General features: G+C 36.3%; 1 protein-coding gene across 3 annotated transcripts; it reads left to right on the top strand.

Moving 5' to 3' along the window:
- Positions 1-39,047: 39,047 nt before the first annotated feature.
- Positions 39,048-52,224, top strand: LOC131038094 (uncharacterized). 3 transcript variants are annotated; one of them, XR_009104357.2, is made up of 11 exons: positions 39,048-39,430; positions 43,340-43,558; positions 44,201-44,309; positions 44,646-44,687; positions 44,876-44,935; positions 46,069-48,159; positions 48,318-48,419; positions 50,596-50,736; positions 50,864-50,989; positions 51,339-51,670; positions 51,806-52,224. XR_009104357.2 is itself a non-coding variant. In XM_057970400.2 (10 exons), the coding sequence occupies exons 1-10, from the start codon at positions 40,374-40,376 to the stop codon at positions 51,489-51,491; spliced, it is 3,141 nt and encodes a 1,046-aa protein (XP_057826383.1). In that variant the 5' UTR covers positions 39,482-40,373; the 3' UTR covers positions 51,492-51,709. The 3 variants fall into 3 exon arrangements, 1 of the variants encoding a protein (XP_057826383.1); XR_009104355.2 differs by lacking the exon at positions 39,048-39,430 and adding an exon at positions 39,482-40,471; XM_057970400.2 differs by lacking the exons at positions 39,048-39,430; positions 51,806-52,224 and adding an exon at positions 39,482-40,471 and having other exon boundaries at positions 51,339-51,709.
- The last annotated feature ends 19,865 nt before the right edge of the window (positions 52,225-72,089 follow it).

Here is a 72,089-nt window from a genome sequence, read left to right as displayed (position 1 = left end):
AAAGAAAGAAGAAGAGGATAAGGAAGAAAAGAAGAAGAAGGAAGAGGAAAAGAAGAAGAAGGAAGAGGAAGATAAAGAAAAGGAAGAGAGGAAGGAAGAAGAAAAGAAGAAGAAGCAAGAGGAAGAGAAAGAAGAGGAGAAGAGGACGGAAGTTGAGAGGAAAAAGAAAGAAGAGGAAGACAAGGAACAAGAAAAGAAGAAGGTAGAAAAAGACAAGGCAGCGGAGAAAAGCAAAGTGGAGAAAAAGAAAGTGGAAGAGGACAAGGAAGAAGAAGCGGTGAAGAGCACACAGATGGAGACTTCGAAGGCAACCGAGAGTCAAGCCAAACTAGCTAATATCACTAGTCCTATCAATCTCCAGTCTGCAAGTGAATCAAAGCTAATGTAGAGCATCAAGGTTGCTTAAGAGCACCTTGAAATCATTCGAAGGAAAAAGGAGCAAGATATAATTCAAGCAGCTGTAGACACTCTTACCAGTTTGATCCCTGGTACCAATCTTCCCAACACTGAATCATCACTAGCACAGCTTAAGCTACTATGTACTGTAGTGGATGATCAGGTGCAAAGCCTGGAAGAAGCAGCTGAGGCAAATGTCAAGAAAGAGCATCAAAAGGCTCTTAACATTGCTCTAGTGAAGAAGTTGAATGAACTCTGGTTTGAACTGCTGAAAGACCAAAAGGATATAAGGGATGCTTTGGATGAGGGAAATTTGATACTAAGAAAAATCTGTCAACCCCATCTATTCTACGATGATGTGCTAGCTCAGAAGCAAAAGCTTCAAATGGACTTACAGTCTTACTTGAGCACATTTAAGCCACCTTATGATTCCTTTGCAACTTATGGGCAAACCGTTCACCAGTTTCAGATCTAGTCAGCCAAAATGGAGCAAGAGATCAATACATGGTCTAGAGATTTGCAGGAGCTACAACTGGTTTTACTTCCACATCTGCAAATTATTCAGAAGTGTTATCTGAACTTGGATGCCTTGATAGTTACACAGGAGATGAGCACAGTTGATGCCATGGAAGAATAGGTCTCCCAAATGCAAACAGAGAAAGAAGTGGCCACCTCCGTACTTGAGTCCTGCTCTCTATCAATGAAACAATTTTTGCAGGACTATAAATTGGTTTTTGACAAGTATTATTCCTTGTTGTCATAAACTTTTATTATTTTAATATCAATGGAAACAGGGTTGTTCAACGGTACTTTGTCATTGTTGGCAAAGGGGGAGAAGTACTCTACCTATTTTGGAAAAGTATAGGGGAGAAGTATCTGGCTTTAAAATTTTGCTATATGCTTTGATATATGCTATATGCTCTGATATCTCAATGTTTATGCTTTGTATGCAAAATTGCTATACATTGTATTGATTAAGGGATAGTGTATATGCTTAGGGGGAGCAATTTTGTTAATGGCATGTTTTTGTTGTAAAACACTTAGATGTCAAAATTTTTATTTTCCTAAGTGTTTCCATCAATGCCAAAGGGGGAGATTTTTGGCATTTTTTATGTTTATGTTGTGATTGTCATTGATGGACACACACTTGCATTAAGATCCTCTTTATATGTATGAGTTAGAGCTCAACCAATATCTATTCCAACCGATATGTTGTATTCTAGTCTTTAGACTATTGGTGATTTTGCAAAATGTGTTTCCCGATCTAAAGCGGCATGTCGACCCCAAGTGGTTTCTAGATCTCAAGCGGTATGAGGGAGCAAAGTGGCATAACACATTCTTACCAGTCTTCATTTTGGTCAAACCGGCAACCGGTATTTTGTATGAACCAGTAATACTCTGAGATGAGTTACCAACCGGCATTTTGTGATGAGTTACCAATCCACTGATTGTTTGATGGTGCCGACACACTGACGATTCTTTTTGTGTCATGTTACTGAGTATGTCTAGATTCATTGAACCTAGGAAATTGTAATGTAATCCTATTGGACTGACATGAAATCAGATTCCTTTAAAAGGACATCATGTCTAGGGTTTTATGTTGTTGCTGAAAGGGTTTATGTTGTGCTAGGGTTTAAGGTGGTTGGTGAGTTGTTGTAAGAGCGATCTTATCTAAGAAGATCAAGTTGTAACTGAGTGAGAGACAAATAAGACTGAAGTAATGTTGGAATGCATTAGCTGTGATCTATACTGGATCTAACCAAGTAATATGTGCTATTAGATAGATCAAACACTTGTTGATTACTCACATCTTTGACAAGTCTGTAGCCCTTAACTGGGTGGGCTTAGAGTAGCCTTTGTAAAATCCTCTAACAAGGTGGTTCACCTCTGTGAATCTAAAATCCTCTAGCAAGGTAGTTCTTGATCAGACTTATCTCCTAACAGAGATTGAGATTCCTAACAAGATCTGTTCTGGTGAAGAACATTGTAAGACCTTAACCGGTCTGACCTTAACTGGTCTGGTTTCTATTCTGCAGATAGTGACTTGTGAGTTCCATCTCACCGTGGTTTTTCTCATTTGGGTTTCCATGTCAAATATCTTGTGTTATGGTTGTATTGCTTTTGTGGGTGAATGCATTATTTGCATTTTGATTTGCATGTGTGATAATCGGTCTGTCTATTAAATTGTTTTACTGGTTTATCTTTAGACTGTTTAAGTGTTTAAGTGCAGTGTTTATTGGTATACTAATTCACCCCCCCTCTTAGTATTCATCAATTGGTATCAGAGCCTACCTTTCTATAACTTTAACCACTTGGAAAGAGATATGGGGAAATACACCTTGAGGGAACTTACTAGATGGCTCACTTAGTCTGAGCAAGCCTATGATGATCTTATGGTCAAATACAAGCCATCTCAAGCAAAAAGGAGAGAACATGCAAAAATGCTGATGGAGCTATCTGAAAGTAGTTCTATAGATGAAGCAGAAATGGAAGCCATGATAGTAGAAGTAAATAAGTTGAATGAATCAAACTCCAACCTGAGAAAGGAGTTGGAAGGACTGACTATCCGGTTTAGTCAAGAGCTTGAGAACTGGAGGAAAGCTGAAGATCTGGTGAAGGACAAAGATCATGAAATCTCCAAGTTGAAACAGGAGATTAGTGCACTGACTGCTCGCCTTCATGAGAGCAGAATGGAAAAAGAAGGAGTACAAGATGAACTGAACATAGCCATCTCTGAAAATGCAAGCCTAATGGAGACAAATACTGCTATTTCCAAAGAACTCTCTGAGTCAAAGGAAATACTTTCTAAGTTCAACAAGAGCACTGTTAAGCTAGAGCAAAAGTTTGAATCATCTAGACCGGTAAAGAATACCAATGGACTTGGTTTCTCTGGACATGAGAAAGGAGAATCCTCAAGAATAAATGCTAAAGCATCAAAGAAGCAACCGACACTCAAAGGAAAAGGTAAGCAAAAATTCAAACCTATTTTCTTTAACTATCTTAAAGAAGGACACACTGCCAATGTATGTAGGAGCAAAGCCTACAATAATTTTCCTTACTTTATTAACAGTGTACCTAGATCCAATAAGTTCAATGGTCATTGTTATGCATGCAAAAAGTTTGGGCATAGAGTATTTGAATGCAGGTTTGTGATGAATAACACTGGAAGATATCCTCAAAGGACCCAAGGAGTTGGTCCTGAACCTTTTGAGAACTAGAACCACAACTAGTTTAATGTCTTCAATCATCAGCCAAGAAGTGGTGGCCATCAAGCGGCAACTGGATGGAGAGAAAATTGTATGATCTGTCATGGTCATGGTCACACTATTGCAACATGCAGAAGGAAGAATGGAAACATGAACAATGGACCTTGGAGATCTGGATTGGTTTGCTATCACTACAACAAACCGAGTCACATTGCAAGATTCTGCAGAAGCAGAAAGAGTATATCTGATGATATATCGGTCACTTCAGAATGAGGAATTGATGTTGAAACAGTTCAAGCGGACATGAACAAAACCTGGAAGAAGAAACCAAAAATGTTGGAAGACGAACCAGTTTCTGCACCAAGTGTGGAAATATCAGAATCGGCAAACTAAGCTTCAAAAGGCTTAGGCGGAGCAAACGGTAAAATGTTTTCGAACCCCTGATTTATACCAGCAAAAGACCTTAACTGGTATATGATACCTGTCACTTGGTAGAAGATCGAAAATGGTAAAAAGGAAAATTAGGGTTTACGCCCTAATAGAGGAGCATTAATGGTGGTAGGTGAGAGATATGTATAAAAGCATTTTTCAAATCATTTCTCACTATCTGTTTTCGACTGAAGAAAAGTTTTTCAAAGAGAAGAGCAAAGAAAAGGCGATTTGAGCTGAGATTTCAAGAAATTGACAAATCATGAAGGAGATTCAAATTCAAATTGCAAACGGTCAAGTGGAGAACACAAAGCGGTGATTCAGCAACCGACAGAGTGTGGAGTGAAGGAGAATCAGAAAGCCCCAAATTCTCATTTTAAAGGTATTTCTTGAGTTCTTAAAATATTCTATAATGGCTTCTGCATCTCATACCAGTTCTAGTGCATCTATTGAGTCTAAAAGTTTCATTCAAAGGAAGTCAAAGTATAATGCCCTATCACAAGTTCTGGTAGGAGTGATAGGAGAAGAGGGAATTTCTGACTATATTGTAGGGTTTCTAGCCATCCACTCCCAACTAGGTCTATTTTGTGGAAAGGATAAGAAAATCAAACTGAAATATAGTATCCTAGAGAAGAAGAAACTCCATAATGTTGTATACTTTCTGGAAGACTTTACAGAGGATCATATTAGGATCATTTTGAGCAGAGTCCATGGTGACAAGATGTACCTAGAGAGGACACATGATATCACACCATAGGCAATTCATGCAGTCACCAGTTTCTGCAACAAAGGGGAAGTGTCAGCCCTAAGGACAATAAGCAAAATGGAAATGTCAAGGCTCACTGATTCAATGAGCGATTCACGAGGCATGATAGTCAACTCCATCAAGGATGATCTGGTTAAGTATGCCTACATGGTGATAGGCTACCGAACATTCTTTGCCAACAGAATTAACTCTGTATTTGCTGCAGTGGTAAATGTCGCTTACCGGATGATTAAAGAGGATGCATCATTTGACCTATGCACCGGTATGCAGAGGCAACTCTTGTCTAATCTAAAGTCGATCAAATAAGATAATGCACTGAGATTCAAGCTTAGACAACTATTGGTTGGGTTGTTCTTCTATTTCCAAGGCTACTTTCCTGGAGTAGGAGATGTCCAGTGGTCTCCTAATCAACCGGTAACCAAGCAAATCAAGGAAAGCATTTAAGCAATCAAAACCGGTTACCCTGATGTGCTGAACAAGTATTTTGATGAGTTCAAATGGAAAATGAGTCAAAGGATGAGGATCTTAGGTGACATCATCATGAAATATGAAGATGACATCTATTTCACCATCCAGGTGGACAAATGCTTAATGGAGGTTGTTGAGCCTAGAATGGAAGAAGTGGAGCCAATGGGCTATGAGGTGATGTACGATATGCTAGAAGGGTATGCCACAACCCTTATTGCCTCACCTCTTGATCTGAAGGCAAAGAGGACCGGAACCTATCTGGAAAGGATTGCACCAGTCGAGGAACCCTCTGTTAAGAAAGGAAAAGAACCGGTAGCAAAGAAGGCAAAGGCAGTGCCTATAGCATTGACACCGGCTACTATTGCAACTCCAAGAGTGACCAAGTGATCACCTATAAACAAGAAACCAGAAGTGGCACTGATAAAAGTCTTTGAAAGAAAAAGGAAGACTAAGTCAAATGAACCAGACTCTGAAGAGACTGAGTCTGAGGAGATGCCAAAGAAGGCCAGATAGATGAAGAAGAATGAACCGACAGCGTCTGCACCAGTAAATATTGATATCTCCTCATATAAACCTTTGACACATTGTCAAAGAACAATAAAGAATATTAGGAGAAAATTACTTCATGACTTAGTAGATTATTATGATGATTTTAGTGATGAGGAGAAAGAAGAAGTACTACAGGAGATTATTATTTATTTGTGTAAGAATGATCGGTCGACATCAGAGATTAAATCTCAGACATCAGATTCCTTATATAAGGCATTAGATAATAAATGGCGCATTTCCATAGAAAAAGAACAGGAGATTAGGGAGAAAGTCTTTGCACAAAACTTTCCTGACCTCTCAAACTTAGAATTATTTGATGTTTTGGACCAAAATAAAGGACTCTTCTTCACAATGAGAAGAAGACTCTAGCTGTTAGAGGGAAGAGTTGATGATGTTAAAAAAGACACTCATTAGCATATGGATCATGCTATCCATGCTCACAAAGCACGTATGGACAACCTATAAACGGAAAAAGAACCGGTTATATCCAAACCGGATGAAGTTTTTGATGAAGAAGGAAACCCGGTTGAAGAACCAATCGACACTATTGATGTCGATGCCCTGGATGTAGAAGATGTCACTCAGGAAATACCTTCTGAGGAAACAGGACAGGTGCAACAAGCCAAACAGGGCAGTGAGCAAGCCGAGGATAGACAAGAAGCGTCTGAGGAACAAGCAGAGAAGAAGAAGAGAGATGAAGATGAGAAAAAGTGAAAAGAGGAAGAGAAGAGAAAAGAGGAAGAGGAGAAAAGAAAAGATGAAGAGAAAAAGAAGAAAGAAGATGAGAGGAAAGAGAAAGAAGAAGAGGATAAGGAAGAAAAGAAGAAGAAGGAAGAGGAAAAGAAGAAGAAGGAAGAGGAAGATAAAGAAAAGGAAAAGAGGAAGGAAGAAGAAAAGAAGAAGAAGGAAGAGGAAGAGAAAGAAGAGGAGAAGAGGAAGGACGCTGAGAGGAAAAAGAAAGAAAAGGAAGACAAGGAACAAGAAAAGAAGAAGGAAGTAGAGAAAAAGAAGAAGGTAGAAGAAGACAAGGCAGTGGAGAAAAAGAAAGTGGAAGAGGAAAAGGCAACGAAAGTGGTGAAGAGAACATAGATGGAAACTCTAAAGGCAACCGAGAGTCAAGCCAAATCAGTTGATATCACCAGTCCTATCGATCTCCAGTCTGCAAGTGAATCGGAGCTAATGCAGAGCATCAAGGTTGCTCAAGAGCACCTTGAAATCATTCAAAGGAAAAAGGAGCAAGATATAATTCAAGTGGTTGTAGACACCCTTATCGGTTTGATCCCTGGTACCAATCTTCCCAACACTGAATCATCACTAGTACAACTTAAGCTACTATGTACTATAGTGGATGATTAGGTGTAGAGCTTGGAAGAAGCAACTGAGGAAAATGTCAAGAAAGAGCATCAAAAGGCTCTTAACATTGCCTTGGTGAAGAAGTTGAATGAACTCCGGTCTGAACTGCTGAAAGACCAAAAGGATATAAGGGACGCTTTGGAGGAAGGAAAACTGCTACTAAGCAAAATCTATCAACCCCATCTATTCTATGATGATTTGCTAGCTTATAAGCAAAAGCTTCAAATGGACTTACAATCTTACTTGAGCACATTTATGCCACCTTATGATTCCTTTGCAACTTATGGGAAAACCGTTCATTGGTTTCAGATCCAGTCAGCCAAAATGGAGCAAGAGATCAGTACACGATCTAGAGATTTGCAGGAGCTACAACTGGTTTTACTACGTCTGCAAATTTTTCAGAAGTGTTATCTGAACTTGGATGCCTTGATAGTTACATAGGAGATGAGCACAGTTGATGCCATGGAAGAACAGGTCTCCCATATGCAAACATAGAAAGAAGTGGCCACCTCCCTACTTGAGTCCTGGTCTCTATCAATGAAACAATTTTTGCAGGACTATAAATTGGTTTTTGACAAGTATTATTCCTTGTTGTCATAAACTTTTATTATTTTAATATCAAATGGAAACAGGGTTGTTCAGCGGTACTTTGTCATTGTTGGCAAAGGGGGAGAAGTACTCTATCTATTTTGGAAAAGTATAGGGGAGAAGTATCTGGCTTTAAAATTTCACTATATGCTTTGATATATGATATATGCTCTGATATCTCAATGTTTATGCTTTGTACACAAAATTGCTATACATTGTATTGATTAAGGGATAGTGTATATGCTTAGGGGGAACAATTTTGTTAATGGCATGTTTTTGTTGTAAAACACTTAGATGTCAAAAATTTTATTTTCCTAAGTGTTGCCATCAATGCCAAAGGGGGAGATTGTTAGCATTTTTTATGTTTATGTTGTGATTGTCATTGATGGACACACACTTGCATTAAGATCCTCTTTATATATATGAGTTAGAGCTCAACCGGTATCTATTCCAACCAATATGTTGTATTCTAGTGTTTAGACTATTGGTGATTTTGCAGAATGTGTTTCCCGGTCTGAAGCGGCATGTCGACCCCAAGCGGTTCATAGATCTCAAGTGGTACGAGGGAGCAAAGCGGCATAACACATTCTTACCAGTTTTCATTTTTGTCAAACCGGCAACCAGTATTTTGTATGAACCGGTAATACTCTGAGATGAGTTACCAACCGACATTTTGTGATGAGTTACCAATCCACTGATTGTTTGACGGTACTGACACACTGACGGTGCTTTTTGTGTTGTGTTACTGAGTATGTCTAGATTCATTGAACCTAGGAAATTGTAATGTAATCCTATTGGACTGACATGAAATCAGATTCCTTTAAAAGGACATCATGTCTAGGGTTTTATGTTGTTGCTGAAAGGGTTTATGTTGTGCTAGTGTTTAAGGTGGTTGGTGAGTTGTTGTAAGAGCGATCTTATCTGAGAAGATCAAGTTGTAACTGAGTGAGAGATAGAGAAGACTGAAGTAATGTTGGAATGCATTAGCTGTGAGCTATATTGGATCTAACCAAGCAATCTATGCTATTAGATAGATCAAACACTTGTTGATTACTGACATCTTTGACAAGTATGTAGCCCTTAACCAAGTAGGCTCAGAGTAGCCTTTGTAAAATCCTTTAACAAGGTGGTTCACCTCTGTGAATCTAAAATTCTCTAGCAAGGTAGTCCTTGATCGGACTTATCTCCTAACAGAGATTGAGATTCCTAATAGGATCTGTTCTAGTGAAGAACATTGTAAGACCTTAACTGGTCTAGTTTCTATTCTATAGATAGTGACTTGTGAGTTCCATCTCACCGTGGTTTTTCCCATTTGGGTTTCCACGTCAAATATCTTGTGTTATGGTTATATTGCTTTTGTAGGTGAATGCGTTATTTGCAATTTGGTTTGCATGTGTGATAATCGGTCTATCTGTTAAACTATTTTACTGGTTTATCTTTAGACTATTTAATTGTTTAACTACAGTATTTATTGGTATACTAATTCACCCCCCCCCCTCTTAGTATTCATCAAATCTCTAACCACTTCAACAGTTGAGAAATCCCTTAACAAGGTAGCTTTAACTAGCTTGTTGTAAATCCTTTAACAGGGTGACTCAAACCATTGAGTTCTTGAAATCCTCTAACAAGGTAACCTTTAATAGGCTTTAACCCTTAACCGGGTATTCTAGCCATCCCTTAACTGGGTGATCCCTAACAGGATCGGTTCCTAATAGAACCTATTGTATCAACCTTTAACTGGACAAGGCTCCTAATAGAGCGAACTTCTAAAGAGTTCAAAAACAAGCTTGTGGGTATTCATCCCCACCGTGGTTTTTCCCAGTTGGGTTTCCACGTGAAAAATATGTGTGTCATGTGTGACAGCTTCTTCATGTGATGCTATGTTGTTTTCTGTCAAGCGGTGAATCATGTTGATCTAGTTGCTAATTTGTATATTTTTTATGGTAGATTACCTATTCATGCATTAGGGTGAAATGGAAATGAACTGTTAGATTGTATGAGAAGATAAGTGTCAACCGGTTTACGCTTGTCTCAGTTATTCTGGGTTTTGCCAGTTGTACTCTGTTTAAGGACTGGTGTTACTATTTGTCTATCAATGCATAGTGTCTGCTGACAAACCGGTTTAAGAGTGTGTTTTTTTCGGTATTGATTAACCCCCCCCTCTTAGTACCGGTTTGGTACTATTCATTCATCATTAATTTATCAAAGGCAACACTGACAAGTCGATTAGCTAAATGGGTCATGGTGCTAAGTGAATTTAACATTGAGTATGTTGATCAAAAAGCTATAAAAGGACAAGTAATTGTGGATCAACTAGCTGAAGTGCCCCTGTGTGATGATACTCCATTACACATTGAATTTCCTAATGCAGATGTTCTCACTCTCAGTAAGAAGACTTGGGAACTAAATTTTGATGGCTTTCACACACAACATGGATCAAGTGCAGGAATCCTATTCATAACACCTCAGGGCCGCACTATCCCTAAATCATACAAGTTGAGCTTCCCATGTACAAATAATACGACAGAATATGAAGCACTAGTCATTGGTCTCAAGATGGCCATTGAATGGAATATCACAGTTTCATATCTATGGAGATTCCTAGCTATTTATCAACCAAATAAATGATGAGTACCAAACCAAGGATGATAAACCAATGCCCTACAAGACACTAGTTGATGATTTCAAGAAATACTTTGCAGAGATCACTTTTGTTTAGATCCCAAGGAATGAAAATAAAGAAGAAGATATCATGGAAACAATAGCATCTCTTTTACAAACTCAACAGAATCAAGAGCATTATGAATTCCTGGTGGAAGAACTCTTTTATCCAACCCATGATTCCCCTGACACACAAATCATCTGTAATATATCTGGAACTGATTGCTCATGTTATAGCCCAATGTATCTTTACTTAAAAGATAATATATCCTTCCCCCAAATCTCTCACGAAACCATAAATGGAACTTTATCCATCAATTCACTCGTTATACCATTATTGTTGATATCCTTTACATATGGGGTTTGGACAACACTCTCCTCAGGTGTCTCGAACGTGACGAATCCAAAAAATCCTTAAACGAAGTCCATGAAGGTATTTGTGGCACACATTCAAATGGTCTTGCATTGGCCAATAAAATCATATGCTTGGGTTATTATTGAACCACTATGGAAAAAGATTCCTTCACATATGCTAAGAAATATAAACAATGTCAGATTCACGACAATCTAATACATGCACCAACACAAGAGTTGCATCCTTTGGCAGGATCATGGTCATTTTGTCAATGGGGTCCAGACCTAGTAGGAAAGATTCACCCTTTATCTTCAAATGGACACAAGTTCATTTTGACTGCTGCAAAATATTTTACTAAATGGATTGAAGAAGTGTCTTTAATAATAGTGACAAGGAAACAAATAGCTTCTTTTATCCTCAATTATATCATCTATCGCTATGACATTCCCATCTCCATTATCACCAATAATGGAAGACCTTTTAAGAATCAAGATGTACAAGAACTATATGAGCAATTCCATATCCAACACAGATTCTCAACACCCTACTATCCTTAAGGGAATGGTCAAGCTGAGGCATCCAACAAAACAATCCTGAAATTTTTTAAGAAGACGATCAATGAAGCTGGTAAGGACTGGCACGTTCAGTTGAATCCTTCTCTATGGGCTTATCGCACTAGCATCCATACACCCACTAGGGAAAATCCATATTGCCTTCTGTATGGGTCATAAGCAATATTACCAATTGAAGTAGAGATACCTTCTCTACGGGTGTCACTAAAGGGACTCATTCTAGATGAGGAGCAAAGAGTATCCAGGTTACAAGAACTAGAATTGCTACAAGAGCATCCCAAAAATGCTTCTAATCACTTAAAAGCATATCAACAAAGGATGGCGAGAAGCTACAATCACTAGGTCAAGACAAGAGTATTTCAGTTGGGAGATCTTGTCTTAAAAGAAAATCCACGTAACCAACAAGATCGAGAGAGAAAAGGGAAAATTTGAACCAAACTGGTTAGGTCCTTTTGTCGTGGTTGTTGGATATGGATCTAGAGCTTACAAATTGTCAACACCAGAAGGTGAGTGGTTTGAAGAACCTATCAACATAATGCATCTGAAAAAAATTTATGTCTAAAAAAGCAAAAAATCCAAAAATAGTAAAAAATCAAAAAATCAAAAATAGTGAAAAAGCAGAAAAATACAAAAACAATGAAAAAAATAATCAAATATGAGGAAAAATGCAATAAAAATGGATAGTGAAAACCTAGCAAGAGGCGCTATCTGTCAGCTCGACTCTTCTATCTATGAGTTCATGTTTTCTTTCTACATCCATCCGTCACATTTTTATGTATCCATCATAAAGCCTTTTGTACATAATCAGGCGGCGCCATCTCACCATGGCTTGGATCATCGTTGTATATCCATAATAAAGTTTGTTTCTAGACTGGGGGAAAAATCTTGAACCTAGCTAGGGGAAAGGTATTGCTTTGAGCTTAATGAAATAGGTAGAACAATAGTTAGTCAACACTTGTCAAGCGAAAACTGAGACACATCCAATGTTGAACACGAGATCAAATCATCAACCGTCATTTATCAAGTTAAACACAACAAACACATATCAATGGATGATATCTTTTGACAAATTATTTTAACACTTTAACAACAATGGTTCAACTGGTATATCTTGATTTTTGCTATCATAATTCCTGAGTGACTCAAGGATGTCTCTGACTAGAGGAACAAGGAAAGAACATGATATTTTCTTGTCTGTTGTCTGTAAATTAATCATTAATTATGTGCAAGTTGTCTTAGGACATGATCATCTGAGTATCATCGAGGATATTTCATATTTGCACATGGAAATGGTTAATATTGTCTGTTTTACATAAGCAACACTCAGGTCATCTTAGTTCAATTATACCTCGATGCTTGTGCAAACTTTCAATATCAAAACCCAAGAAAGTAGTGCTCAGTTCATCATAGTTCAATTATACCATCAATGTTTGCACTCACTTCCCATATTTTAAAGGCTCAATGATGACAATTAGCAATGACCAAATGACTGGTTTGATCACAGCATTTCATTTCATTTGCATTTGCATATTTAAAGTAGATTGCATTTCATTTTGCATGGGATTGCAAGAGCTCATATTTTCAAGGCCAAAAGCTTCAACATGGTGTTATCTCCCTTATTAAGTGATTGAGTACATTGGAAATTAACAAAAAATAATCAATTCATCCATCTTGCATGATAAGTCAGTTCATTTCATCACATATAAGCATTGCATAATAAGACATCATTCAAATAGATCATTCAATCATTCATTGATAATCGATCATTCATGGCATAAATATCAATCATGTAAAATAGCATCATCATTGCATTGCATTGCATCTATCTCAAATTAATATGCATAGATAAAATCATAATAAACATCACAAAAATAGAAAACATTTCACATGCATCACATAGTGCATAAAGACATGCATCATTTAAATACGACATCATTGTATAGAAAGCATACATCCATCATGTAAATACTGCATACATCCATCATCTGGAATCCATAACCATATAGAAAGTAAAGCATACATCATGTAAATAGTTGCACAACATAATCATATAGAAAATAAAAAGCATCCATAATCATCATAGGTCATATAGAGAAAATATAATCGATTGCATATCATATTATAAAAAAAAAAAATCAATGTCCAAGATACAATGATATCACAAAAATATCTGAGATACATCACAATGGTACATCACATGAATCATCAATATCTCATCATAAAAAGGTATATACTTCAATGGATCAATGTCCCATATTAGTGTGACCACCAGGATGTGGAGCAGAACTTTGCCCTGATGTGGAAGGTCTGCACCTCCCCCTAATGCACCAACATCAGCACATCTAAATCTTCCTGCAACGAGAAATCAACAAAATGTCAGTTCTTTATCCAATCAATCGCTTTGATCAATTTATTTGCTATCCTATCTGCTCACTAGAGATTTCCATCAATTTCTTTGAGCACTCATCCATGACGTTCGTTCATCATGAGGTCATGTATCAAATCATCCAATCTTGAGTTTACATCGTTGACGCTCACCAATCATGAAGTCAATTAAACTCATCCTATCAGATCATCAAAGCTTTGAGTTTACATCATTGACCCTCATCAATCATGAGGTCAATCAAACTCTATCAATCATCAAATCAATCAAAATATCAAAGTAATTATAGAACTGACATTTTCATCAACCAAAGTTGCATAAATCAAATATCTTTATCAAGAAATCAATTTCACACCGAATCCAAACAATCAAACAAAATCACCAATTTTCTCAATTGATCTTCTGAGGTGGCATCCCCGCATCATAACCTACCAATCAATGTCTGGGGCATCATATCAAAATCGAATCTGCATCGTATCAAAATCATATCCGCATCAAATCAAGAAAGTTTTCTGTGAATGAATGTGTCGTCACACATCACTTCAAAGAGGGGCAAAATGTATACACCTAAAAATGGTCTGAAGATAATTCATTAAATACACAGTTATTTAATTAATCCCCCTTCCCAATTAATTGAATTCACAAGGAATATGATTAATTTCCCTATTGTCTACTTGTAAATAAATCTAAATGATTTATTTATATAGTTCATTTCATATCCCCCCTTTGATTAATTAATTCCATCCATTTAAATCAATTCTTCTAATCCCATAATTAAAATTAGCAAATCCAAGTTTGTTGAGATTAATTATCCATTTTCCTAATTATTTAAATTTATAAATTCAAATGAGCACATGGCTCCTAACTTCTAACCACCTAGCCTAGCCACCCCCTAACCTAACCCATTCTATCTAATCCTGGGTTTTACTAACCCTAGCCTAGCCACCCCCTAACCTAACCCATTCTATCTAATCCTGGGTTTTACTAACCCTAGCCTATCTTATACATCCTAACCTCTACTATTCTAACCTCATGTGGGTTGGATATCCCCTCCTTGAGACACATGCCACTTTGGCCACATGTCCTCTCTCCTTGGACACTTGCCCTCTCATGAGAAAGGTTCCTTGACACTTGTCACCACAAAGATGACATGTGTCCCTCCCTCCAATCTCTTCTCCAAATTCTTCAATTCTAGCCCTTGATATCTTCAAATCAAATCCAGACCATTAATTCCTACCACCTCAACTTTGGCCTTGGAAATCCTATAAATACCCCTCATTTTGGAGCAATAAGGACCCTTGAATTCATATCTTTTGCATACTTACTATAGGCATTCACATTCTAATCATCTAGCATAATTAGCATTTAGATCAAATATTAGCATGTTTAGAGTAGCTTTTATCATGTTAATCTAGTTTAAATTATCAAATCATGTAGCTTAAATCCTCATTTTAGCTAATCAATCATCCTAGTTACAATCATGCATCAAATCATCCTAGCCTCATGGATTTGCATTATCATGATAATATAGCTACTCAAATTTTGAGTAGCCACTTTGGAGGTCATTGCTTGCTGAGAGCCAACAATCCAACACCTTCAAGGTCCTAAAAAATAGAGGAAGATGGGACATATCAAAGGAGGCCACTGGTTTGCATCTTTTATTTAGTTTTTAATTTGTGCTTCCTAGTTCTTATTGTTGTCTCATCTATGTGCTTGTTTATTATGATTGACACTAATTTTTAGCAGCACGGGTACTTTAATTGATAATGGGTCAGCTCTTAACATTTGTTGTGTTGACTTATTAGATAAGATAAATTGGGATTATTCTTCTATTCAACTTGATCATCTTGGTGTGTGTGGCTTTGATAATGTTCCTAGAGAGTTGCTTGGTATAGTCATATTACCTATTAAAGTAGGGCCTGTGACTTTGCCTATTCTTATTCATGTCATGCCCAACCATCTTAATTATAACCTTCTTCTAGGTAGACCATGAATTCATGCTATGAAAGCATTCCCTTCTACCCTTCATCGCACAATCAAATTCATATATAACAATGAACTTCACACAATAAAGGTTGATGCCAATCCTTATAACTTCACTTATGATGAAGTGGGATATATTTCCCCCTTTAGTACTATGATTCATTTAACAAAACCATCTCTTATCAATGATTCTTCTACAAAAAGGAATTGGGGTACAAGAGACTTTACACCCTCCTCCAATGGGTATAAGATCCCTCAATCTAAGACTAAAGCCTTCGTGAAGCCTTTTGTGTCTTTTATCCAAGCTTCTAAATCAATTTCCACTTCTCCTTCTAACACATGTCTTGATAATGATAGGAGAAAATACAATGGACAAGTTCTAGGGTGTGTGCAAAAAAGTCATGAGAAATCACTCTCTTCTAATGAAAAGTCGGGTTTCCAACCTCTTCCTTTATCAACATCCCCTCCTCCATTGTTTAGTGAATCCACATCTTCACATTCCAATATGATGTTACAACAAGAAAATGTTTTGTCCAATCTTCCCCGTAATAATTTAATCTCTCTTCTTTAGGCCAAAGAAGAAGAAAACATAGACAACATCTTGAAAATTCTTCTTTTTGCAAGTATAATCAAATTCATGGCCATTCCACTAATGAGTGTTAGTATTTGAAAACAAAAATACAATGTTTCATTGAATTAGGCATCATAAAAATAACATCTGACAATGAATGGCATATTTCTCATGATCATTTCAAATAACATTCAAGTTCCTATTATGTTTCTCCTCACTATGTGACATTATTAGCCTACCCATTGGGGGCTCATCGTCATTCATGGCGGTACAATTTCAAGTCAAATCATACTTAGTGAGCAACATAATAGTCTATTTATTCTTGTCTCTATGCTTGAGGGGGAAGAATATTATCCTCCCTCTTTCTAAAGTTTCACGATTTCTATTATGAAGTTTATTCTTCATAACTTGATGTCCTTTCTTGCATAGAATTATCCTTCATGCAAGTACATGTGTGTTCCTTTTTAGGACCTATTCTTTGTTTGGAACGGTACATTTTTTATGAAAAATCCCTCCTTAGGGAAATATGTGATATTTCTTTCTCTCCCTCTCCCTTTCTTTGAAGATTACCAATTCTTTTGAGATGCATTTTACATAAACTAATGTCCTTTCTTTCATTTGATATTCATTCATGTGAGTTTATTGTGCATTTCCTTATGCTTAATCTCTCCTTCGAAGATTGTGTAATTCTTCTCATTGTTCTTACACTTGGGGGCAATGATTGATTTTTCCTCATCTCTTCTTTATAAGGATCTACTTTACCTTTGTTGAGTGATGTTTGTTCATGAATTGATGTCATTCCTTGTGTGAAGTTATTGTTTGATCAAGGATTCTCTCTTATACAAGAGATGTTGGTCCTTGGCTACAACTTCTTCTTCACTTGGTAATGTGTATCTATCATAAACTTACCCTTCACATTGGGTCAAACGTATGCCATCCTTCATCAAGAATCTCTTTCACCTAGCACTAGGAGGAAGGCATGAATTCTTGTTCTCCTTCCCTTCTTTTGGTAGATGATGTTATGTTTGTTCAAGATAACTCCTCTTAGAGGAAGATGTCTTTTGAGCAAATATATCTCCTCCTCAAAGGATCCCCTTTACACTTGTTGCAAGATATCTCTTTTTCAACTATCTTATCCTTGCTTGAAGAGTATTCTCTCTCTAGCTTGGATTTATGACATTGTTGCCTAAATGATATCTCCTTGATGTTGAAGGTAAGGTATCCTTGTCTATATCTTCCTTAAGACATCAACATGGAACTACGTTGACATCTTAAGGGGGGGGCACCCATATCGCTCCCTTGTACATATTGCACTATGCTCTTGCATATGATTTTTTGCATGTCTTAAATGGGGTGTTCATTCTCAGAACTAGAGTAAAAAATCTTAGAGCGAGATGCTTCACACTTAAAACCAAACACAACATTTGATATATGTCTTAGATGGGGTTAACACATCACCGAAAACAATAAAGTCTTAAATGGGATGGCCTCAAAACCAGGCATTTTTGCCACTTGGAATTTATGCATTTGCACACACACAATCACCCCTTGCCATTTGCATTTACATCACATGTCTTAAACAGGTTGAAGCACACTAAAAAATAGAGTAAAGACTCTTACACGAGGTACTATACACTTGAAAGAAGACATCACTTGCACACACACATGACGATAGGTGGAACTAGCTAAAAACAGCTAGACTATTCTTACTCTCCTCCCCACATGGATCACCTAGATAAAAAAATCTAGGGGCGAGTAGTCCATGTCCTTTTCTCCCCATGGATCACCTAGATAAAAAAATCTAGGGGCAAGTAGTCCATGTCCTTTTCTCCCCATGCATCACCTAGATACAAACATCTAGGGGCGAGTATTCCATGCTCTCTCTCATCATTCTTCTTATGGATCACCTGGATAAACACACATAGAGTGTATTCATTCTCTCTCTTCCTCTCATGAACTCATAGTTTTGCTATTGATATTTCATGGATGATTCTTGCTTTTCTCTTTTATGTGATCACTTGTGTTTGTGAGATGGCATTTTTCAAGAATGATATTAGTTGTTGATAAATTTTTGATATAGAGGTCTCTTCAGCTAGTTGAATTTGGGTCTTGTTCTTAGATTTTGTTATGTGTCTTTTTGTGTGCCCTTGCATATGTTTGACTGAGTTAATATCCTAAGATTGGGGGCTTAGTTCCTCGAAATTAGTGATCTCTTATACTCCTTGTGATTTAAATTAAGGCAGGACCAGGGTGCCATGCCCTAGTCCTCCCTAATCAGGACCTATCTTAGCCCCTAGGCCCTATCTCAAATTTGAGCGGGAAATTACTTCCCCATGTCGGCCTATGTCAGTTTATTAAACAATTGATGACAGACAAGTATATAACGAGGTCTTCCCCTCTCATTTTGATATTATCATCATACATTCATGATGGCTCAAGGCTGAATATTCTTTATCTGTCCATTGGAGCAACATTACATCATTCATTTGCAAGCATGTGTGTGTTAGGGTTTTGTCATGTTCATGCCATTTCATACAACATATGTGATTACATCTAAGAAGCAAAGCATCATCATCATCTATTGCAGATTTGAAGGTATACCTTCCCATCATTTATTTTAAGTATTTGTAGTATTTCATTCAAGGTTGATTGCAAAATGGGGTTTGACGAAGGTGAACCCCTATTCCCAACCCCTTTCTCCTTCTTTTTATGTGTAGGAAACAGGTGCACAACTGTACTTCTGGAATTAAGCTTTATCTGCAGAGACGGAAAAACCCTTTTCGACGCACGGAAAGTTCGGAGGACCGATAGGAGGGAGCCCTTGTCTGGACACACGATCTCTGCAACTTTTTCTGGATTTCACAAAGCAACTCCAAATCATCTCAAACTTCTCAGATCTAGGTGCATGATTAAATCCCGAATTTGTAGCTCATTATTTCCACCTATTTTGTCTTCAATTTCAATACTTTATCTATTCAACTTACAAAAGAGGGTCAACTACATTTCAATTTCAACCAATTTATTTAGTATTTAGTCCTTGCATCATTTAAGATTGGATCTAGCAAATTCAACCCCTCTTTTAAATGTAAAGTTTCCCTAAGTGAAAATTGAGCTTAGCAAAGCCTCCACCCCTCAAGTGGCGAATTGGCTAAAGCTCCCAATTTTCCACTTTACACTGTCAACAATTATAAAAAGGCATGAGGGGTTTTGTACAAAGCTAAAAAGTATGTAAAATGACCAAAGAAGTAAGTCAAAACACTAGGTTATATCAACCACTACCTATATCATAGAGACCATGGGAATATATTAGTATGGATATTGTTCTTGGTTTACCAAGGACACAAAGGATACATGATTCAAAATTTACGGTGGTTGATATATTTTCTAAGATGGAAGATTTCATTCCATGTTAGAAGACTAAAATGTAATTCACATTGTAAAGTTGTTTTTCAAAGAGGTGGTAAGGCTATATAGTCTGCTAGAAATTATATTTTAGGCACAATACCAAATTAGTTGGGTATTTATGGAGGACTTTGAGGAAGAATTTGAAGATAGGTTTGACATTCAATTTATAACACCATTTAGAGATTTATGGACAAACACAAGTAGTGAATATGAGCAAGAGATGGGATTTAATTTACCACAAACAAAGCTTGATAGAGTTATTGTTTCAACTTGACAAGCTCAACAATCACCTACAAGAAAAGACACTTGTCACAAATGTAGATCAAGCAAGATAGATTTTCTCAACAACCTGAGAAATGTATTGATGTATAAAATATTAATGATGTATGCAACCTGAGATTTAGACATGTGGACAATTGAGCATCCTTCCATGGAACACATTATCTAGTGCCAAGTGTCCACATCATAGTGAATGAGACAACACAATCTATCATTAGCCTAATCTAATAAAAGGAAAAACCTCTCCTAATTCTAGCTTAATTGAATAAAGTAATAAGTACCTAGTTAGATAATTAAGTCATATCCTAATTACTCCAACACCTCCCCTTAAGATTAACTTAGGGAGAAACTAAAACGTTGATGATAAATTCTTGAATGGGTCCTGACAACAAGACTTTATTAGGTACCAATATACAAACAAATGCAATCTCTCACAATTGGAGAAAATGAGAAAAACCCCATGGAAAAAACTCATCTCCAAAAGAGATAAAAATAAATAGAGAAGGGTACATGTGACTAATAATGAATGACTCAATGTCTCCCCCCATGTACTAAGTCAGTCACATAACTAAATTCAATGTCCTCTTGTAGAAAAGAAAGGAAGATATTATGCATCCCCCCATAATGAAGAAGCTCCAATGTCAGTAGTTAATCCATAAAGATGAATGCTAATGATGATCCAAGAGCATAAAATTATGTTCCTCCCCTTAGAAAGACATAGATCTACTAGCCAACGTAGAAGGAAATCCATGAAAAGAGATGGAAATAATAGTCTCATAATGTGTTCCATGGAAGGATGCTCAATTGTCCACATGTCTAAATCAAGAGATACCAAATTAAATGAAGTAAATCCAAACAACTTTGAAGATACTTGAATAACAACCTCAGAAGGAACCAATAAAGAGATGATATTAATATTGAATCTTCCATCAAAGAGGAAGTAAAAAACTTTAAACATGTCTCAAATGTCTGGAATGTGTGATGCAACAAATAACTCTACAATGTCTGGCAAGAAGTTATCCCACAATGGTGAAATTGGAAGGGAACAATGATCTTACTAAATTGAACTAATCTTTGAAGAAGCTAGAGGTGGACTAAGAGGAGGCTCAACAAAAGTCTTAGGAACTATGGTGGATGATAAAAGAACACATAGGATAAAGTGACCAAACCTATTCTTAGATATTTGATCAACTCTACATGAATGAGAGTGAGGACTGCTCAATGAAATTGCAATCTCAGTGGGAGAAAAATGTGAGAACTCATATAATCAAGATTTATGATCAACACTGCCAACTAAAAAAAGCTCGAGCAACTATGCAGATCTCTAATAAGCATTGAATATGGGGTGAGCTCTATTGTCTTAAATATTCCACCATGAGTAATCTATTAGATGGAAATGAGGTTGGAAGATAATGAAGGGGCACAAAGCATATCATTGAATTTGAAAGTATCAACCTCTATAGAACCTATCCTAGTAACACTCATGTAAGTGTTATTACCCATAAAAATGTGTGGTAAAGTATAATACTTGAAAGAAGAGAACATACCCAAGAATTATACCATATGATAAGAGGCTCCTGAATCAAGAAGCCATCTATCGGACTAAAGGTGCGTCGATGCAAAGAGAGAATGACCACTCATATTATATTTGATACATGTTATTGAAGTTGACCTACAATGTGTAGGTCCTAAAGTGGTATAAGAGGATTACCTAGATGAAGGCAACTGAATATTATTCTTATCGACAAGATTCTTCAACTCCTCTATCTACTTTGCATAACAAGGATTCCCATCATGTCCTATTTTGGTGCAATATGTACACTTTGTCTTATTATTCTTAGATGATGACCTCCTAGAGGAGGAAAAATAATTCAATGAATCCTATCCATGGGACTTTGTAGATAGTTGATTAGAATAGAAAAATATGTGCTTCTATTTCTTCTTTTGTTTCTCTATAGATAGGCATGCAACTAAATCCTATTATCTTGAACTAGAAAGTGACTCAATTTGTGGCAACTTGACATGTTCCCATGTTAAGGATTCACAAAACACCTCACAAGAAGGAAGAGTGAAGGTTTCACCCAAAGCATCCATAGTGGAATAAACTATAGAAGCAAAGACCTATAAAGTTTCACAAAGCCTAGACAAAATTAGATAGATCCACTCTTTGTTAATATTTCTTTACAAAAACCCTATAAAAGTGATTTGATGGATTTAAATTTCTACAAGTAACCCTCAATGGAGGAGGAGAAGGAATTAGGTACCAAATATTTCAAATCTAACTCAAGATGAAGTGCATGAAGCTCATTAATATCTCAAACACTCCTAAAATTTGGGCTACATAACTTGAGGAGTGTCACAAGAATCAACATGAAATAGGAGACTGTTTGAAACATGCAATGTATCTATATGTTTCCTATGATATAATCTCTCAAATAAATAGGTAGTTTTTGGTTGGTTCCCATCTAAACAAGACCATAAACCCTTGGACTGAAGCAATTTAATCATATGAGCTTTCTATGTATGATAATTATGGGGTGTAAGTTTCTCAATAGATGGTTCTACCATTGGAATGTGGTTTTCAAATTAGGTATAGGTTAGGGTAGTATGAGAATCTGAAAGATGAAATTATACCCCCTTGTCTTACCATAACAAGAAAAACTAATCCTTTTGCAAATTTAAAAATTGAGAATTGAAAAAAGTAAAACAATACTTCAAATGAGTTTTTTGAGTATCGACTAAATTTTTTGGAAAACCAAGTAGCAAATTTGGGTTCTAGCACAAAACCAACTTTCCAAAGCCTACTCATTTGTGAAAAAAAAGTTTGGATGTACAATATATGGCCTAGGTACAAACGAGAAGATCTAATTTAAAAGGTATGTAGAAGACAACATAAGCAAAATTTGGAAAGCATAAAAACACCACTAAATTGAGATCAAAGTTAAGAACTAAGTTACTAGTTTGGGTTCAGGCACCGGTACGGCAAAATTTTGAAAAGGGGTTTGGGTTCGTTTGGGGTCGTTAGTACAAAAACATGTAAATTATATATATATGCAACCTATAAGCATGAATTAAGATTAGGATGTCACATAGCATCATATAAACAACAAAACCAACATAAACTTGTAATCATAGCATCATGATCATACCATAACAACATCATATACATCAAGTTTAATATCAAAATGATAAAATATTCAAGTATCATTGTTTCGACTTTCAACAATTTAGAGTTTGATCATTAAATGGATTCTCTAATGGGGGTTTGGGGAAATGCCCCCAACGGGGTCAAGGGGCAGCGCCCCTTACGGGGGTCTGGGGGCAGCACCCCAAGCGGGTCAAGGGGCAGAGCCCCTTGTGGGGTCAAGGGGCAGTGCTCCTCATAGGGTCCCAGGGTATCACCCAAGGCACGCTCCGTCGAGGGGCAGTGCCCTTGCCGCCAACACCAAATCACAACCTTCAAACCCACACGGAACTCCATGGTGTGCATCAATTTCCTTCTTTTTTAAGACGTCTAATTTTCTGCTTTTTTAGGTTATAACTTTCACTTTTTACAAGGCGGAATTGAAAAAAAATTAAATTTGCATTGTTTTTTGACTTTACGGGCCGCCCAACGGCCTGGGTTCGACTGGGTTTGACCCATTCTGGGTTTTTTCAAACCCTGGTCGAATCGGACCCGTACCACAGACCCAGTCGAACCCGGACCCATACCAGGGGGGCCCAGAGGTGAACCCAGTAACCTAGGTTAAGAAAGATATATAAAGGAGAAAAGAACAATTTTAATGTTGAGAGCTTTCTAGAGTACATGAAGAAGTAAGAAAGCCCATTAGTAAGATAAATTTTCAATACAAGAGAAAGGTAGATTAAAAGAAAAAGTTTGAAGAATTCAATGTTGGTGATGAACTTATCGAGTTCATCTAATGAAAGAAAGGTTCCCTATGGGAACATATAATAAGTTTAAAATGGAGAATTTTGAACCATGTAGGAGTGTAAAGAAACATTGTTTAGGAAATGAATATGAGGTGGATTTACCAAGTGGAATTAACATACCACCTCTATTAAATATTTCTGATTTGATAAGAGTATCATGAAGGAAGCATTGAGGGACGAAAAAAAAACACATTAGAGTATTACAACATCTACTCTTGAGAAGAAAGAGATAGAAAAGATATTGGTTAGTCATGCGGATAGGAGTACAACAAATAATAAATATGAACAATATTAGATCAAATGGTAAGGAAGGCCTATTGAAGATTCATCATGGTTATCGATCTTGGTTTTCCTCAAATACTAGAGATAGTGAAGGCACTACTTCTCAAATTACCCTATGTGTCTAAGGTAGGACCTGGTAATGGGTGTTTTGACACACTCATCAACAATCAGGTAGGATATGAGAATGTATACCACCTCTCTTGAAAAGCAATCAATCCCGAAAGACTAATTACTCCAAGGTCTCTATAGTCGGGTCACGACGGCGTTGGATCACTTAGTGGCTGATGCGATTGTACCTATCAAGGGGCCTGTTGGTTGTAACTAAATAAACAAAATCCTTTTTTTTGTATTTTCCAGTTTCCACTGAATAAAGAAACTTCAAAAGTTTGGTCAAGGTAATAAGAGACAATAACAAAACCAATACTAACAACTGAGTGAATTATGAAGTTGGTGTATCACAGAGAAGTATTATCAATAACACTTAAAGCAGTAGTTACGTAATGTTCCAAAAAATATGCAAAGTCACTCAACTCACATATAAATGGAATTGGATATCAAAAGACCATAAAATTGCTCTACTATTTCATCCTTATATACCATTCACATGCATAATATGATTCATAAAATAATAAAATTGAAAGGACAAGCTACTGATTAAAATGAGAGAAGATACCAGACTATGAAGAACATCAACTATCAAAACATGTATTGTAGATCAGGAAATCCACTTGAGTTGATTTGTATTAAGCTTAAAAAATGGATAACAAAATAGATCTGAGAAATAAATTGCAGAAAAAGTATAAAGTCTCTAACTAAAATTCCCTTGAATCATGAATTTGCGGACCCTCAAAATGGCCCAAATTCTACAAATTATAAAGTTTTACCCTATACCCTAGGAAAGAATCATGCCTATAATCTAGGATTACAAAAAGGGAGGAGTTGCAATTGACATGCAAGTCGTTGCAAAGTACTACTAGCTGTTCATTTCTATGACGGTGCTCTAGAGACAGGAACTTCAAATCATGCAAAGATAATGCCCAAAAAGAAAGTGTAAGATGCAACATCAGTTGAAGGAACAGTTGTGGTGGTGGTGATAGCGATCCAGCATGATTTTGCTTTTCATAACTACCTATTTATCATTCACTTCTTCTTATAGTTTCAGTAGTTGCCGATGAAACATTCAATGGAAGCGGTGGGTGGATCAGCAATATACTCTATTGTGAACTTAGATACTCTAAGTATCTCCTTTACACTTTCCAACTTATTGACCATATCATCCATTATTATCTTAGCTCCCTGACATTGGAATACCACATACATATATTTGTTCATTTTTCCATAGTGAATTCCGCAGTGGCTATAAAGTGATCAACAATATAAGCATCCCATCTGCTGAGTATAGTCTCTTGATGCAACACCCCATTTTGCTTGAGATTGTACCCATACTTTCCTAACAACTTAACCATGAATTCCTCATATTGCTCAAGTGCATTGAGGAGTGGAGGATGTTCCTTAAGAACCTTGATACAACCCTGCTCCATTATTTTCATCTTTAAATCCAAAATATCTATACATGATTGCAAATTATTGATACCTTCTCCTCCTAGTAGGTCCTCTTTAGCAATCACATCCTCTCCTAATCTTCATATTTTCTTAAGCATCTTATGTTGTTTTGAAAACCGAAGAAGTTGTCATTCCCATTGTGCAGAACAGTAAATAAGATTATTCTCATTTAAATGAGCTTCTTTAACTACCTCCATTCTATCTTGTAGGAACATTTTGACTTTAATTAACTAATCCTGAGCCCAGGTTTTAACAGTAGTTTCCACTCTCCTCATCTCGTATCACACTTTTAAATCACCTCGTGGGAGGGATGAAGTAGACAGCAAGGTGTCATCAACCCGAGAGTCAAGTGGTTTTTCTATTTCCATATTCAATTGTTTATATTGCCTTATTTGTGCTTTAACTTCTACTTTGGTTTTATGTTCTTTCTCCATCCTAGTCTTAACAGTTGAAGTAGAAACAACTAGAGTGGCAATTTCTCCCCACTTGGTCTATTTACCCAAATTAACCTCTGAAAAATGATACCTTGGGGTGGCCTAAGGTTGTCCTTCAGCATCTTATACCAGGACTGTTATACTTGCAATTACATCTCCCGAGTCAGTTCTAGAAAGGTGATGAATCATTTTAGCCCTCTTGTCTCTCCTTGGAGACTCAGTGATTGCTTGTTATAGAGTGATACTTGAGAGGATGACCTTCTCCTTTTTCTTGAAAGTGAAATTCAACCATTGAGGCACATTGTCATCTTGCTCCTCACCCTGTATAGTTACTTTTGCAGTGATCTTGTGGGCTTCTATATGTTGTTCCTGTTCTTCCTCCTCTTTTTGTTGTTCATGTTGGAGTAGAGGATTTTGTGGTTGTTGTTGAAGTTGAGCTATCTGTTGAGCAAGGTTTTCTTGAAGAACCTGATCAGGAGTTAGCCATTTTTGTTTAACCAACTCATCCAATCTCTCAGTAACTTCCTCTCCAAACACCCTTTATGATTCATCTCTTTGTTTCTCCTTAGCTCCCTCTAACTGCCTTAGTAGGTTCTCTTGGTCTTGAGGAGTGAGAACCATCCTTTCATCTTGTTCATCCAGTTCATCCTCCTCCATTATTTTCACTTGTACCTCCATGGGTTGCACTTGAATCATAAGTTCTTCTTGAGCCTTGGGTGTTGTGTGAGTTATATCAGGCTACCTTTGCCTTGTTTCACCCTTTTTTCTTTCAAGAAATCATTGCAATAGGATCATCATATTTGTCAGAATTAGTTTCAACATTATGAATAATTATCTATTCTTGTGTTGGAATAGAGGCAAGTGTTGATGTTTGTGTCACCAGAGGGACTTGTTCCTTAGTGATTTCAGTATGCATAGTACCCTCTCCTGATACCATTTCAATGGTAGGAACAACGGGATGAATAGAAGCTTGAGGAGCCGCTTGTAGTCTAGCGGTAATCCCATGCTCGACAGTTGTTTTAAGCAATTGAGACACTTTCATTTTCGCATCCAACAACCTCATGAGTTCTTGATCATCAACTATTGGAGCAGCAATCTTAGGATCAATAGGAGTATTTTTTCTAGATTTTGATCTCGTCCTTCTAGTATACTCCTTGCTTGTTTTGGTTTGAGGGTTATCAATAGCTTTTCCTTTCTTCTTTTCTTTTGTCATGCTCAGTCTAATCCTAAAACCCAACCACTTCGTTTTCCTCTTTATCACCTTCTTTGAGAGTGTTTCTATATCAACAACTTCTTGGTCTGACCACTGAATAGGGGAGAGTGGCCTCTTTTCAATCTCTTTTTCCTTGTATATTGGGTCTAATATTTCCCCATAATCTCTAAGATCATGGGGAAGATTGGTTTCTATTTTAAAATTCCTAATATGAGGAACTGTCAATCTGTGGTATCTTCTCTCACGAGCCTCAAAACTATCTTGCATGTCTACCAAAAAATCCTCCAAAGCCGTTTGGTGGCCTGTATACGAAGCGAGCATCATCTGCTTCAATTTTCCCAAAGGATCGTATTTCTCTCTAGCATAATCCAATTCTTTAAAACTAAGGTCCTGCAACTCTTGTTCAACTGCCTTATCCACTTGCAAATTCTGACAAGAATAATATTCTAGTGAAATGGGGAAGGTGACCCCAGTTTTGTGCTTGAGGGTTAGGAGGGATTGCAACCCTACAATCTGTCGTGTATACTCAAGAATAATTATTTTGTTACTGTAAAACCTAGGAAGGAGGAAAGGCCTTCCATCAAATCCACTCACTCTTATGTAGGTAGAGCATTGATTTTGAAGGAACCAACAACCTCACTCTTTGATCATCTTCATTGCTTCTGGTGAAAATCTATACCCTACATACCTGCTAGTTTACATATGACTGCATATAGGAATGCATCATTTATCCTCTTGAAATGAAACTTAGCTTGTGCGATGCATAATTGGGTGTAATTTTCCCACACCTTGTTCTACCCTGGATTTTCTCCTAATTTTCCTTCTTTATTTAGACCTAGGTATTTACCAACTCGAGCTACTACCCATATGACATAAGAAGTCATGAAAAACTTTTTTGTTTGCAAAACTGTAATTAGTTGTTTATGAATATTATCAAAGATGATCTGTGGCCAATCAAAATATTCTTTACCTATTAGGATTGTGTGCATGTAGTGGAACATCCATAGGTGGAAATACCAACAATCTGGTTTACCGCAGGCACAACTTAGCATAATCACCAAATCCTTTGGTGCATCCTTGAAATCTACCCTCAGGATATCTATTGCCTTTAACCCTGCCTTTCTAGGTTCTTCCAACCAAGCTTCATTAATGTATCACTTGTAATTAGAAGCATTCTTGTGGAATATAAAGGCTGCCTCTTCTTCTGTAGTTTGATGAACTTCATCTCTTTTCGGGATCCCAAATGTCGTCCCAATAATCTCGGGAGAGAGATCAACTATCACATTACTAGCCACATCTACACACTTTCTACTTTCATGATTATAATGTTGAGCTATTGTGAGGATCATCTCAAGAGATTGTATAACCTGTGGGAAGATTGTGGCTTCGACTAGTCTGAATCTCTTAATCCGTCTATATGTTACTTGTAGGTTAGTTTGTGCCACTTCTTTTGTGATGTCTTCAATTTCAATGTGACCCACATCAGTATCTATTACCCACTGTACCTCATTATCAAGCTTGGACACCAAGGTTTGACCTTGGTACTGGTACTTCATTGTAGGTGGGTTTCTCTCCAACTTTATCTCATCCCTTGTTTTTTGTCAATTGGATGCAAATGCTTCCATAAGCCTAGTTTACTGTACAAGAAAAGACACATAATCAATTTGCTCATTTTCATAAAATGCAATAGACTTCAGGATTCTAAGATCCTGAGTTTATAATATAGGAATAAGGACTTAATTCGAGATCTCAAGATCCCGAAGTGGGAAAAGGCACTGAGATAATCGATTCAAGAACTCTGGGGTCCCGAGGTTCCAAGGCTCCAGGATGCTTCAAAAAAATGCAAAGACAGTCTTTGGGATTCCGGGATCCCGAGTTTAAAGTTTGGGAATCCAAAGAGAGTTTCAGGATTTCGAAGTCTCGGGATTCTAAAATAGGATAAGTTTCTTCGATAAGACAAGTTTCGAGATTTCGAGGTTCCAGAATCCCGAAATGGGTAAACTTGGGCAGGTTTAGGTGAATCAAAACTTTGGGATTTTGGGATCTTGAGATCACGAAGTGGGAGAACTAAAGCCAAACCCTAAGGGGTTGAAAAATCAACCCTTATTGAAATAAAAGAAATCTATTTTAAATCTAAACTAAGAAAGTGAGGGAAAAACAAAAAACAAGAAAAACAACACAAGACCAACCTGGACAAGGATGGTCGACAAAAAACTCACGCACCGTGGGAGAGGAAGTCACTAAAGGAGAGCTCTAGTTTCATGAATACTAAGTGCATAAATGAGTAAAAACAACTCATCTAACCCTATTTATACTCTCTTTGGGTGACCGTGCAACTTTGTTAATTGCATGCAACTTTGGGGTTTCGGGGCTCTGAAATCTCAAAGTCAATAACAACACAATGCAACCAAACTCGGGATTCTGGGATTAATCCCGGGGCTTTGACAAAGGGACGAACGAAGACCACCTCGAGACTCCGGGGTTCCAGGGTGGTAAACAAAAAGACAAAATGAACTCGGGATTTTGAGATCTCGAGGTTCAAAAGAAGAAACAAGCAGCAGACTTCGGAATCCCAGAATCTCGAGGTTCATAAGCTTATTAAACAAAGACAAAATAACACACAAAGAACCTAGCATCCTAGGATTTCAAGGTTGTGGGGCTTCAACAAGAACAACGAAACAAGACTTCAGGATCCCGGGGTTCCGAAGTCTTGAGCAAAAAGGGAAAGGAAACAAAGAGAACCTCAGGATCTCGGGGTTCTGAGGTTTCGAGGTAAAACAAAAAGACAAGCAAAAGAACACTCCGGGATCTCAGGGCTCCGGGATTCTGAGGTGTTAGAACAAAAACACAAGGAAAAAGGAAAAAAGAAAGGAAACAAACAACAAGAAAGGGGGGCCCTTATTTTCACATCAAAGAAAATGATGGGGCTAGATATGCAAGGCATAATAGGACCATGTAGGGTTTAAGAATTTTTTTGCATCACGTACATGATGTTCATAATGTTTGAGAGAAACATTGAGGCTACATTGGATGAGAACAACTTTCATGATGTTCCTTTTAGGAGAGCTTCACCCATAATTAGACACAAAGCTACCTCCATTAAAATGGTTTTAGAAAATCCCTAAACTCCTAACTCTTCACAAATTGGTCATCCGATAGGAATGTTTAACAAGCTAGTGTCTGTATCTCCCTTGTATCATCATTGGATATCTTCAAGAAGTCAATACTCCTATTGTAGGGCATTGGTGGCACCATCATCCCAACTTATTCTAATTTAACTTGGACAATTATGGACTCTTCTAGCATATCCTCTATTTCAATAATCTCCATTGGAGCTTTGAACTTATCTTCTAAGGTCTTTTGCCTCTTAATTTTTTGACTATCAACCTCTTCTACATCTTGTGATGATAAGGCCTCTTCTGCTTATTTATTTATAGGCTTGATATAAGGCCTCACACTTACACTAGGATCCCTCTAAATTGTAGCATATCTCTTCTCCTCAAGAGCCATCATTTGATGGACATTCTCCAACATTTCTTTAATCCTAGCAATTTAATTTTCTCTGTTTACAAAGAAGCCTTGAAATGATGAATATTTCCTCACCTTTTCCTTCTCTACCTTCATAATCCTTATCCAATTAGTCCTCCTATCTTTTACTTTATCATATGATAAGGGATTCCTTACCACATCTTCTTCCAATTATATCTCATGAACAAAGACAAACTTCTTTAGCTAAATAATTACTACATTAATGGATCCCTCAAGATCAAAATTGGCCTTGGCAACAACATGAGACATTCTACATCTATTCAATAGAGAATAGATTTGATCAAGGCCTTCATTATTGGCCACTTGAAAATCACACTAGTACTTCAGAAAAATTGGAAAAGATAACCCTTCTTTTGGGCCCTCAAGTGAATCTTATCAAGTTCATTCAATTGCCAAATGATCTCCAAATAGGCAATTCTCATAAGCACATAAACTAGCAACAAATAAGACCTCATACGAAACCCATACATTTTGAAATGGGTGTAGATTGGTTCAAATACCAATCTCCCTAATTATGCCTCCTCCCAACTCTGAAGTCCTCTCACGTGGCTTGATGAAGTCCATGATTTCATTGAGAATCCTCTCCACATGCTACCCAAGATAAGCCATCAATTTTCTGACAAAGAACTCCTCAAAGATAATGAAATCATAATTTTCACAATCCTTATCTCACATATACATCCAACACAATGCTGGGAGGGGTTGATTATTGCCATCAAATTTCCTTATCCTCAAATTCTAATCCCATATATCTCTACCAACATATAAAAACATGTGGCACACCAAAGAATACCACTTAAACTCAAATTTTGCAAGATTAGTTTTGACGACTATCATTTTCTTATGCTTCCATTATATAAAAAATGTAGTGAAATCAAACTCCACATTCATTGTATCATCTTGAATTCCCATAGCCATATATATTATGGGAAGTGGTATTCTCTATTCTACATCTTTACCAAAAATCTAGCATTTTGAATAGTATGTCTTTATGAAGTAATCCTCAAAGGTTTTAACGCTAAAGGAATCCTTTCCAAAAGCTTTGACTCCCTTTCTATCTAGGCCCTTAACTCTGTGTTCAGGAATTTGTATTGACCTATACATAATTTTGTGAAGCTCAAATCTCTATTTGAAACCTTCAAGGTCTATAGCCTTATCTGTAGCTCTACTAAGATAGAACACTTCAACAACATATGACTTGGTGAATGCAATGATAGGGGTTCCATTTGTTTATAAGACCTTCTTGGACTAAACATCATATCTCTTTGCCTACATTTGGTACCACAACCTTCCCCATGTTCGGATACTATCCATCCCTTAAGGGGAACCTTGACAATATCTTCATGTACTAATTATCAAAAAGTGACTACTTAGAAGTTGGAACAATTGCATCTCTGACCCCTCCTAGAGTGTATACAATCTCTCATCAATCTTCCTCTTCTCATCACCCTTTTTCTTCTTAGACAAGTCCCTAGGCATCTTTTGAGATCCAAGACATTAAACAAGAAATTCACGTTCAAATCCCTTCTTTGCTTCTGATGTGTCGATCATCTCTACATATTTAGTATTTTTCTACACACTAGTTTTTCTTAGAGATCATATAGATTAGCAAATCACTTCAAATTCCATATCAATAATAACTTTATAGGCAGATTCAACATAATTGATATCAATTTTGGGCTAAACAACTAGATGATTGGTCATTCTTTCACTTACAGATGTTTCACCACTACAAACCCTAATTCTTTGAATTCCATCACAAAGAGCTCAATTCACATGAATTTTTTTATTGTAATGAATTGTGCTTGCCAAAATAGTCTTATTCATATGTTTATTGTGAAAAATGGGTTAAAAATTGAGCTAACTCAAATTAAATCACCATTACTGCACACCTGCTCAACCAATGAACCGTGAACTAGTTGTTTCCATATTTGAATATTGATTGTCAATGCAAACATATTGTAATAAAATCTATGGCCACAATTTAAAAGATCAAATTCAAAAGTAGGATTGCACACTTTGAAGTGATGCAAACCAATGAAATCATTCCAAATCTGATTACATTTTCCCAACTAGGAGATATGTGTCACGATAGTGCAATAGAGAAAGCCAAATTGGGGCCACACCACCACCTATTTTCCCTTGCACTGAGCCAAATCCTTTGCTTACATAAATTAGACTTGACATCCATGTGTCGTCTTAACACAACAATGCAATGAATATTCTTTAGGATCTTTCCTACATTGCACCCTTGTGCTCCAATAAGGAATGAGAAACTTCACCTTACTTGACCAATAAGATTTGGTGCCCCTACTTGAAGATTGATGACCAACACATTAGTGCAACTTTGACAGATCTGGACCCCACAATGCAACAATAAATGTTATATGACTTTAGCAATAACTCAATAAAAATTGATTTCCTGCTCACTTTATGTTGGCCTTCAAGTATAATAATAGTGAAAATTATAAACAATCCAAGTCCAAGTACATCAATCCAATGGGAGCTACAAGTGTAGTAGTGTTTGTCTTGGATCAGTCTCCAAGTGGGAGATTGTTGGTATGTGGTGACTAATCATGCTATTGGGATTAAATTTTAGTGACTTTGTTAGCCATGGTTTCTCCCAAAATCAATTAACAAGGGAATGTAGAGGGGGCAAATCCCTCAAAGAAAACATTTCTCATTATTTAAAAAAGGAGTCGACTATTGTTTTGGCATGTAAACCAACCTTTGTAAACTACCAAAAAGGCTTAAAATAAATAAGTGTATGTGTAATGTATAGGATCATTGGATTGCAATTTTCTCTTCACTAGATAATAAAAGAAAGTGGACAATTGTTTCTCTATGGATGTAGCCTACATTGGGTGAATTGTTAAATTTGTGTGTCAATGTGAATTGTTACTTTTGCCTCTTTTATTCAACATTATCTATGGATGTAGCCTACATTGGGTGAACTGTAAAATATGTGTGTCATTGTGAATTGTTATTTCTACCTCTTTTATTTTGCATTATATTTAATATTGTTTATTGTTCTGGTCTGCCTAAATCCTAACATAATTCTCATAAGAGCTCTCTTACCTTGAATCATATGTTGCTTCTTGTAGATCATTCTTTAAGACCCCTTCAACAATATTTAGAAAGCTTGAAAATCTATCTTTGAATAGTTAGTTTGGTATGATCAATCTCTTTGCCATGGATTTAATTTCTCTTCATCTTCAATTTTGTGTAATTAGTTGATATAACATAATGAGCATCCCTTGATTCTCTCTAATTTCATGGCTCATAATTCTTTCACAAGGGCATTTGCTTCGCTAATGTTCTCTAGGAATATACTAGCTTCTCTTGGGAAAGTTTCACTTCTATAAAAAAAATTATTTGATAATTGTTGACCATACTATTCTTATTGAGATTCAAGCTTTGGTTCCCTTATCCTTGCTTATTAATCTCTCCACTTCAATTCCCTATAATTTCATCAAGGATTGGAATTGACCCTTGTGTTCTTCATTCTTATCATTTTCTCTTATGTTGGGTTAGAGTATCCTCATCCTTCCATTCCACACTATCGCCTACTTCAATGTTGTGTATTTGTTCCTTCTTCATGCTCACATTGTTCTAACCTAGCTCTCATATTTGACATTCTAAAGTTGTAGCCCAATCTTAACTTACCACATGGAAACTCCTCTATTTTAAGTTGACTATTGGTAACCAATTTCATTCACTTCCTTAAGGATTGAACCTTATCCTTTTAACAATAAAAATGAGACCATGAAACACATGTTTTGGTTTTGTTCAAATGCCTAGAACCTCTTATTTTGTTCTCCTCCTCCTTCCCCAACATATTTTTTCTTAAATAGAACAACAAGCATTCTCTTCTTGGCCTTAACATCTCCTATGAGATAGTTTTATAAACTTGTCATAAGCTCTTTTTCTCCTATGTTTAGAAGCTACATTGTCTACCTGTGTTTTCTTTTTCTTTTATTCATTAGTGCACTTGAATTTTAAGTATTTCTTATCTCACTGTTACTACAAATGACCATTCTATTTTGTCTTGTCAAAGAGAACAATGTCTCCCTTTAGGGCCCCACTATCCAAATTTCTAGCACCAAGAACCAACTTTAAGCACTTGAGGCTAAACGAGACTATTGTGATGCCTAGTTTTCTATTCTTTTTGGTGGTGCTCAAACAATAACTACACTTGGCTCAATTTTACATAATGAAGGGCTACTCAATCATACAAATCATCAATATATCAAGAGTGGTTAAGACAACCAAAATAGGCGAGCTAGTTGTGAAGACATTTCCACTAAGTGGTATGCCACATGAAAGATTTCAAATGATAGTATTGTGCTATCACTCTTTTGCATCTTCTCCATATTTTTGCTCCATAATAATTAGGACTAGAATAGTGTAGAGTGTGATATTATACATTATTCTTAAATATCATCTAGTTCACCAATTAAAAGTAAACTTTAAACCAATAAAAATAAGACAACTATTTACTATTTAGTCTCCCTTGTTGTGCCTTGGTCCCCATGTCAAACCTTTCTCCCTCACTATTTAATAGGTCATAGATCTACTATTCACTCATTCGTTCTCTCCTCTAGCTCAAATTATCTTGATAACGAATCATAAAATATGATTCAAAGTGTTGATAATAAAAAATGTTCACATGGTTGAATCTAGAGACTATAAAATTCAACTATTTATTACTTTATGGTGAAAATAAAATGTAAAATTATTATTAACTATTTAAAAAATTAAAAATTTAATATTTAAATAAAATAAATATCACATCTTTAATATTACTATCATTTTATTTATATACTTACTATTATAAGATCCTTTTATTATATTCTATATATTGATTTAATTTTAAAATACAGAGGGGTATCCCCGCATCTCAACCCAATGATTCCCACCAAACCTTGCCTTGGTCTTACTTTTTATGCCGAGTTTTGGGGTCATAGTGGGGCGAGTTGAGGCGAGATTGGTCCACTGAGTATTGAAGGTCGGGCTTGATCAAGTCTAGCAATTGAGTAAATCGAGGCAAAGATAATCGACCTCAAGACCTACATGGGACTAACCCAAAGCCCTTAGCCAACTATGCCACCCCTTCAGGCTTCTATATATTGAACTATTATCTCTATATTGACATAATAACTTCTTAGAACAATTGATTCTAACATTAATATCAAATACCTAAGCTTGACTATCATGCAATATGACGACAAAATCGTGTTGTAGACACCTATACAATAAGACACTGAAATCTTCAGAATATTAAAAAAAAAAAAAAAAAAAACCTATGCATATTGGAGAAAGAGTTTTTAATGAAAACAAGACATAATTCAAGTAGGCTCTAAGTTGCCGAATTTGGAAGGCAGCTTCAGAAGATGTATAGTTATATAAAATACAGTGTCTTGGAAGTCACTCAAGAGAGCATGTGTAGAAGGGGAAAAACAAATAGAAAGGGTACCTTAAGGCTTTATATAGTTTTGTGCTCTTGTACCTCAACGAAGCTAGGCTCATGCTTTAAGGCTAAATATAGGAGAGTTGCCTCTTGGTAGCACGTGCAATGGGGAACACCACTGCAGCCACGTACAACACAAAAACCACTTCCTTCTTCACCATGTTCCCTACGCCCTAACTTACCACCTAGGAAATCTTACATCAACCCACTAAAATAATGTTCATGGCCGTATGGCCGTATTCAAATCCAATTACCGTATTCAAATCCAATTAAAATCTTAGGTAATTTCATTTTTGTTATGTGTTCTTTTATATTTTTATATTGTTTTAGTAATTTTGTAAAAATAGAAGCTAAAGATATAAGTATTTACATTATTGTTTTTTTTTGGTTTTAAAATTAAGATTTGAGGGGTTGGTGACTAGTTAAAGGTGACCATTTAGAAAAATATGTTTTGAGTTAAGATTTTTTCGGTTAGTTTAGTTGATCTTGGTTATTGTTTTAAGTAAGTAAAATTGTGGGTTTGACTCTCGATTTAAATGCAACGTGATTGTTGTCAAGAGGTTATAGGAAGGGCTTGCCTTGTCAAAGAGCCAAAGAGCTAATCTTAGAGTTGACTCTTGATTTTGTCGTTGGACTAACTATCGAAAAAATTGTTTGAATTAGAATTTTGATCTAATTTCTTAAAATTCTTAAAAAAACCATTCAATTTTTACTAAGAGATTTATGTAGATTGTCAATAATTTGAAAGGATTATTATTGTATAGATATAGATTATAGAATTTTGTTATATACTTGTAAAAGATTTTAACTTAACAATCTTTGATTTGATTTTAAACAATTATTTATAATATATTAAATTTTAAATATAAAACAAATCCTCGATTATCAATATATATATAAAATATAAAACAAATGAAAAAGATAGAAATCATAAAAGATAAAAAATTTAAAGTAAGTTGTACTTGCATAGTTTTAATATTCCTCTCTAAAGTTTAAATTTAATAGTGATGAGTTCTATATTTTAAGTTTAAAGTTTTTCTTTTTTGTTGCATTCTTCTATATTTTTATATTGTTTTAGTCAATTTGTAAAAATAAAAAAATATAAGCATCTAAATAATTAGTTTTTGGCTTGAAATTAAGGTTTGAGAGGTTGATGATAAGTTAAAGGTAATCATTTTAATACAAAAATGTTTGAGTTAATTTGTTTTGGTCATTTATTGCTTCAAGTGAACTAGGTCTTGGGTTCAATTCACGACTTTAATTTAATGTGTCCCCGAGAGGTCAATTGTACATCATTGAAGAGATTATAAGAGGGGCTTGCCTTTTAAAAGATCTTGGATACTATCAATTTTTCTAGTAAAAAAAAAAGTATAAATTATGATATTGTTATTAGGGTTCAAATGTGTAGTTTTCGAGTCAAACTCGATAACCCATGTTTCAAAGTAGTAGTTCACAAGAACCCAACTCTCATAAGAATAAATGGTACACTTAGCACTTATTGCATTTAGGTGATGCTCCTAGAGGTGAAGCATTGGGCCTTCCCAAGAGGTCACCCATCCTAGTAAAACTCCAACTCAAATATGCTTAACCATAGAGTTTACCTAAGGTTAAGCCCACTAAGCTTGCTACCCCATTTAAATAAACATGTCCTACTTATCAAAGAAAGTACAAAATCTTTTCTTAACAATCTTTGATTTGATTTAAAATAATTATTTATAATTTTTGAAGTTTTAAATATTAAAATAAATAAATAAAGTAGAAATCATAAAATATGAAAAATTTAAAGTAAGTTGTACTTGCATAATTTCAATATTCTTCTCTAAAGTTTAAATTTAATAATCATTTGTGTTCTTCTATATTTTAAGTTTAAAGTTTTTCATTTTTATTATGCGTTATTTTATATTATTTTAGTAAATTTGTTAAAGATGGAGTTACAAATATAAACATCTAAATAATTGGTTTTTGGTTTGAAACAAAGATTGACAGGTCAATGATAAGTTAGAGGTATTCATTCCACTAAAAAATATTTTAGTTAAGATTTTCTTATCACTTCATTCATTATCAGTTATTGGCTTACCTTTTCAAAAAGCTAAACTCGATATTGTTAGACTAACCTACTAATTCCTCTTGATTAAAATAAGAATATATACAAATAATTTTGTTATACAATCTTTGATTTGATTTTAAATAATTATTTATTAAATTTTAAACCTAAAAATAAATGAAAAAGTAGAAATAATAAAATATGAAAAATTAAAAGCAAGTTGTACTTGCACAATTTCAATATTCCTCTCTAAAAGTTTAAATTTAATAGTCATATGACTATACTTAGACATTTTTGTAAGGCAACCTTTTAAATAAACTAACGAAACAAAATAAAAAAATAAATTATTCTTCTACATATAATATAAATCTATTCTAAACAATAAATAAGCAACCGTCACAAAAAAATCCTACATTATACTAATTATAAAAAATTATATATATCTGTCTATTTAAACTATTTTTCAATTCTAAAACTTTTACATCAACTTTTGGATGTCATCAATCATAATTTAACGATAACTATCGCGTAACTATCTCCTGCGGGGCTCTTTAAATTTGACAGGCGCGAATGGCCGGCATGTTTAAGATGTCCTGGTCTGATCTGATCTGATCTGTTCTGTTATGTTCTGTAATGCCCTGTACTGCATAGCGAACATCTCCTGAGTCGAGGAGAAGCAGAAAATGGAGGTGAAGGTGGGAATGTCGCGGAAGAGGAAGAAATGATCCCTACAAACCTCACAATCTCTGCTGCAACCCTGCGAATACACAGATTTCCAGCACTGCCACAATTATAACATATCACAATAATGAAAATACTGCTGGCTATCTTTAGAAGACATATATTAAATCCAGGGGAATATGAATAGGAATATTGTGGCAGTGGGGACAGCGCAATCAGAAGTCATAATTAGTCCTTTACCGCCCTGCCCGGGAAAGAAACAGCGGTTTGCAGGGCAGTTTGAACAAACCCTCGAAAATGGTGAGTTAAAGAAATGTGTGTGCGCCTTTTTTTAGTATATTTCTCTCTTTTTCGGGTAACGGGCTGGTCGGTACGGTCACCTTTAATTTTTCGGGAAAATGATTAATAATTATTTCGGGCATCGTTATCCAGTGCGCAATTTGTGTATGAAGGCGACAATAAACTGCCCGCAAAGAGCAAACGGACGAAAATGAAAAGAAAAGTCGAAACCCTTAGGCCACCCGCGATCGAATCCGGCGGAGAGGAAAAATAAGCAGAGGAGAAAGAAATTGAAAGGATTAAGGCCAGGCTTTGTTTGAAGAAGTGAAAGGAGATATCGCAAAGTATCTTTAATTCTTTGCATGGTCAATGAATTCCTACTTGTTTTTCTTTTACGCACGGGGAATTAGTTGAATACGTGATCGTTTTGTTTCGTCTTAGCTCTGGAATTTTTGTGGTTGTAGATTTGAAGATTGTTGTGTAAAAATGGTGAGAATTGTGCTGTTCGAGGTTAGAGCCTGTGGAATAGTGTAGAGAAGGGAGGTAGAGAAAAATATGTTCAGTGTGTGTTAGACGTTTTACTTTATTTTATCTTTCCTGTCTGCGAGTTGTTCCTGCCGGCCGTGGTTGCAGCGTTATTTTTAGTTGTGGTTAGGGTTTTGTGCATAGCGGTATTTGAGTTTATCTCGAAGGAGGATGGACTGTGGAATGCTTTTGCCAATAAGTGGGGAGCCATTAAGGAAGCGAAACGGTGGATTGCGCGCAAAACAGGCGGGGAGGGCTTCCTGTCGCGGAAGTTAGAGTGTTTGCTGGCACAGGCAAACTTGAAAGGGTTTTGCCGTGATGATCATCCTTTTTACGACAGGCTGAGGTGACAGCGGCCTCCGACGAAGTAGTTTCTAACTGTAAGCTAGCGAAGGTGTTGTGATTGTGTGTGCAACCGAGGAAGAAGAATAAGACGGTCATGGCAGAGCTTACGTTGCGAGAGGCACTTAAAAGTCTTTGCTCCAACAATGGCTGGAGTTATGCTGTTTTCTGGAAGCTTAAATCACGTAACAGCATGTAAAATTTTATTTCCTTTTTTCCTAGTATTTTCTCAGGAATTTTAATGAATTTGTTGTGTTGCCACGGATAAGCATTACAGCATTAGAAATAAAGTCAAGAATGATTTTCTTAAACGATTTTGCTATTTGATAAAAAATGATAGTGGTTAGTTATGTTCATTTTTGTTTGGTTTTATTTTGTGGATTGTCAGGGCGAAATATTCCAGCAGTATACATATCGTTAGGAGATCGTTCCGATAGCGTTTTGTCCGACTTAGCAGTTACTATATATATGTGTAGTCTTAGGAAAATAATATAGCGTTCGTCAGCGATATATATATTTTGTTTTGTCTCGGAAGAATTCGGCGCTAAATATTGTAGCAGATTAAACAATATTAGCAATTGTTTTGTAGCGTTTTGCTCTGATTTTCGCAGGTTACTTATAAACACTGGTTAGTTGTGTTCATTTTTGTTTTATAAGTAGTCAAGGATAAACGATCGGAATGGATCATTTAAATAGCGTTTTTTCTGAGTTTAGTATATAATTCTGGTTTTTATTTCCTAATAACACTTAGACGATAAAAACTCTGGCGAGTTATCTTCATGCTTCATTCCGTTTTGTTTCATTTTGAAGTAGTCAAAGTTTAACATCCCAGCGGTGGAAGTGATAGTGTTTTTTCCTCTGATTTTTCCAGTTATTGCGTGCAGATTCTAGGTGGACAATAATGCTTGTTTTCTATGCTCCTTCTCTTGCCCTTTCTTAAATCAATTTTACACTATCGTTGAGTTACTTAATGCATTAAAAAAAATCCAGATCGTAAAGAACAATCGTTAGATATGTTCATTATTTTGGGTTTTTTTATTTAAGTAGGTTCTGAACAGTACTGTGCTTGTGCTTGTTTGTTCAGTTCAGTACGAAAGCTAGAACTTTTTTTCTTAAATATTCGCTGGTCTGTTCTCAGTTGGCGGGCTAACAAGTTTTCCCCGCATCGTTTGCTGCAAATAAAAAAATGCGAATTCCCCCATAAAAATTAATTGGGTGTCATTAAATTATTTAAACTAACTGGATGGAGTAGTGCAGATCCACACCATCTATATGGAAATGCATCTGCACAATGCATTAGGTGCACATAATTTGTTAAATAGATGATTTATTTAATTTTTCCTTGAAAGGATGAATATGGATGACTCTAGAGGGGTTTACATATACACCGTTTTGAACAATATAGAGGGTAAATTGAAAAACAATCCCCTTCTAGAGTTCGGCAAAGGGGTATTTATTATAGAAACGAGACTCGGACTCGGCGCAGACTCGGCAAGGCTGACCCGACTCGGGACTCGGCAAAAATTCAACAGGACTAAGCAAAAACTCGGCAGAACTTGGCAAAAAAACCAATTTCTAGTGGTTTTTGCCTAGAGCGAGTCTTGGAGAGTCACGAGTCCTTGAGACTCAGCTAGGGTCACTCGGCTCAGGACTCACCAGGACTCGGCGAGTCCTGGAACTATGAAATTTTATACATCATCTGGAGAACTGAAATCCTACTTTGCCTTTATATAAGTCTTAAAAGGCAGTATTGTAAAATAAATGCCAGTCAAAACTATTTAAATAGTGTATATTTTACCTACCCTTTCTTCAAAAGCAAGTGCAGTTTCTGTGGATGCAGGATCGGGATTTTTTGCCCTGCAATTTATCCGTCTAGTTTTCTGTGTAATATTCTTTGCATACTATGCAGTATTTTGGTGTCCTTGGAAATTATATACAATTTTTAATGCTTTTGGACTTACTAGCTGGAATAGTCCATGTGATTTTTTCATCACATGTGAATGTTTTCTTTTCAAATGTTCAGCATTTGTTTGATGTGATCAGACTATTTCTCATCTCATTTAAAATGTTTGTTCTTCCTTAATCTTTTTAAAATTCTTTGTTAAGTTTGTTATTATAGAATTTTTCTTACCAGCTGCAAAGGCTTGCTTGGTCAGTGGATTAGGAAAGGCTTTTATTTCATGAGCTTGAATTTGTAACTAGTACAAACCTATTAACCATTTCCTTCAACATGAAGCTCTTTTCAAACACATAAGCTTGAAATCTGACCGCGTTTTGTCTACTGATCATCTCTAAGACTATTTATGTATTGACTCTTGAGTGTCCAGTATCCAGGATTTGCTCTAGCCTAGCACAGAAACATTTGCAGGAATGGAATTAACGATTCCATGATCTGTAAACCTGTTTACACAAGGTATCATTGGGATTACTTAATTATTTTTGTCTAAATTTATTCACTCATCTTCGGGTGTATAGAAGTTGGTCCTTTACTCCGGCATTGTCACATTGTAAATGTTTTGTATTGGACAAGTATTTCTTACATTTTGCTGGATTAGTGTTATATGCTAGGCATTAGTTGTTTGCATATAGATGTTTCAGTTACCTGAAAAAATACTTTGAATGTGAATCAACTAGAGGAATGCTTGTAAGTGAAATTCCTGCCTCATTGTAGACCTGAAAATTCATTTCTCTTTCACGTACAGTGTTGCTTTCAAAATATGATCTTGGCAGTCAGATGTGAATGGGTATTGGGTTGTTCAAAAAATGTAAAAGTTGAACAGAGTGAAAGAAAGCAGAATTTTTCTTCACATCGTTTGCTTTTTTTTTAAAGAATTTGATAGCTACAGATTTTTTAATTTCACTTACATTATAGCCTGTGGTAGGGACTTAAGTTTTTATAGCTTCAAGAGGTCAACAGGGTCAGCTCTCAAGCATTGGGAACCTCATCTTAATGATACTGTAAATTGTAGAATGGTGTCACTATATTAGCACATATAAAAAACACTTGTCAACATGCCTAGAGAAGTAAGCAAGAACTCAGTTTTCTTGTCATTCTTTTTTCAGGATTCTTACATGGGAAGATGGCCACTATCAGTCTGTGCAATCATCAAGCTTTTCAAATACTTCTATATTCACATCAACCAGCACTCTTCCCAATGGATGGGATACTGGAGGAATGCTACTCAATCATGGAGTCCATGGTCAAGATGGTTTTTCCATGGAAGATCAAATTGGACAACTTGTGGCTAACATGTCACATCAGACACATCCATTTGGAGAAGGGTATGCCCTTTACCACACAGTTTTTTGGTAACTAGATTGTTTGTGCTATATTATTAGTTGTAAACTTAATTTACTGGAGAGGCCTGTTGAAAAGGATGGCGCTATTAAGTTTGATGGACATTTTGTAGTGCATGGTTGGATGATATATTTTAGGTTGAATTCATGAAAATAATGTGTTGAGATTCAAATGATTACAGAGGAAGGGTGCACTCTTAACTGTAGCCAATCCTTGTTTATTTTGAGGCATGGGTGCAGTGAAATATCATTTTATGTTGAGGTGGAGAAGTGCCACAAATGTTAATAAATTTATTTAACTAAATTGCATATGCACAGGCAATGCTGCGTAAACATCCTTTATCAATTTATCAAGGATTGTGCCATTAATTTTTTTTTGAAGTTTCATAATCAATGGTAGATTGTTCTATATTTTTCTGCTCAAGTAAAAATAGTTTTTTTTTACTTAAAAGATTAAGAAATGATGCGTGGAGTATGAATTGTATAATTTTTTTCTCTTTTTTCATGCTGTACGGTTTATCGTTCTCATGAATTTTAAAATGTTGAAGGCTTCTTATCCTCCCTGTTTAATCAAGAAGCATTTCTGGACAATTTACTAATGGTATTTCCTAACAATTTTTGTTCCAGCACCATTGGAAGCATTGCCTTTTCTGGAAGGCATCAGTGGATCTTTCAAGAGAACTTTCTTAGTGGGAGGACTTTTCTTGAGTCACTTAATGGATCCTCAAGTTTTGAGGTTAGTAACCAAATGATATGCAAGATACATGTACTAGAACTGTCAACACGTATGACTACAAAATAAGAAATGAACTAATAACCATTTCTATATTATTAATGGTTAAGAGAAATTCTACTGTTCTGTTTATTAATGACTAGGAACAATTTTTTTGTCCAAGTAAAATGATTCTTACACACCTCATGTGGGATCCTAAACTACTTACTGATTTTATCCATTTCATCAGATGATAATTTAAAGTGCAATTTTGAGGATTAGTTTGCTCTTTTAGATGTGTGAGGTTTAAATTTTATTAGTTTATCTTTCTATATTTAAATTTAGTCATGTTAACTGCAGTATCCTGATGGTTGGAAAAATCAATTTGCAGCTGGAATAAAGGTGAGAAAGATCTTTCATAATTTTTGTAGCTTTTTTACTTTGGTGGTTGGGCAGGCACATTGTCAAAGAAACTTTTACAGTTGTGTGGGAAACAGTTTCAAGTTTTTTAGCCTGATAATGTCTTCTTATTATTTTAATTTTCAAAATAATTCTACACCATCAGCCATTGTTTATTTATTATCATGCAGACAATTGCAGTTATAGCAGCAGTGCCATATGGAGTGGTTCAACTTGGTTCAAGACAGACTGTAAGTGTACTACAAAGTTTTCATTTATTTAGAACACAGTTAAGTGGTACTGCTTGCTGGAATACAATTCGTGTTGTATTCCACAGATCTATGATTGAAAGTATTGATTTCAACCAATTGCATGGTAAATATTTTTGGTATTCATGGTAGCTTATTGTCATTCTTGAAAAGTTATCTTAGGGATTGATTTCTTGTTTGTTGGTGCTATATTCCTATGGCTAAGGACAGAATCTCATCAGATTGCTAAGAGGCGACCTAGGCTATCTAGATCATAGAATAAATGTTAACAATAATATTTTATTCCTGGATGCTTGAAAATTTGAAGTATTCCAAAAATCAGAAGAATTTTCATCGGAGCTTTATTGTAGCCTTCATTGGGCACGAGGGACCATTTAGATAATTCTTATAGTTAAGCGTTATATTTGAGACTTTAGAAAAATGGATTTGTTAGCAGAGAATAAATGACTATTTCCTAGATATTAGTTGAATGTTTCCCATCCGCTGCATATGATATCAGATATTGTATGTCCTTTAAAGATAAATACGACATTACAGTCTGCAAAATTTTAAAAGGTGTAAACAATAAAGGTAGAGAGAATCTAGAACCTCTATTCTAGTAGGAGTATGTTACAGGTCCACAAAATTTTGAAAGATGTAAACAATAAAGGTAGAGAGAATCTAGAACCTCCATTCTAGTAGGATTATGTTACGGACATGGAGTAACTTTGAGGAGTATAGTGTTGAAATCAAAGCCATATGCACTTTTTTATTCTTTTAATTGGTCCATGAGGGTTTGTTGGCTCCTCAGCCTGCAACACAAACAGGAGCCAGGTCACCAGGCATGCATAGCATGCAGTTCTCACTCACTGCATTAAGAGAAGTGATGTGCAGTTTATTAATACTGTGCCAAGTCTAAATGAAAAACACATTGCAGTATGGTCATGGTAATGTTTTTTAATTGGCATATGAAATGATGAACATAAATATTTTTAGACATTGTAAATGAGGGAGAGTTGAGAATTTTCTATACATATAAATTATTAAATTGTAATTTATGGTTTAGATTCATAGCCAAATTCAATCGATTGTTCTGAATTTTATTCAGGGTTAATTTGGTTGGTATTTGTGTGCAGATTATGGAGGATTTGGATTTTGTAAGACATGTAAAGACCTTATTTGGAAGCGTTCACAATGTATCAAGAGCATTTACACAAGTCCATGTTCAAGAATTTTTGAGTGGAGGGAATCGTGGAATTCAGCCTATAACAGGAATGAAATGTACATCACTGCTTGATGGGATATCTAATCAGTCGATAGTAAAAGATTCAAGTTCAAAATTTTCAGAAGAAGGTGGTGATTCATTTTCTATTTTGGGACTATCTAAAGGATCCCAAGCACAAGCTCATGCATTGCCTTTTGTATGCAGTTCTAGTATTTTAGCTAAATCTTTAAGCCAATTCTCTCGGTTACATCAAAAGGGAATTCAATTAAGTAGTCCCACACCCTCACTTGCTCATGAGCAGGAAACTTTTTTAAAAGTAACCAGGGCAATGCCCAGTGCTAGGGTAATATACCCTCTTCAGGGTATGCTACAAGCAAGTTCATGTAAGGATGGCAATCGCCAGTCATTATTTGTTGCTTCAGGAACAGGGAATAATAGTTTAGAACTTATGGAACAGCAAATAGTAAAGGAAATGGAGTTACAAAGGCAGTTGCCTCGTCTTCTTCCTATCAATGCTCAGAGAAAAGGCCAATCAAACATTCAGAATAATGCACTATCTACTTTTCACGAAGCAACATTTTCGAATCTTACTTTTGATGTAGTTAAATTTACTGATTCTGATAAAATTATGCACTGTAATTTGAGTGAGTCTGCCAGGGATGAAGGTATGCATAAGAGAGTTTTGTGTGAGACAGGTCCATCTCATATAAGTAACCTGAAACAGACAGATATTCTATCTTCTTTTCCTGCACTCCAGGATGTTTGTAGGCAATCTGCACATTCTGCAGCTTCATCCGTGCCTCTAATGCATACTAATGGGGTTGAAGGATTGGACAGCATTCCTTTGGTTGAGTTGGATAATAGCTGCCCTGCATACAAGGATTCTGTGTTTTCTTCAGGGACTGTTCTGGCTCGGCATCCTCACTATGATTCCTGGGGCATGACATCTGGGCAGTGTGAGTCTGCTATACAAGAGCCAGTCAGCAATGATCTTATACCTTCTTTAGATGATGACTTCTCAATTCCTGCAACCCCTGGATTAGGATCTCAGCCCTGGGACAAAGGAATGACAACTAAAGGTGTATTGTCTTTTTTCCAGGATCTTATGGTCGATAACTTTTGTTCAGAAAAAGAAAGTTCCAACAGTTCAGAGGCTGCCTTTGTGGAAGTTCTTCCTGGTACAGATGGGTGTGTTCCTTATGCTTTTGATGACCCTAAATCTTTAACAAGTGGACAGGAAAGCTCTATAAATTCAACTACCCTTACTGCCACTGATGAACTGTTTGATGTTTTGGGTTCTGTTTCAAAAACAACAGAAGAGCAGGCCATATGGGATGACATATCATTGCCGGTGAGTCATGCAAGTAGTGGAAATTTCATATCTCACTCATTTGGGGCATCAGCTGGCTCAGCGTGCCCATCTGAAGTAGACATTTCACAGAATTTTGATACATCCATTGATAGGCAGCTGGAGAAGGGTATTTTTTGCAAGAGGAAGTCTGAACATCTTTTAGATGCTGTAGTGGCTAAGATACTTCTCCCTGTCAACCACAATGCAGATGACAATACATCCTCAAAGATTTCTTTCTCAAGATGTGCACCTTCTGTAGATAGTGCCTCAGTTAAGGCCACTTCTTGTTTCTCGGGACCATTGAGTGGTTCTGAGCAATCCAAGTGTGCAGACCTTTCTCATTGTAAAAATAATGCGGATATCAAAAGTGTTCAAAATTCTCTTACATCTGGGGCCCAAGGCGAGGCACTTGCTAAAAGATCACCCAACAATTCTGATTTGAAGACTCAGCTTGGTTCATGGTTTGAAGATAGTAGGAGTGCAAAGATTGAGAACCTGGGGCCTACTCAATCAAAAAAATCAGATGAAACAGTCAAAGTCAATAAGAAGAGGGCTAAACCTGGTGAAAGTTCTAGACCAAGGCCTAAGGATAGGCAGCAGATCCAGGACCGTGTTAAAGAACTCAGAGAAATTGTACCAAATGGAACCAAGGTGACTCTTGCTTCTAAGTTTATACTATTTTCATTGAGTTTTTTCTTTCTATTTTGTATGATAAGGCATGATTTCAAAGTTATTTTGGAGAACCCTTGCCCTTGGCTTGGCCTTTGAAATTTTGTATGTTGCTGAAACCATGTTATCCAATTATACAGTGCAGCATAGATGCTTTGTTGGAACGCACTATCAAGCACATGCTTTTCTTGCAGAGTGTCACCAAGCATGCCGATAAACTAAAGCAAAGTTGTGAGCCAAAGGTGAAATTTTCTATTTACTTGTACTAATCTGAGATTTTTAATTTTTTCATTATTTTGCTTCAGTTGGATATATATCAGCTAGATAATATACTCCCAACAATGTTAAGATTCCTTGCTATGTTATAAAATAAACGGCAGCTAAGTTTTTATTGTCATGATTGTGTACACAAATTCGTAATCCTTACATGTCTATAGTGCAGTTCGTTTGCAACAACCATGTTTGTTGACACTTAAAAATGTCTAAATTGGATAATTTTGGATGGGTTAATGTCCATTTAAATAAACCCAACAAGCTTTGCTAACATTTTGAATCTGATTCCATGGCATTACATTTTTTAAAGAAAGTGGATGTTTTAAGGATTTTAGCAGGCCTAGGCATGATGACATCGTTAGCTATGACATGAGGAAATAATTTAATTCTCTCAGTGGTTAAAGCTACACAGGGTCAGCTTGAAGTAAACCAGTCTTTCATGGTATATACTATAATACAAAAGAAGACTGTCTTTTGCTGGAATTTTGTTATTACAGTCTATATGCTTCTAGTTATTTAAATAAATTCAGCATTGAGTTTTCTTCAAAGTATGTGGAGTTGGTAATCCTTTCTTTGGGAGCTGGTTAGTATGGCTACTTCACCAAGACAAAAAACATGCCCAAATGTGTTCGTCCCATAAAATACTTGTCCTAGTGGCATTCGATCTGCATATTAATTAGTCTTGTTTGGCATATTTCTGAGCCATGCCAAAGGCTAAAATCGCTCCATGTTGGTCAGAGAATACTGTAGCGTGAGATTCTCTCTATTTATAAATTTGGTTTAAAGCATGTTTTTCTGTTACGGATTTATTATTAATATCTTTTTAGCTTGTACTGTAATTGTTTGCATGAAAATGTATCAGTTTCCATAGGTTAAACAAAATCTTCATTCTGAAATCCTGTCAAAGCTGTGCAAATTTAATTCGAAATCTAGCCCCATCCACCAGGAAAGTGTAGAACCTGAACAGATTCCTGATTGTCTCAATGTATCCACACAATGTGGGGTTCAACACACCTAAATGGATCAAGATCAACTATTTGCCAATAGGGAGGCCTTCGTAAAGAAAATACCAAGTGAATGAACAATCTTTGATTCAACAATAACTTGCCAAATAGTTTGGAAAGAAACACTTGTTCCACATGTGAGAGGGTGTTTGAGCAGATCAACTCACAATTAATTTTTAAATCATAAGTAAATGTAGAGAGCTAATTATACTCTTTTCTGGCAGTAGACCTATAGAAAGGGGTATCAGCATATCACTTCTAGTCTTTTGATCAAGGCTTTGTTGATTTCACAGTGATCCTGTGCAGGTGTATTTATTCTTTTTTAAAAAATATGTAGATTTATTTCATAAAAAAATCTATTGGCTTCATTTTAAATACTAAGAATGGTGGAAGTAAGTTGGACAAGTTATCTAATAATCTATCCATTTTCTTGTGAGCAAATCAAAACTTGGTGCAGCAGTGGGCCAACTTTGTCCAAAGTTTCCTCCCTCGTGGTGTTTCTGTGATGCCATCCCGGTTTTGGCTTGCCTGTCATTTCAATTTAACAAAAATGTAAATCATGTCATATTCAAGAAATGGTTCCTTTCTGGACATAATTGGTTCCATTTTCAATCTGTATGTTATTTATTCTAGTTCTTTTTGGCATATTATTGTTTTATATGATAAATGTAGGTGAGTTGCATTGTCAGGAACACTTTCAGTGTGAAGTCCAATGCATCTTTTATCGAAACAAGGTTTTAACAGCCACTGCATTCAGGTTTTATCATAATTCATCCTGTTTTATTATTAAAAAAGTTTGCTTGTTCAAACTTTGGCATGATATTGTAAACTGCTTATACTCGAATTTTTTTTTGGTATCTTATGTTTCCATTTTGTTGTTACATTTGAAATTGTGAAACCTCAAAATTGCTTTTGGTGACATTCTGAGATTTTTGTTTTGCATTGCTTGTCTTCCTACTGTTCATTTCTGAATTTTCTGTTCTGCACAACAAATTGAGCTCTCAAAGACCATTCCAGTAGTTACACAGAAATATATTGACTTAAGTATGCTACTTCTTTCTGGATTTTTCAAGTTCTCTTTGATAATTTTTTTGAATTTTAGTGATGTATGTATCTCTCATCTCCTTGGGAAACTGTGTAGGTGCTTGATAAGGATAGAGGTTTTCTTGGGAAAGGTTACCTGGAAGGAGGTACTAGCTGGGCAGTGGAAGTGGGTGGTCAAAGCATGGCATGCCCTATCATAGTGGAGAATATGAGTCAACCTCGGCAGATGCTTATAGAGGTAAATCCAGTTATCATATATGCAGGCTTTTATTTGCACCTAAAAGTTTAGTTTTATTTTCACTTAGAAATATAGTTTTTTTTGTCTAGGACATGGTGTGATGGTGTTATTTTATGCCAATTTGCAGATGGTTTGTGAGAAGCAAGGACTCTTTCTTGAAATAGCAGACGTCATTCGAGGACTGGGGCTTACTATTTTAAAAGGATTCATGGAAGCTCATAATGACATGATCTGGGCGCGCTTTGCTGTCGAGGTAAGTACCACATGAAATTGACTTTTTATTTTTGCATTAAGTACTTGAATTATATCACGGATGTTAAAAGGACTGAATATATAATAATGACCATATCAGAATCAACAAATCAAAGTCTTTTGCAATATCGATATTTAGTTTAAATTCACAGTAATAATAAGTGGTATTGTAAAAGCATTATTTTTATCCTTAAAATGCTAGTGGATGGTCGTTACTGCATGAAAGTTTTTAACAATTTGACCAATTATAACTGTTTCTCTTTGGAAATTGTTGGAGAAAATTCTTTTTTGTGTTTTGTTTTTGACTATGGGCTGTGTTTCTTAACTGAGATTTGCAATTTTACAATCAGGCAAATAAAGAGGTGCACAGGATGGAGATTTTGTGGTCCCTGACGAATTTGTTGTATCAAAACACAAAAAACAATATGACTACGAGCAGCCAACCTAGTATAGTCACACATCAGAGCATTGATAGTGGTCCTCAAATATTGAATGCATTCTAGCAATCTTCTTTTATTCCCATCTGTAGCATAGCTGAAACGTTGCAGTAATTACTGTATTCTGGAAAGATCTATACCAGATTATGGATGTGTATTTTTTGTCCCAAAATGTGCTGCAAGTGGGTGCCTACTTGACTTGTGTCGCACCATCAATCCTTCAACTAACTGCAGGACAGTGTAATGTAAGTCACCAAAATGTGGAAAAAATTTCAGTTCTTCAAGTTTTGTTGGGCATAATTGTGTCATTTACAATGTACATTGAATCCTAAAATGAGCAGAATGTGGAAGGATTGATAGATGGCTTCTTGTTTCCGCAGGTTAATTAACTTTGTCCAGCTTCTCTAGGCAGGGAAACATGTCTGCTGGATGGCATTTAAATCCCCTCTACCAGGTGGTAAATATTTCAAAGGACTTGCACTTGCATTTCTTTTGAACAATTTCCCACTTGGTTGTAAAGAAAGGCAAGCTTCAGCTATAAGACCTTGCTTATTTTAATAATCTTGTTTTTCTCTGTAGGGGAACATCTTTTCCTTCGTTAATTTATAACGTTCACTGGAATATTTCACAAAATCAACCAATGGGATGTTATGTGAAATTGATTCATGTTACACAACATGCCTTGAGAGTTCTGGTGTCGCCTTGTAAATGCTCAATAGCATTTTCTTAATAGAATATACAAGGGATTAGTGTCGCCTATTTCCCATTTCAATGAGATTAAGGTTGATGTTTTGCTTAATTTTCAGTTTCAGATATATTTTTTCCTTGAATGTTACAAATGGATGGAATTGTTCCTAGTTCATTTTGCATTGGTCTAGGGAAGGTGTTCCTGAGATCTTGAAACACTAACTAAATGCAATTTCAGTATGTATGACGAGTAAACAGGTAGTTGTTTATATCAATTCATTCTACTATTAGAACCAAGTCTTTGCATAAATTGATGATGAATTTCCTTCTGCTCAAGGATCTATTTTGAAGCGTACTTTCAGGAAAGCGTGTGGCTGATCATATGCACATGTTAAAGAGAATTTTCCTTTAATAGAGAGGAGAGTATTCAGTCCTCCCAAACTTGAAGTTGGTGAGAGATTAGTTATGTTTTTGCAGATTTGATGTTTTTTCCAGTAATTGAGAGATGAATATTTCCCATTTTTAGGGTTTTGTGTTTGAGTTGTTTATTATGGTCTGATGACCAAAATTTACATGTATTTGTTATGGCCTATATTGTATAAAGGCTCTTGGTGTTTGCATTAGTTTAGGATAATATTATATTTTTTTATATTTTCGGTAACTAGAGTTAGTGGAGTGTTTAAGTCTTGAGTTGAGTAGGGATTTTTTTAGCATACAAAGTGGGAAAAACCCTAAAGAATATATCTTTATGCCAAGAGGCATCTATAATGTGTATTCTTGGTGTTTAGTATTTTAGAACATTTATTTTACAAATGATTCTTTTCTATTATAAGATCTCTCTCGGCATATTTTACATGTATTTTTTAAATATAGGTATACTAGTTTTATCATTTCAACTTTAATGCAATGGAGAGCTGCTATTGTGGACAAGTTCGTGTTATAGACAAATTTGTAGGTGTAATCCACCTTTGGTTGGGCAGGTGCTCCCATTTTGCTTCATCTTTTCATTCTTATTTATTTTTTGCAGTTTGCTTTTCAATTTTAGCTTAGGAATGCTGCAATTGGTATTTAGAGCTTCACTTAATTTTTGTTGTCATTTCCAAAATTCCAAGGGGCGTATATCAAAGAAATAATCCGAAGTATATGACAAAGGATGAGTTGACATAAATATTCTTAGATTTTGTTGCAAATACTAAGAATGGGTGAAGTATTTGGGAAAGTGGCAAGTTGACCTAGATCCAAAACATTCAATTCATAGAAGTGTTATTTTTGAAGAAACCATGGAGGATATAAACCCTTGGGACTCTTTGATCATGATCAAAATGTTGAAGAAGTTGGGGAGGAAGTGGAGGAAAGAGACCAATGTCCCTCATTTAACTTGCAAGGGGAGATTCCATTATATGACATGTATGACTTTGGGCCATTGTATAGGTTTATACATGATTGAGAAAAACCAAAATTGATTTTTAGGTGTAGAGGATCCAACTCCAAATAGATAATATGAATGTGGATTTTCAGTGTTTGGATGGGGCTGCTCATATATGGGTAGAAAGGCGAGTTTTTTCAAAACCCAAGTAAGGACTTCGAAGGTTCTGTAGATGCCTTGATGAAAAGGGTAAATTGTTGTTAGGACAAGCTATACGATACTTAGCTTATGCATTGTTGTAGAGGGACATGTCAATGGAGGAATATGCAAAAAAACAAAAAAAAAAGAAGTCGTGGAGTACAAAGCTAAGCTAATCTTCCCCCAAATTTGGTAGAAAGGATTTATGTTTGCAACATATATTTGAAAGAGCTATTCTTGTAGTTAGAAGAGGAAAAAAAAACATTGATGAACCCCCCACAAAATAGTAGGGACTACTTTTAATGAAAAACCCAAGGATGAGAAGGAATTTGAGTCTTCACTATTAAAAATCCCTATACTTAGTCAACGTAAGTGTTCTCACCAATAGAGTAGAGATTGTATAAAGAAAAGTTTTATGTAGTTGAGAGTGTGGGTTTATAGTTTGAACTTGAGTTTGAGCCTAGCAATGATGATAAATTGGTCAACTTGATGCAGTTTGAACCAAATAATTAGTCTCCCTTTGGAGTAGAAACAAGCTAACCATCAGTCTCAATATTTGTAATGATGATTCTAGATTGTTTGGACACTTTCTAAGTTCTTGCTCATATTAGGAAACCTTGGCTTGTGGCCATGATCGATACAAAAAACTGGACTTAATATTGTGGATAAGAACAAATTTGTAGGTTGGGTCTTAATTTACACTTTTAATCATTTTTCCATTTAGATTTTAGGGGGTTGAAGCATGGGATACTCGAGAGTAATGCATAATGCAAAGTTATTAGTGCTAGATATGTTCTAAAGGATAAGCTCTATGTTGTTGATATTTAGAGAGTAGATGTTTTGGGGGTTTAATGGATAGTCAGGACATATTTTTGTTAGAGATGGTATAAAATACTCTAATACCATGTAGGAGTTGAAGATTAGCTCACTCACCCCAAGATCACTTGCAAAACAAAATATAACCTTCCACAAGAGTGTATAGCAAGAGCCTACTTGATATTAAGATCTTTGATAACGATCTTATGATACAAGTGTACAAGAGGCCTTGCTTATATAGGTAAGGTGAGGGATATGATTAGACAAGATGATGTCATGTGTCTTAATCCTATAACATGAGACGACTAACATAGAAATATATTAAATGACCTAGGACACAAGAAGTAAATGACATACGATAAGGTTTAGTGCCAACTAAGACTTCTAGAAGGATTACCAAGACCCAAGTAAACATAATATGTGAATAGGACCTACTAGGTGAACTAGTTAAGTAAAACATCTAATTCAGACCAACAACCCCTCTTATGTGCAACTTAGGGAGGAACAAACCAATGCAAATAAAGTAAGGATGCAAAGATAGGCCCTAGTTACTGGGCCATGTTAGGTATCTATTTATAAATGATCTCTCACAAACAAAGCAAAGAAGAAAAATCACATGGAAAACACCCCTCTCCAAATAGAATGCATGAAAACAATCATGTACAAGTGAAGAATGGAGGACTCAACAAGACCTCCCATGGTTTACATCCATCACAAAGATATAATTGATAGTGCCCTGAACCCGTCCCCCATAAGGGGGGGAGAGAGAGAGAGAGAGAGAGAGAGAGAGAGAGAGAGAGAGAGACTATGTAGACCCTCCCCACAATGAATACTTTCTTGTAAAATGGTAAGTGCCTAAAGACAACATAATCCAATGTTAACAAACAATTTGTCTCCCTTTTGAAAGAAGCAAAAACAAGTATAGATGTAGGAATGATTCCCATTCCTTGTTGGAATTGAAATGAAGAAGCATAAAAATGTATGATGTCTTCAAAGTTTGCTCATGTGTTGCTTTGTCCATGGAAGAAGATGATCATCTAAGAATGATTGAATATTAGGATCTCCATAGCTTTGTCAAATTCTAGTCCAAAGAGCATTAGGACACTCAAAATGAACAAGAGAATTCAAAATATCATCATCAATGTGCATAGTACTAACTCCTAATACATAATACATTTTGCAATTCCAAGCAAATTTCTTTCTAGATGTAATTGGAGGGGGAACAGGACCATAAAAATATGGCAACAAATAAAGCCAATGGAGATGTTTTATGATGCCATTTCTCCATTGTTTATAGTCCCCCCTTTTCAAAATGATCAGAAAGGGATGAAATGACAAATCTATAATGACCAAGATAGATCTCCAAAGTTACAAAGACAACAACTTTCAACAACAAATAGAAACCCACAAATATAATACAAACGAAGCCTTACCATAAATATAGAACCTCTTCAGAGTCATCATCTATTTAAGTAATTAGCCATAATGTGATATTTACAAAAACCGAGTAATATGTATCGAGAGTTACTTTAAAAAAGTGCATGGGCACAACGATAGATATCTTAATATCTTTCCAACAACATAAGAGTCACAAAAATTGGAGATCTAGGCAAAAAGTTGTGAGCTTGGAGGTCCAAAAGAGAGATTCACCTTTAAACACCATAAGAACCACTATGAAGTAAACAAACTTAACTTTTAAACCATACTTTGTTCACAAAATTTTGAGATTGTAACGAAAATTTATGACAAAATGAAAAAGGGCCCTATTTGGGCACTTGGGCACTTAGGTCCAAGTTCTCCATATGATTGTCAGCATGTTAGGTGGAAAAAAAATCCCAATGCTCAAGCGATAGTGGCAGTTTGGCAAGCGATAATGACCGTGCCACTTGCTAGCATTTTGACCCTCTGCTAGTGTAGTCAAACATAAGCACACTATATAATAGGACCAAGGGCTAAATATATTAATGAATTTTAAAATTTTCAACAAATCATACCATAAATGCAATAGGCCGACTTAGAATGACATAATGACAACACTAGCAATAGAATATGCCTTGTGTAGTGAGAATATTCCATGCACTTCTATTGACTACCAACCTTGGGAGATTGTATGGATTGTACAAATCTATACAACTGTATGAATTATATAGACAAAAATTACGATGGGGGCAAGGAAAAATCCTCTAAGGGACTGGGGCAAAAGTATTTGATTTTGACAATTTGATAATCAATCTTAAGGTTTTTGGGTCTATGGCAAGGTCTATTTTGGTCCAAAATACTCCAAAATTATAGCTACCTTTCAGATCTAGCAACCAATACCCAACTTTAAACCCTCATAGATTTGGCTCCAAAATACTCCTTGAACTCAATTGTGAGCTCATATTTGCCCCATCAACCTTCAAAATGAATCTACAATATATAATCACAAAGGGGAAACCCCCACATAAGGTGTTTCTATCAAGTTTTTATGATTCTCTAGATCATCATATGATACAAGAGAAGAGCATACTCAATCTAGCAATAACTCAATGCATAAATAAGATCTTAGGTGTTTGTAAGATTAGAGATCTAATGCCATGTTAGAGTTGGTATAGAATGTTTTGATACCATGTAGGAGCTAAAGGTTAGCTCACTTACCTTAGGATTGATTGTAAAAAAGAAGATAATCTTCCAGAAGAGTGTATTGCAAGAAAAGACGACTGAAAGTATGTCCAAATGTGTATTTCTGTCTATTGATTTGCCCAAGAGGTCGTCGACATAATCTTCCACGGTTAAGTGCATGAGATCATGAAAGATAGTAGTCATGGCTCTTTGATATGTAGCTCCTGCATTCTTTAGCCCGAAGGGCATAACATTCCAGCAGAAAGTTCCCCAAGGACAAGTGAATGATGTTTTGTGTTGATCCTCGGGCGCGATCCTTATTTGATTATAACCAGAGAATCCATCCATCAATGATAACATTTCATGACCTTCTGTGAGATCAACAATCAAGTCAATATTTGGTAATGGGAAGTCATCCTTTGGGCAAGCTTTGTTGATGTCTCTGAAATCTGTACAAATTCTGATGTTGCGATCTGGCTTACTGACAGGCACTAAGTTAGAGATCCATTCAGGATAATCAATTGGGCGTATGAATCCGACATCCAATAATTTCTCAAGTTCTGCTTTGACTAGTAATGCCACTTGTGGATGCATCTTTCTTAATTTTTGTTTCACTGGTTTTGCCCCCAATTTAACTGTCAAATGACGTATTATCAAATCCAGGTCTAATCCAGGCATATCAGCATATGACCAGGAAAAGTTGATTTGTCTTTCTTTGAAGAAACTTATGAATTTTGACTTTTCGGACTCTGTCAATGATTGAGCTAGGAATATATTGTGTGGAACCTCTTCTGTACCAATATTTGTTTTGATAGTCTCCTCTACCAACATGGATGACTTTTCCTCATATGATGTTGGGAGAATGTTGAGCCTTCCATCTTCAGGTGCCTCAGAGAGGTTTTCGCCCTCAGATATGTCCTTTCTTTTTACTTTTTTGGGGTCAGACAGCGCCACAGTGTGGTTTTCATCATAAGACCCTTGATTTGTTCTTATTTTCACATTTTTGCGACTGGAAGGTCCGACACCTTCACCAAAATATGCCATGCTATTGAGTTCTATAGTGTATCCCGCCTTATGGTCCCCAGGAGGAAGATCATCTCGTATGCCTAGATAGTCAATAAAAGCTTCATCATTTTGGAATGTGTCAAACTGTACAGGTCCTTCATGATCCCAGTCAATGAGTTGGTGGTGAACAAGGGGAAGGTCGTTAATGTCTTCGAAGTTAGCGGGGCTAAGAGTGAAGATGCAGTTATATTTGGGTATGTCAAGGTAATTATTGAGGTCATCGATGGCACTCTCCTCATCAGTCTCGATCACGAACGAATCCAAATTATCATCACTAGTAGTGTATTCTAGGACAGGTGTTCTCATCCTATGTGATTTCAACCTAGCTACTTGAGACAAGGACTGTGTGGAATCCTCATGGATTATTTCTTGACCAACTCTGAACTTGTTATAAAATTCCTCTTCTTCTGTTGGTTCATCTGGCTCTCTAAATATCTCGGTGAGCTCGTAGTCACTGGAGGACTTATCTGAACCCCATTCCCATTCGTTGGAATCTGTGGAATAGCAATCCTCTTGTTGAATTTTGGCAGCTTTTATTTGTAAGGCTTCTTCTATCCTTTGGGTGTGGACCTTGGAAGTCAGGAAACCAAGTCCTTTCAAGCGTTCCTTTTTGAAAGTCAATTCAGGTTGTAAAGGTTCAATGATGCCTTCCTTTCGTAACCCAAGAGGGCTTTTTCCATCATACCCGAATTTTTGTAGAATTTTGAAGCCTTTGCCATATCTCTCACATGGTAGACTAATGTGATCTTGTGTGTCATCTTCATTGTCTTTGTAAAGCATTTTGTATAAATCTTCCTCTTCTAGTTCACCCCATCTCTGAAAGGTAGTAGGGTCCCATTTGAGTATCATGATGGATACTTGCTTGTTAGGATGTGGTCTTCCATATTCTTTTGGGGAACTTATGACTTGTCATAAGTACATGGTCTGATTTAAAGTGTATTCCCCATGCCTTTGTCTTGAAACTTGCCTATAAGCTCACCTTGTTTTGATGTCAAAGGTTTTAATGACTCAGGATCAATGTATGTTGAGGAAGGAACAACTTCACGATTACTGGGAATGATGGTCTCAATTTTTGATCTCAAGTTATTGCAGTATATGAATGGATTAGGATTGTCGTTAACTGTTACTTCCACTCCATTATGAGGAAACTTAATGCATTGGTGATATGTGGATGGGACTGCCCTCATTTCATGAATCCAAGGACATCCTAGTAATATGTTATAAGTGAGATCTAGATCCAAGACTTGACAAACCACCTCCTTTGTAACTAGCCCAACTCTGAGAGGTAAGGTGACTGTGCCCTTGGATGAACGCTCTTCGTCATCATATGCCTTGATGGTGATTTGATTTGTAGAATTCACAGCTTTATCAGAATATCCCAATTGTTTAATAGTGCTCAATGTGCAAATGTTTAGACCCGCTTCTCCATCTATCAGGACTCTTTTTATTCGATGTTTGTGTATGAAGGCTTCAACGTGTAACAGTGCATTATGTGGCTGACTTACGGAGGCGTCATTGGCTTCTATGAATGTAATGGAACGTGGAACAGAAAGGTATCCCACCATGGCTTGAAACTAGTCCACGTTCAGATCAGTAGGAATGGCAGTGTCTCTCAAGATTTTGTCAAGAATGGCTTTATGTGTGGGGGATATGCATAAGAGCTCAAGGATGGAGATGAGCGTGGGTGTCTTCCCTAACTATTCTACAAGGTCATACTTAGGTTTGGTTGATGAGGAAGCAGTGTTTTTGGTTGGAGCACCTTGCAAAGTGATTTTACCTCGACGGGTTGTGACATTACATTCAGAGGTAGATTTGGAAGAAGATCCAACCCCTTTTAGGACAATCCTGGGTCTCCGAGTAGAATTCTCAGACGTTTTGTCCTTGATGATAATGGTAGAGACATAATTGTCCATCGAAATGTGATTGATAGTTGAATCATAGTTGTAGGATGCTCTGGTATAATTGGTTTGGTCCTCTGTAGCTTTAGCTTTTCCCTTGTCATGCTTTGGGAATGGTTCCTTAAACATCTCATGTTCTTCATTAGATGAGTGTCCCTCAATCTCAATGTCACCTCTATCAATGAGATCTTGTATGATGTTCTTCAGTCGATGACAATTTCCTGTCTTATGACCTTTGCTCTTATGAAATTCACAATACTCATCATCATTCCACCAATTTGGTTTGACCTTTGGTTCATATGGAGGAAAATCTAGAACTGTGATTACCTTGTTTGCCACAAGCTTCTTGAAGACTGACTCAAGTGGTTCTCCCAATGGGGTGTACTTCCTTCGTGATCTGGAAGTTGTTTGAGTATTCACTTGATTGTTTGTAGAACTTGATCCCGAAAAGATGAATTTGGGTCGCACTGTGTTGGCATCAACAACACCATCATTGACTATATTCTTGTTTTTGTTCCAAAATCTTGGCTTGTCTTTTCTTTTAAAGTCATCTTTGTTTTCCTTGAATATCTTAATGACTCCTTGTTCAATTAGGACCTTCTCTGTTGCTAAGCCTTTTTCAATGACGTCCTTGAAGGTGGACAAACAAGCTTTCCTTAAGTCATAACCAATCTCTTTGTTAACATTCTGAGTGAACATTTCTACCATTTGTTTTTGTGGAATTTCACAAGAGCATCTGCTGGCTAGATTCCTCCATCTTTGTAAAAATGATGCAAAAGACTCTCCCTCTTTTTGCTTGGTGTTGCACAAAATAGTGACTGATACGTTTGTCTCTATGTTGTAGGAGAAATGTTGGATAAATGCCTCTGCTAGATCACCCCATGACTTAATACCAGGTGGGAGTTGGGAGAACCATTCCATAGCTTGATCCCCTAGGCTTTGTGGGAATAATCTCATCAAATATGTCTCTTCTGCTGCTACCTCAATGCAATCTGTAAAAAACTATCTTATGTGTGTCTTAGGATCCCCTTTTCCTCTATACTTATCAAATTTAGGCATCACAAAGTGTGTAGGAAAAGGAGGCATTGGAATGCTTTTGTCAAATGGATAAGGACATGTCTCTCTCATTGTGTATGTTGGCTTTGGTGTATTTATGTCTTCCATTTTCTTTTGTAAGTCCTTGATTTGTTGCTCCAAATTGCTCTTAGGGGGAGATCGATTTCTTGGACCATACCCCATGCTTGAGGCACCAATTGGAGGAGGAGCATGTTGCATATATGGATGATATTGATCATACACATGTTCATATGGAGGAGGTCTATAATGATGCTACGTATATGGACCACTTGGTATAGATTCATGTTGAGGAACACCATATCTATTTTGTGCATGTATACCATACTCTACAGTCATGTCATGTTCTAATGTGTTTCCCCCAAATTTGACACGGGGTTTCCTTGTGTCCAAATTTTGAGCATGCCTTTGAATATCCAATTGCTTTGGTGGTTGATCCTTAGCATTGGTATGTGATTGAGCATATCTGTCTGCATAAGACTTCCATAATGGTCTGCGAAGGTGAGTATCATATGCTTGACCATGTGTATGTGGGACCTCTGGTTTTTGAAACAAAGATGATGGTGATTCAGGTACCATATGTGGTCCTCTATTGTCTCCACTATTTGGTCTCCTTTGATCCATGTTGGAGTGAGTTTGTTGCAAAGGTCTATGTTCCATTATTTGAGACATGTCAAAATCATGAGGTATCTTGGCTCCACTTTGTGTCATCATTTGTAAGAAGTATTGTCTATCCCTCTTCATTATTTCCTCAACCAATCGATTGAAATGGGGATTCATAATGGATTCTTCCACATCTGCTGAATGTACAGAAAAGTTGTCCATATTGTCATTGTGGGTAGCATTGTTGTTTGTAGTGTCCATGTTCTCAACATTTGGAATGTTTCTATAGGCATCCATGTCAGGTAATGTAGTATGATCAGAATTGAAAAAGATATCATTCTCATACTCATAAGAACTCATGTTTGCGGACTCTTGAGCCTCTTTAGTTTCTCTTCTAGATTTTTGAAGACGGGTTTCAACCATGAACTAGGTATTGACCGAGATGTGTGAGACTAGATGAAAAATGGAAAAAGTATGGAAGACCAAGAGTTGGATGGAATGTAAATGAATCTGAAGTGTACTTGCAATGTCCAAAATGTAAGACCAAGTATGTATGTAGTAGAGTAGGTGTGACTTCCAAAGAGAGGATAGTTTCTCTTGATGAGGTAAGTTAACCTTGACTCTAAGTAAGACCAAATGAGACCCAAAGGTAAGAAACCTTGATGAGGGACCACTTAGCAAAGTGTTGTTGTATGTAGTGTGTTGACAAAGTATGATGAGGACAAGAAAGTGACCTTTTGACTCAAGTTTAGACAAATGTGAATGTAAAGTGAGATGTGAAGCAATGATGGATTTTGTGAGACCCAAAGACAGGTTGACTGCTAAATGAAACCCTGGAGAAATGACCTAGGAAGCTCAAGAATTTTGAAACTGACTGTGTTTGTTTGCTGGACTGTAACAAATTTTTTTTTTTCAATTCTGAACACAGACGCATCTGTATACTTCATAGACGCAGTTTCCTGACATAGACGTGGCTCTGTTCAACACATACGCACTTCTAAGATTTTGTGCAAAGTGTAATGCTGATTCTGGGAACACAGACGCGTTTCTGCCCTTCACAGACACGGTTATACAACACAGACGCGTTTCTGCAAAATTTGTGCAATTTTTTTCCAATCTGTGAAGTTGTTTTGTTGTGACCAAATCTGACTGTTTGACTATTTTTCATGACAAGAGGACACAGTGTTGATAAAGACCCAATGTTTGCAAGTGTCTAGACTCCAAATGACTCCAAGAAAAGTGTGTTGTTTTGATGTAAAATTGTTTTGCATACACTTGAAGACACAAAAGACACAATGTTTTGCTGTTTGGTCTTGAATGTTTTGAATGTTTAAAATAAGTCAAGCACAATTCTTATGGCTGGCCAAGACAATAGTTGTTGATCCCACATGGGGTTTTACCCCCGAGGCTACGCTATTCAGAGCAGATACTTAGATGCTTGACCTCACTGGCTCCACCCTCGGCACTCACTTCTTGGGTCAGCCAAGCATCAGTCCCCACGAAAACTCCCCGTGGTGAACTTTGTATCTCTACTAAGAACCGTATGTGTGTGGGCCACTACCAGAGGTCCGACCTCCTGCCCCAACAACTAGAAGGATTTGGGCTTCTAAAACAAAAAGATGCTAGTAAGGGCATCCGCTTGTGTGGCCATACATGCGGCACTTTCAGCTCTATAAATACAGAAGGCTCCCAGCCGGTAGGGGTTACACCCTACAAATGATCAAATAAATTTGATCAAATAGGTTTATGGGGAGACATGGTGTCGGTATGAACTAATCAGCACACGTTATCCATAGTTTTTACCATGAATACAGTTGTTTATAGTGGTTCAGAAGAGGTGGGTTTTCCTCGCTACCACTTGGGTCGTTCTCTTCTCACTAGTAGTCCTAACGACCACACGGGAAGACAGACCCTCTAAAGATTAAACAGAAAGAGCCTATTGCTCAAGACACAAAAGACAATGATTCAATTTTAGTGCACCAATTGAAGTGTTTGCTAGTCTATGAAAACAAGGCACACAATAAAAATCCCAAAACCCTTGCCAAGGACCTGCAACAAAAAGTTGTTAGTAGTTTGGATTGTTTCAAATAATCAACCTTCCTGCAAGCACACAAGTTAGGTAAATTTTAAATCCAAAAGACTTTGTGAAAATAGGGGCCTTCAACCAAATGATTTTGCTTTCAAGACAAGTTGCACCAATTTCGTTAGCTAGATCTAAAAATGTTAGCTCAAAATAAACCGAATTTGAAACCCTAAATGCAAAATCCAAAACTAAATCAATAAAACCCAAAATTTGAGACTGTTAAACACAGCCGCGATTACCCTCAACACATATGTGACTTCGTGACACAGACGCGGTTCTGTGAGACATAGACGCAACTACAAAACTCAGATGTGACTTCTGGACACAAACGCGGATAAAAACACCGCAGACGCGACTTAATAACACAAACGCGCTTTCCCGGAACCAGCAAAATAAAATACTGCCAGTAACACAGACGCGATTCCAAATGTCGGAGACACGCCAGAAAAATAAAAACGCGATCCGAAAGTGTGCAGACGCAGGAATATCAAAATGCTACTGAAAATTTCAGATCTGCAACTTCAAAACACAAAATCTGCAACAAGGATGTTAAATGCAAAAGGGACAAACGTCCCATCGGGCGTGCCAAAATGTATATGGTGAAAATGGATAACAACAATATCAAAAGACTAAATGAATTCAACCACAAAACCCTAGCCTAACAACAACAAAGATCCACCATAACATATGAAGATTACCTAAGACAATGCAAATCAAATGAAATCACAAATATTATACCTTCACATGTCCAATAGGGTTTGGATCCCCATTCTTCCTATCTCCATTGATCTTGTTTGATGTATTTTCTCTCGGATTTTATGTGCACAAGAGCTCAACAAAGAACAGAATGTGGTTGCAAGTAGGATCGTAGTGTAATCAATTGCATAAATTGATTCATTAGCATGATTGATTAGAATGATTGATTAGGGTTTGATAATGAAGGAAGCATCTCCTTATATAGAAGACACAATAAGAAATGGAGGGATAAGATTGAGAGGTGTAAAAGTAGGTCGGCTAAGATTAGAGGGTAGGTAAAAGAAATAATAAAATAATGAAAGGCGTAGGTAGTGTATGAATTAAGAGATGAATGACATGTGTTATGGGTAGAAAAGGTTAATGAATTAATTAAATAAATAAATATTTATTTAATTAATAGAAGAAATGGGATCAATTAAATAAATAAGATATTTATTTAATTTAGGAAAAGGATAATTTAAATAAATAAATGTATTTATTTAAATGAGAAATAGGGCTAGAAGAGGATAAATGAATTAATTAAATAAATAAAGATTTATTTTATTAATAGAAGAATTAAGCTTAGATAATTAAATTAGACTGGACAATTTTAGGTGTCTACAGGAATCACCCGGTTAAGGGATTTACAAATATGCCTTGATGAAAAACACAATACCCTGTTAGGAGTAACCTCACTGGAGGATTTAAGAATCCAAGCTAATGGACCACCTTGTTAGAGGATTTAATGAGTAACCAAGCTTGTTAGAGCTTACCTGGTTAAGGGATTTCACTTTCGTTGTAATTGTTAGAAAACAACAGGTTTTCTTGATCTGTCTGAGTAGCACTACATTTGCTTGATCAAATCCCTTTAAGCTTCAATCTGCCTTCACTCAAAGTGCAGATCCATTCACTGGTTGGGAAACACACTCAACAGGTTTCTATCAATCTTGCCAACAACCTTTACAAACAACTTCATCGCCCTTAAATACAAATCAATTAGGTGGGTAACACAACAAAAACCTAATTCTCATCATCGAGATTATAAACAAGTCGGTACAATCTTGACCATTAGAAATCATGACAATCTCTTCACATTCTTCAAGAAAATTCCAACTGCTCCATGATCACTACTTCATTGGACTTTGTAACTCATCACGCACTATGCATTAGATGCAATCCACTTTGGTCCTTCCCTAGACAAAAACAAACGCACCAAAACAATTTGAACTTATCCTCATATAATGATCACACGTGTCTTCATCATTACCGCTCATCAGATAATAAACCAACAAACTTGATCGGTTAGGGTTTAACAACTGAAAGGGTTTACTAGTTACAATACATAGAAATGTTTAACCCTTTACACCGGTTTACCGGTTCAACTCACAAACTTTACATACCGGTTTACAATATTTTCCACAAATCTCTTCTTACTGGTTACTAGCCAATATCAAAAACAACAATATCAGCAATAACATGAATACCATTACCGGTTCAATTGACATCAATGACAACATATCATTAATGCAATCTCTATGCAAAATGCCAACAAACTCAAAATACCAACAATCTCCCCCTTTGGCATTGATGGCAATACAAATATCAACGCCTCTGATTGTTGCTGAGATTGGTGAATAGGAATCTTGGTTTACATTACCAAGTATTCACCTTGTTCTGTCTGTCTTCAGCCTGTTGTTGGTTCACCTAATCAGACACACAATTCTTCTCCTCAATCACATAATTCATCTCCCCCTTTGATAACAATGCCAAAGTGAAAGTAAAAACATGTAATTTTGCTCTCACTGTGCATCAGCATCATACTACAACTTGATGCTCCCCCTGTGGAATACATCCACTTCTTCATCAATCCATGTAAGATTCTACAAGTAATTCAGGGACAGATGCAATCAGCATCATGCTCAACTAACTTCATGAAGAGGGACAACCCCCAATTGACTTTTAAGATACTCGAAAGTGGTCTTAGGCAGAGGTTTGGTAAAGATATCTGCAAGCCACTCCTTGGTAGAAACATGCTCCAAGATAACATCTTTACTTTGAACTTTTTCCCTCAAGAAGTGATATTTCAAATCAATGTGCTTAGTCCTTGTGTGCAAAACAAGATTTTTAGAAATGTTTATTGCACTTGTATTATCACACAAAATCTTTATTGGTTCTGAAATTTCCATCTTCAAACCTTCCAAAATGTGCCTCATCCACATATCTTGTGTGCAATTCATATAAGTTGCTACATACTCAACTTCAGTAGTAGATTGTGAAGTACAACTCTGCTTTTTACTACTCCATGAAACTAGCCTTCCTCCTAGAAGAATGCTCCACCGGTAGTACTCTTCCGGTCATCAATATTTCTAGCCCAATCAACATCTGTGTATGCTTTCAAATCATAATTTCCACCATATGGATATCATAATCCATAGTCAACAGTACCTTTCAGTTATCTAAAAATTCTTTTGGTTGTCATCAGATGTGCCTCCTTTGGATTCTTCTGAAATCTAGCAACAATACCAACTGCATGGACAATATCCAATCGACTATGAACAACATAGTGTAATTTGCCAATCATTGACATGTATTCCTTTTCATCTACAGACTTAGATGCATCTTCCTTGGATAATTTACAAACTAAAACCATTGGGGTTCCAGCTGGTAAACAGTCACTCATACAGAAAGTCTTCAAAACCTCTTTCCCATACTTGAATTGAGTAATGAAAATACCATTTTTCATCTGTTGTATCTGTAAGCCTATAAAAATTTTTATTTCCCCTACTAATGACATCTCAAATTCATTCTTCATTTCATCTGCAAAACAGTTACTCACGTCATCATTACCTCCAAATATAATGTCATCAACAAATACTTCACTAACCAATATTTCATTTCCTTCAGACTTGAGATAAATGTTGATGTCATCACTGGTTCTAGCAAAGCCTGTCTTCATCAGATGAGTATGAAGCTATTCATACCATGCTCTGGGTGCCTGCTTCAATCCATACAAAGCTTTATGCAATTTGCATACCATGTCTTCCTTATCTGTCAATGCATAACCATCAGGCTACTCTATATAGACCTCTTCTTCCAGTATCCCATTCAAGAATGCAAACCTAACATCCATCTGGTATACCTTGACCTTCTTATGAGCTGCAAATGCAAGTAATGTTCTAACACCTTCCAGTCTTGCTACTGGTTCAAAAGTTTCTCCATAATCTTCTCCTTCTTGAGGATAACCTTTGCATACTAATCTTGCCTTGTTGCGAACTACAGCACCATCTTCATTTAACTTGTTTCTGAACGCCCATTTAGTACCTATAACATTCTTGTTTACCGGTCGGGGTACCAGGGTCCAAGTTTTGTTCGTCTCAATTTGATCCAACTCCTCCTCCATAGCTTTCACCCAATGATCATCACCAAATGCCTCCTTATCACTTCTAGGTTCAAAGGTGGATATCATGCAAGAGTTCTCTCTTATTCTCCTTCTAGTTAGTACACCGACATCCTTATCCCCAATTATCTATTCAGGACTGTGATTCAATCTCACATACCTAGGAATAACATGATCATTCTCTTCAGGTTCAACTTCTTCATTATCATCTTCTTCTGAATTTATTTGTTCCGGTTGAACAAGTACACCGGGATTTTCTTTACTGGTTTCTGATTTAACAGTTTCAGGTTCCAAAAGAAAAATGCAAGGGTCTTCATCCTTCTTCTCAAAACTAGTTCCTTCTAAAACTTCAGGACATTCATCTACATGAACATCATCACTCTCAACAATTTTTTGTATTCGGTTGTTGAAGCATTTATAGGTCTTACTCTTGGTGGAATAGCCAAGAAATATGCCTTCATCACTCTTAGCTTCAAACTTGCTTATGTAATCACCTCTTTTGATAAAACATTTTCTCCCAAATATCTTAAAATAGCTAACATCAGGTGATCTCCCATACCAGTATTCATATGGGGTCTTGTCCTTGCCTCTTTTCACCAGAACTCGGTTCATTGTGTAGACACTTGTACTTACAACTTCTTTCCAAAATGTTTTTGCCACACCTCCTTGTATTAACATAGTCCTAGCAGCTTCAACCACTGACCAGTTGTTTCTCTCTGCTATACCATTATGTTGTGGTGTCCTAGGTGCAGAAAGTTGTCGCTTGATACCATTATCATCACAATACTTGTGAACTCTGCAGAAGTGAATTCACCGCCTTTATCTGTTCTTAGACATTTTATCTTTTTGCCACTCTCTTTCTCAGCTAAGGCTCTGAATGCCTTGAATTTACTAAAAGCTTCATTGTTATCCTTCAAGAATGTGACCCATATCATCCTTGAACAATCATCAGTGAAGATCATGAGATATTTGTCACCTTGAATGCTTCTTGTTTTTATTGGTCCACATAGATCTATATGAACCAAATCTAACAAGTGCTCTATTGAGAAGGACTTGCTCTTGAAAGTTGAAGAAGTCATCTTTCCTAGTTGACATTATTTATAAAGAGCATTAACCGGTTTGTCTAGCTGAGGCAGACCTCTTACTGTCTTAGACTTGATTACTTTAACAATATTGTCAAAATTTATATGACAAAATCTCCTATGCCAAAGCCATCTATCATCTATTTTTGCAATCAAATAGTTGCTAACTTTAGGATTGAGATGAAATAGATTACCTCTGGTATGTTTCACAGTTGCAATCAATTCACCTTTGTTGTCAAAGATTTTGCACATTCTATTTCTAAACTCCAGTGGGTATCCCATGTCATTAAGTTGTGCCACACTTACAAGATTGTGCTTTAGGGCTTCAACCCAATAGACATCGTCAGCACTGCACTTCCCATTAACAGAAATAACTCCTTTACCTTTAACCATACATGGTGAGTCATTGCCAAATCTGACAACACCGCCATCAAATTCCTTCAGGGAAAGAAATTTGCTCCGATCACCAGTCATGTGATGTGAACAACCACTATCAATGATCCAATCATCAGAGTTATCCATTCTGGATACTAGTGCCTTCTGATCTGATATTTTTTCTTAAATAGCTACAAACACAATATCTTCACTAGCATCATCATCAAATTCTTCATCAGTAATACCACTGTCACTAGCTACAAGACAATCTCTCTTGCCTTTACCCTTGCACTTCTTAAATTTATCTCTTGTATTCATTTTCACCATTAGGGCAATTAGCTGCTATATGACCAATCTTATTGCATGCAAAACATTTTAAAGGCAGCTCACCTCTATATTTACTAGTGCCTCTAGGCAGTCGTTTTGCCAACAATGCTTCAAGTTCCACTAAGTTGTCTTCATCATCAACATCTCTGCTGGATCTAGATTCATAGCTATGGCTGGTATCTCTACTTCTTCTCACAGATGGGTTAGAGACATAAGCTTTGAATGCAAATTTTGATTTATATACACTACCATCATAGCCATTTAGTTCAAAAGCAGTAAGTTTGCCAATAATAGAGTCAAGAGTTACCTTTGTCTTGTCAATGGATTTCAGCTCCTGAATAGCTGCAAATCAGATAGCATAGACCAGTAGCAGGGTTCTCAGTACCTTACTGATTACTGTGGCATCTTCCACTTTCCCTCCTGCACTCTTTATCTCACCAACTATCTCTTTAATCCTTTGACCATACTATTGGATATTCTCACCTTCAGACATTCTCATGTCATCAAACTTTCCTCTTGAACTCTCCTCTTTGGCAATCTTAACATGTTCATCACCGCGATAAATCTCTTCAAGTTTTTGCCATACTTCATGTGCAGTTTCAAGACCATGACCATCTACATATTCAATATCAGACAGAGAACTGATAATAGCCTCTAATGCTTGGTGATTATCTTGTTGTTCTTTCTTATGATCATCAATCAGGAATCTGGTAGATGTAATATACTTAGTTCCTATATGATCCCAATACTGACTACCAAGACTCTTAATGTAAATCTTCATTCTGTCACTCCATATTCTATATTTATCTTTGTTGAACTTCGAACCTTCTTTCTTCATCGTGATCTACAAGATCTTTTCCTCAAGCTGTTAGGATTTTAGATTAAAGAGGACCTGAGAGATTTCAATACCAATTGAAGGTATGGTGAAAGAATAAGTATCCAGTAGAATACTGAGAGGGGTGGGGGGGTGAATCAGTATATTGAAAAACTGATACAAATTTTCCAAACTCAAATTCAGTCACACAAAGTAAACATATCTTAGTCAAGATCAATATTCATAAGAAAACTTGACATCAACTGGTTTGACTGTTATGACAACTTAACAATAAAAAAATTCAATCTTGTAAACATCAATAATGCTTATTCATAACTCAACACATTCATTTCTCAATGCTTCTAGTTACCATGCCTTATCAGAAGTTAATCAAATCAACAAATAAGATCATAACCACAAAAACATTCACCACTTGACCCAAATGTTTATACGTGGAAAACCCAAATAGGTAAAAACCACGGTGAGATGAGACTCACGAGGATAGTTATCTGAACTCTTTTAAAATTCATCCTGTTAGGAGCCAAGCCTGTTAAAGCTTTACAATAAGTTATGTTAAGAACTAATTCTGGTTAGGAATCACCCGGTTAAGGGATTTACAAATATGCCTTGATGAAAAGCACAATACCCTGTTAGGAGTAACCTCACTAGAGGATTTAAGAATCCAAGCTAATGGACCACCTTGTTAGAGGATTTAATGAGTAACCAAGCTTGTTAGAGCTTACCCGGTTAAGGGATTTCACTTATGCTGTAATTGTTAGAAACCAATAGGTTTTCTTGATCTGTCTGAGTAGCACTACATTTGTTTGATCAGATCCTTTTAAGCTTCAATCTGCCTTCACTCAAAGTGCAGATCCATTCATTGGTTGGGCAACAACACACTCAACAGATTTCTATCAATCTTGCCAACAACATTTACAAACAACTTCATCGACCTTAAATACAGATCAATTAGGTTGGTAACACAACAAAAACCTAATTCTCGTCATCAAGATTACAAACAAGTCGGTACAATCTTGACCATTAGAAATCATGGCAATCTCTTCACATTCTTCAAGGAAATTCCAACCGTTCCATGATCACCGCTTCATCAAACTTTGTAACTCATCATGCGTTGTGCATTAGATGCAATCCACTTTGCTCCTTCCCTAGAAAAAAACAAACACGCCAAAACAATTTGAACTTATCCTCATACAATGATCACACGTGTCTTTATCATTACCGCTCATCAGATAATAAACCAACAAACTTGATCGGTTAGGGTTTAACAACTGATAAGGTTTACCAGTTACAATACATAGAAAGGTTTAACCCTTTACACTGGTTTACCGGTTCAACTCACAAACTTTACATACTGGTTTACAAAATTTTCCACAAAGCTCTTCTTATCAATTACTAGCCAATATTAAAAGCAACAATATCAGCAATAACGTGAATACCATTACTAGTTCAATTGACATCAATGACAACATATCATTAATGCAATCTCTCTACAAAATGCCAACAACCCAAACTTTGCTCTTGT

Source organism: Cryptomeria japonica, chromosome 11 (genome assembly GCF_030272615.1).
Source record: "Cryptomeria japonica chromosome 11, Sugi_1.0, whole genome shotgun sequence".
Taxonomy (NCBI): domain Eukaryota; kingdom Viridiplantae; phylum Streptophyta; class Pinopsida; order Cupressales; family Cupressaceae; genus Cryptomeria; species Cryptomeria japonica.
The sequence above is the reverse complement of the archived record's forward strand: the minus strand, read 5'-3'. Positions and strand labels throughout refer to the sequence as shown.

Bases quoted from the DNA above. Each gene is read 5' to 3' on its own strand.
- LOC131038094 (XM_057970400.2), top strand. From the start codon at position 40,374: ATGGCAGAGCTTACGTTGCGAGAGGCACTTAAAAGTCTTTGCTCCAAC. The intron at 40,472-43,339 runs GTAAAATTTTAT...TTCTTTTTTCAG, and splicing joins CTTAAATCACGTAACAGCAT to GATTCTTACATGGGAAGATG. The intron at 43,559-44,200 runs GTATGCCCTTTA...TTTTTGTTCCAG, and splicing joins ACACATCCATTTGGAGAAGG to CACCATTGGAAGCATTGCCT.